The following is a 60,948-nucleotide window of genomic DNA, read 5'->3' as shown; positions in this document are numbered from 1 at the left end:
CTAGTAACAAATAAAGCATTGGAATAATCATCCATCATTGGGAATCGTCGCGATCGGGTTGACGAGTTGATTAATCAGGTTAGTGCAAAAATGAGGTGTCTACAGCCTCTAAGAAGAAGAAGTCAAAGTCAACCATAAGATCTGTGAAAGATGAAGAGGAGAGCCCAGGTGGAAGGAGGAAGAAAAGGAGCAGCATTAGTCACTTTCAAAGTGTCAACACAACAGATATAAAGTCCATGTATTCTTCTACAAGTTCTGATTTTAGAACTCCTCCTCCTTATGCAAATATTCCTACTTATGGATCTCAAAAGTTATTCAGATCACAAGCAAGTGGTTTCATTATCAAAATGCAATGGGCAGCAAGTAAGGTTAATGGGTTTACAAGATGAAGCTTTGGATGAGAAAAAAAAATGGATTTAGCTTGGTTGGATGAAAAATTCAAATTCATTGATGGGTTTTCAGACAAAAACAAAAAGTTGATTGATAAATATAGGATTTGGAATGATGACTTTTCATCAGTGAAGAAGGATATTAAAAGTGTTATTGATGAAGTAGATGATGGTGTAGAAAGTGATTCAAGTTCTGATTTGTTTGAATTACAAAACTATGATTAGGGTGTTTACTCTAGTGGTTTACCTGTTTATGAAACTACTCATATGGATAGCATCAAGAAAGGAGCACCAATTTCCAATGGTCCGTTCTAATACTATTTTTTCCCTTGGTTGATTGGATTCTTGTGTACAGTGAGGAATGTTTGTGTTTCTTCTTTTGTCTCACATCTTTTTCTAAAGCTCAAGATTTTACTTTATCTCACTTCTTTATCTAAAGCTCTTGGTAATCTTCTTTTTGTGTACAGTGAGGAATGTTTGTGATAATAGATGGTTTTCTATCTCAAAAAAGGGGGCACATTTTTCATTGTGATCTTGATTAGATTTTGCCTTTAATATTTAGTAAGTGTGATTTGAGGCTGTGATTGTCTTTTACAAGGCATATAGTTACAAGAATTCCATTGAACATATTACAACTGTTTACAATATAGAAATAAATTCATCACACAATATATATATATATATATATATATATATATATTGGTAGTTGTTGGATTTTAGTTGGTTTGTGTGGTGTTATACCTGTCTTGAAATAGGTTATAGCAGGATTGTGTTAGTGTGGGTTATTATCCTAAACTTTTGATTTCATCAAATTCCTCATCTGTGCCATCATTGATCATAATTGTGCATGTCCAACCCCAAACAATCTCAATCTCTACTTCAAAAATGGTGCTCTAAACTCCTTTAAGGACTAGCACCAATGTTGAAGGAACACGGGTCCTCAGGATCCTCTCTTTGCTTAAGAACACTCTATGATCCCACTATTGTTCGATCATGTTTCTTCTTCTTAAGTAATACTGAATCTATTAGGTTTTGCATTTTAATATCTAATGACTCATTCAATTCTATTTCTATGTCTTGCTTGCGCTTTTATTTAATTGTTGTGATAGAGACGGTTGTCTACAAAACTACAAATGCCTCACATAGCTCAGTTGGTTTGACATATTGTGAAAAAACTTTGAGGTCATGGGTTCAAACCTCAGAGTTGGGATTGTCCAATATGTCTGAATTTTAAACTGTAGCTAATTGAGGTGAATTATCCTTTTGGACTATCTACGTTGATAATTAATTATAGATCTATGTTCATCATCACCATGGTTCCCTTAGACACCTTGCTGCATGGGTACTCTGTTCCAACAACTTGAATTTTAGATAACTTGCATTTTAAATATTTAATGTTCCATGATTTGTTCTCTTGGGTACAAAACTTGCTTCTGTTGTACATGCAACACATCCATGGGGCTGGGGACCAAGTATTCTATGGGTCCCATTATTGAGATTTATGAGCAAAGAGGTGACATAGTTGAATGATTTAAGTATCCGACCTGTGTGTTCTAGTGGATTCTTGTAAAAAGGATATGTAAAACAATGCACAAAAGATTTACATAACAATGCTATTGGTGCTTCGAGTCCCATCAAATGATGGTTCCATCTCTTTGGAAGTGCATAGGCACATAGGATTGTTGTTTCCAATCCTTCGTTATAGAATTATTTTTTCCTTTTCTGTAGGCTAAAATGAACGAGGATGCTTCGGGTGATGTAATAGCACTACAGCGGCAAATACAACAATTAAATTTCATTCAGATCTGCTTTATGCAAATTTCATCTTGTTTTCTATAGTTATAACACAACTAAACTAATGAACGCTTGTTTAACAAGACCAGTTGACCTTTCTGTACAAGCATCAGAATGTTTCAAGGTCTCTATTAGTTTGCTTGCCAAATGTTGAACAATCTGAGTTAGGTGATATCCATAATACTTATGATACATCTCTAGAAGGAAGAATCTCTTATCACCAGAACGATACACGTATTCCAAAAATGAAGGTATATCCTCACATTGAAAAACATATGTTACTATTAGAAGTAAATGATTCAGTCATGCACAAGAACTATTTTATGTATCAGATGAAAGCCATCAAATCTACATTAGTTGGGGTGCTGAGGAGAGAGAAAATGGCAGAGAATGCAGTTTGGAGGTTAGAAGCTGGAACTGAACACATGAATCTTTTGGTATGCTTGGTGATCTTACTTAGTTGTGTATTCTTTACGATGGATTGATTTTTTAAAGCATTTCTTAATTATGTGAGGAACAATATATTCCTTATTTCTCTTTGGTTGGTGCTTTAATTTAATACAGGTACAACAATTAGAAGATGATGGTCAGCGTACTAAAATGATTTTAAGGTTTCGTGAAGAGAAAATTAACAGATTGGAATTGCTCGCAGATGGATTAACGTCTGCTGATTGAAAATTTTAAGATTGGTGAGAAAATGAATTTATAGTTATTTTAGGTTTACATCGATTCTCTAATGTGATGCATAACTTTTTTTTTGCTTATATATGCGGTAACTGCTCATATCTTAGAAGGTGTCCCTTGGTGTATGTTATTGACATTGTTAATTGATAAGAGTATTAAGGGGATAGGTGGAAAACAACTTTGGACTTAAGGGCTTTCAAATAAATTCAAGAAAGATAAGAGTATATGGAGTGAAACATTAATAAGTATGCACATGGAGATGGTGCATTAGTTGAAATTGATTGTGGGGAAGTACCCATTAAGTGACCATTTTCATTGTAATGGTTTTATCATTCATAAGGAGTGATAGACTGGGAATGATGGTGTCCATAGATTTCTGTACTCTGAGAGTGGGGGCCAACTCAACAGAACAAGTGGATTGAGTGTGTCCCTAGCTCGCCCGAATGGTCGTGTTCTAGGTGGTGTTGTGGCTGAACTTCTAACAGCGGCATCCCCAGTTTAGGTTTGTATAGTTTTCTGTTATTTGAAGTATACATTTTCTTTTTGTTCAATGGAATAATAATGTTATTTTAGTTCCTAACATAGTTTGCAAACAATGATGTTTAGCGTTTTTGTTTTATTATTTATATGGTTGTTTTGAATTTGTATGGGGAAAATAGTTGTGTACACAGAACAGTATTCTTGGGTTTCTCTCTTGTTAATTGTTTGTTTCTATTGTTTATTTAGGAAAGTTTAGGTTAAAAGTTATAGAGAAATACCATCTTGATTTATGTGAAGAGTCATTTACCGTTTGGTGTGTGTGTGGTGTTCATGCAGATGTATAGAACAGTGAAGAGCACTGGCACGCTTGAATGCAGAAGAAGTCTCCAAGGTTGTTGTTAAGGCAAGGAAGAAGTCTAAAGTTCTTCAGCCCATGGTGAGACAGGACGTGCTTTTGGGGCTAGAAACAGACAGCAGTGGCTGGATGGTACCAAGGCATAGTAAGCATGTCTGTCTCCCGAACTGGAGTAGCCTTTTCAGCTCTATGGGATCATTTTCATGGAATCAAACAACATAAAACTTTGAGTTGGCCAACTAGAACCAATGAACTTTGGGTGTTTTTCGATCTCCAAAAGTTGAAGGTGAAGATCTAAAATTCTTTCATTTGTGGTACAAGGGGTTCCATTCTTTCATTTCGATGGCGAGAGGTCTTTCAAGTTAATGTGGAATCTGAATTCAACGGAGAAAACACTCGTTGTACATGATTGAACTTGGTTGTTTTAGGTCCATGCCATCAAGAGTGGATGGTAAAACCTTGTTTTAGGTTTTAGACTTCATTATATTGATGTATATGAACATGATCTCAAGAATTCTTACAATATGTGAGATTAAAATTTTGACTTATATAAGTAATTTTTTTTTTTTTAAATCTTATTATTCTTTGATACTATGCATTGATTGCTTGAATGCAAATTGGTGTGGATGGGATGTGAATATCGATATAGATATGAATGTGTGATTTTTTTCGCAGGTTGAACACAAATGCATAAAAAAGAGTTTTCATTAGTCTTTAAATTAAGTCGACAGTCGAAAATATAACATTTGACGGCCTAAAGCTGTCGAAATTCTGTTAAAAAAATTCCAAATTCGACAGTTTTGGGTAGTCGAATTATATAAAAATTCTATGGTTCTCAACTGTCAAAATTTTTTTCGACAAGGGCCCAATTTGATGGTCGAGGCCGTCGAATTTTGTGTATACGTAGTGATCACTTTTACAATATTTTAAAATTCCAAAGTTCTCCCAAGTTCTCTCCTGTCAATCCAAACATTAGGAAGAGAAATTAAGTTTCTATTCTCTTCTCTTCTCTTAATGAGTTTCTCTTTTCTCCACTTCTCTCAATCCAAACATAGTGAAGGAGGTATGGTTCCCAACTCTTTTTCCTTACTTTTCATGTTAAATTGTATGTAAGTGCTTTTGTACTTAATGAATCAACAAAAGTATTTTAAGATGAGGATAAAAAATGAAGGCATAATTTGGCTCCAAAACAGCTAACTTTTATGGTAGAAGAATTAATCAATAGGAAAAGAACTTTATTGAAGTTGTTTTACACTAAACACCTTACATATAGAATTGCAATAAAAAAAAATATGAAAAAGAAATTCTAATATATAGTGACTCTAATTAAAATTTTAAACTACTATAAATTAAAGTCTTTTAAATAGATTTTTTTCTTTATTTCTTTTATTTGACTTTAACCATAGAAATAATTATACTATGCATTTCATGGTATGCATCTTATTCTCTTAACAAGAGAATCATTTTCTTTTTACTATTATAATGAGAGGATGGAGTAGAAGTGGTTCCACTTCAAAATTTGGATCTCACAAAAGCCCCCAACTGTACATTTAAACTTAATATAATTAGGGTCATTTGGATAAAAAATCAGGAAAATTGCAACCCACGATCCTATAATCCATTGTTTAATTTTTAAAATTACAAAAATATCATTTTTTTTTACTATGTAATCTTCCAAACACCTTTAATTAATATTGCTTAGTTTTTTTCGGGAAAATACCAAACGGGAGACATGAGACCAAAATTGTTGTTCTAACCATGTTTTTAAAATATTTATTAAAAGAGTCCTAAAAATCAAATTAGGATAAATGCAAAATTAAAATGACAATTAAAAGAAGTTAAGATTTTCGTAGGACATCATCCTATACTTGTTTTTCAATTGTGCAATCACATTTACAATCAAATAAGGGTACATAAAGGTAAATTCAACTAAATGGTTACCATTTTGGAAAAAATCAGCTTATTATAAAAAATACATGAATACCAAAACAGATATATGACCCTTTTGATAAATATTTCAAAATTGAGACTGAACTCAACCTTTTTGGTAAATTTTTTTTAGCTTATTATTAGATTTATACTATTCAAACCAAAATATTTCAAGTTTCCCAGACTATTGGTGAAAATAAACTCTTTAAGTACTCAACAATTAATTACAGTCCCATGTGATGTTTCCCGTGGCTTATTAAGAAGAGTCTTGATGGAGTAATGTACATCGTGGGGGACATTTCTGACATGGATGTGTTTTAGAACCATGGATGCTTTCATCGAGATACAGATTTCAATGAAAGCATCTAGGGTTCTGACACATATTCACGTCAGAAATGTCCCCCATGTACACTTTAATGTTACTTCAACATTGTCCCATAAAGAACTCACTTGTTCTGCCATGTTCAAGATGTTCAACATACAGTAACAACGGGGCCCTAGGAAAGCGGTTTTAAGGTTACTAGATGAACTGATTTTGGTTTATCTGGTATAAATCGAATCCACACCTTCGAATTTTGTTAATCGGGCAAGCTCATGAACGGATTCTGCAATTTTCTCTGTACATGATTTGATCTCAATTAGTAGAGAAGTGACAGTAGCAGCTGGTATGACCTTTAAGAAGTCTGTATTCTCCAACAAGGCCGTTTTCAGGTTGTTCGCAGCTGTTCTTGAGTTCATCAAGTGGGTATCGACAGTGTAATGGTGGGTCATTTTTCTGATTGCTGAGGATAGTTCCCTTAAAGCCTTGCTTGATTCTAAGCTCATGCTTGTACATGCCTCTTGAATTGTCCTTCTTAGCTCTTGTGGTGTCAGTAAGAGTAATATAATCAAGTTGTTTAGTGAAATATCTACTATATGATAATGTAATTATTTTACCAAAAAGGATACCTACTGTACTTGTGTTTATTTAGATTTACTCCCTCAATTCTAAAAGTTATGGTGCCACCTTTGACCTTTTGATTTCCAACAATTTATGACTTAAATTGCTAAAATATTCATCTGAAGTGATTCTTCTTTTATTTTTTTATTTTTGAACATTTTGATAAAATTACTAGCCCAGACATCTTTGAAATATTTATTAAAACACTAATGCTAGAGTGACTTTATATTTTATATCGATTCACATTTTGCTGACGGGGATGTGTGTACGGAAACATAGATGCTTTTCATTGAGATATAAGTGAAAAACATCTATGGTTCTGTGCACACCTCCATGTCCGCAAAGTGTGAATCAATGTCAATTTTAAAGTCACTTCAGCACAACTCTTAACAAGAAGTGCATATGCAATTTTTTTATATAATCAAAAGGGCACCTAATGTATGTACAATCACTTTTGTGGTTTTAATTCTACACGCTTGAGGTCTTATACCCTTTTCGCAAAAGAATAAGTTCGTTTGTCTAAAATTAAAAAAAATGTATATTCAATAAAATAAATACCCATTTTGGTAAAAATAAATACCAAAATGGGTAGGAAATAAGAATGTTCTATCAGAACGAATGAATAATTTGCAAACCCTGACATTTTAAAAATATTTATCAAAAAGTGCATATACCATTTGGGCATTTATTTATTTATTATTATTATTTATGGGAAGGGCACCTATAATACAACCACTTCTGTGATTTTACTTCTATACCCTTACTCTTTTTTGAAAAAAGAAGTTCTTTTGTATGAAATTCAAATCAAGGGTATAGAGGTGTATTAAGTAAATAACCATAAAATGGATACCCATTCTGGTAAAAATAAATACCAAAATGGATACATCCCTATCGATAAATATTTAAGAAGAAGTGTCTGGTCAGTGATTTCAGAATCATACATGCCCATATATTTTGTACTCCACCCTTAAAATAAATAGTACCATGTGGAAATAGTGCAAACTTTTATCAATTAAATCTACACTTAATGTTATACATCTAATTACTTGGTTTTCAGATCAAATATATTTTAAGGGATATCTGAGAAGTTTATGTTTTTAGTAGTTTTGGTTTACTAGTGGCACGAGGAGAAAAAGGGCAAGTAATACTTGGATACACTATAGTAAAATAGGGCTATAGCGACGGCCGTGACCGTCTCTATAGGGGAAAATACTGTCGCAAAACACACTTAGAGACGGCAGGGAGGCCGTCGTTAGTCGTCGCTAATAGTCCCGTCGCTATATGTTATATCGACAGCCAACTATGCACAAACGTTGTTATATACATAACTTATAGCGACAGCCGCTATTGGCCGTCGCTATAGGGTATCGTTTTAAAAAAAAAATTACTCTTTAGCTGCGCTTTTGGCCGTCGCTGTAGAGGTTTCTGAAGAAAAAAAAATTTTAATTACACCAGCCCCCTCATGTATTGTAGAATATTGGAGATACCCCTACGTTTTGAAATTCATGACCATGACCCCAATTATCAATATGAAAAGACCCAAATGCGCACTCTACTAGAGCTCATTGTGTTACTATTACCAGATTATGATACAAGATGAGCTACTAATTTTACTTTTATATTACAAAAATGAATGGACATGGAGTAATTATAACTAATTAGTTGCCTTTCCTGAGGTCTTGATAGGATATGAAGCATCCGTGGCTATACCACATATTCCCTCTTCATCGACTATGCCGCGCTGCATTCTTATGTAACCGTTCCCATGAGTTCTTCACCATCCAATACTTGATCGCCACCCCATGATCTAGTTCTTTGCCACAATCTCCCATGAATACGCCCTGTGATCATAGTCCAATCAATTCATGCATATAAATTAAATTCAAAAGATTGAGGCCATACCCTTTTGAGCTAAATTTTTAGGCTGTTTAGATAAATGGGCCAAGATTGGTCTTTAGAATTAACAACAAAAACGTCAGACTCTGACCCTTATTGGATGGACTAGAATGGCCTTACATCTAGTCCAAACTTGGCCCATTAACACCCTTAGATAGGCTAAAATGATACCAATCAAACCAATATACCAAGACATTAATGCTATAATGGTGTAGAAATTACACCACTGTGATAATTTTATAGATAGTTAAAGAGAGCTTCTATTGCCACACAACTTTTGCTAACACCACCCTAAATATGTGTTAGTCATTGGTGATTTACACATGAATGATTGTTTGTGACGTTAAAACGCCTTAAGCCATTTGAGCTGGCTGAGTTTCTAATGGGTCTGACCTGTTAATCACTTCCTGTTGATTCCTAAGGAAATTCACATCGGCTAGAGTCAATGGACTCAAAGGGATATTCACACGCTTCAACCACCAATTGATGTCCCAATGATCACAAACATGAAAAAAAAATGCAAATACTGATAAAACCATAACTATAGAACTACAAAAACCCTTGAAGAAGTATTCAAATTTTAAAACCCACTCCCCTTCCTTGGTTTGAAGATACATGTAAGTGTAATAAAGATGATTAGATCTAGGTATGGCAAAACAAAACAATAATAAAAGAAAAACATAGAGAATAGATCTCATCACACTATCAAACAAATAAATAATTAATAATTAAAAAAAATTCTCTCTTATCAGTACGTACTATCAGACAGTAATACCTTATAATCATATTTCGAAAATGACTGATGAGGCCATAACTGCAAATGTATGTTGTATGTAATGGTATGGGAACCATTATAGGGGTTGAACACACATGCTTAACACCTGCACACACACAAAGCTTTGGATCATGTTCATATTTATTAAGCATGTTAGTCATACCAGTGAAATTCTAAGTTTGCTTCTATTATTCCACGTAAATAAATGAATACGAAAAAGGTTTGGCCAGAATAACAACCTCAATGACACAATGAACAATTGGAATGGGACGTCCCTGAAACAAAATAAGTTGAAGAAAAGATATGTTAGCAATTTTAGCAAATAAAAATAAAAGAAAACTATTAAAAATAGATAAATGCAAGTATTAACAGTATAATACAGTACATACATCAATATTGAACACAACGATTTCCCCAGTTTGAATAGTGTAACACCCCGGATTTTCAACTCATATCTCGAGAAAATTAAATGGTGAGATTTAGAGGAAAATGTCGAAGGAGAGATTTAGAGTAAAATACTCGAATATTGCTATGATTAATTTTGAGAAAAACCGACTTCGCCATTAGATTCAAAAGGATCGAAATATATACATTAGCCTGTAAGCAAGTCCGAATTCGAATTCGGATAGAGAAGTTATAGAATCCTCGAATTTCGTATTAAGTGGGACCCAAAACAGTGGAATTTCGTTAGAGCGAGAATCGAAAAGATTTGATGACACCATTAGATCCGAATCGAAAAATTATTCGAAATGGTATATTCGTTTGTCGTTTTCCGAGTCCGAATAGTTAAGTTACGATCGAAACTAGAAATGATGGGGAAATTACAAGTATACCCTCAGCACTCTTATAAAAGAAAACTCACTTTCTTTTATTTCCTTTCACTTCTTCACTCTTCTCCAAAGAACTCAACTCAGCCATTTTCTAGACCTAGGGTTTGAACTCATTCCTATCAAGATCTATCCCAATCAAGTCCGAGTTGAACCTCGACGAAGAAGGCAAAGTCGTCGGCGTTGTCGAGCTTTACGTCCTCACCCCGTCCAACCTCCATTTCCTCTTCTTTTCTCTTGGTCTCCCACAAGAATCAGCAAGTGGGTTTTTGTATAATCACTTGGAACCTCATCCATATCATAGGAGAGTCGTTGTTGGTCATTAGGAAGCGGGGAGAACACCTTCAAAGAGGGTTTCACAACCAACCACTCCGTTGGCACCCGAGTTCAACCACTTTCGGAACTTCGAGCCGCCTAACATTGATCCTTAGTGTTGATTCATCACCATTGGCGTCCACAAGCAAGTAAGGGACTTCCGATTCTTATTGGTAACTTTAGATTTCTCAAATGTGCATTTAGGGTTTTGAAACAAAACTTATTGTGTGCATTTAAATCGTAGAAAGTTGTTGTTCGATTTCAAATTCATGGTAGAAGTAGGTGTTTTGTTTATGCTTTATCGAATTTTGATAACAAAATCGTGGGTGGGTCGAATGGTTCGAAGAATGGAAGAAGAAATCGAAAAAGGGATTGAAAAATCCAAAAATCGCGAGTGAGGTTCAGGCTGTAGGTGGGAAGGGTCGGTGCCACCGGCACCTACCGAAGGCATTCTGTCGGTCCCACCGACAGAATGAAGCTTCTGCCACCGACGAAGTTAAACAGCGCGAGAAATTTTACACTGTCGGCAGGACCGTCGGTCCCACCGACACCTGCCGATGTGTATTATGTCGGTTCCACCGACAGAATTCTGGTTCTGCCACCGACAACCACCGACAGACACAGTTTTGATCAGAACAGTGTTCTGACTCTTGGCTTGACTTCCTCACACCTTATACACTATTTCTCACCCTTTATTTCATTAAAAACATTTAAGTAAATGTCCTCTTTAATTTTTACTTTCCATTTACTTTAAGTTCTTTAATGAAATTAAGGTTTTACCCCCCATTTCGGAACAATGGGAATGGTTTTAAGATCCAAATCTCAAAGGATCAAAATCCGAATTTTGGTTTCAAGAACAAAACGTAATTTTCGATGTTTTCGGCAAATTTTCAAAATGAAATAACTTTCGCGTTTCTTTGAATTAGATTACAAAAACTATATGGTGTCGAATCTCATGATCGAGACTTTCATTTCGAAAAACCCATTTTCAATTTCGAAAACTTTGAGAAATTGAGTTTCTGACACTTAGCCAAATTTTCACCAGCTTTCTCTATTTTTAACAGCTTTGGTCCCGAGCATCGCTGGGACCTTGTTTTTGAATAAACTTCGGTGGTTTTCAATGGAAAGATCAAAAGAATGACTTTGAAAGATTTGAAATGAATGGTTGATTTGAAAAGATGAAAAGTGAGAATGTCGAAAGAGTGGGAAAAGGGAATGAACGGTAAAATGTCAGAATCACACCCGAGGGGTGATGTCTGTATTTTACATTGTATGTTGTGTGTAGGTTGGTGAAAGGATATCCAGGTTATTAATGAAAGGGTTGCATGTTTATTTCCGATTATGTTAGCGCGTGCGCTGAGTACTGTTATTTATTTTTAGGCCGGGTGGCCACGGTTGCATGGTAGGAACTGGATATCCGTTCTCAACCCTGTTCTGTTAATTTCTCTTTTGTTTTAAATGAAAAATCATATATGTACGTAGCTATTTTGTGAGCTGTTAAAGGGTTTGTGAATGCCTGAAGGGATAGTGTGTCACATCATCCGGAGGGGTACACTATCCTGGGATGTACGGTAGGGACCACCAAACTCATACGTGGTATGGGACGCGTATGAGAGTGGAGTCACAACTGGAATCCGGGTCCATTCCTTTCTTATCTTTACCAGTGAACGTGTTTTGTAAAGGTGGTCGTATACGAGTGGAGTGTCCTTTGGGAATCATATGCACGCCTGATAGGCATAGACGAAGATGATTAGTCAGTGATCACTAACAATCTAGTAGTAGTCGAATGTTCTGACACATCGAAAAGAGACCCATTGCTTACGGTCACGTCAAACGGCCAGCCTGAGCCGGATAAATGGTCACCAGTGTGGTAAGCGCAGCGACCGGCCACAAAATCAGGAACTAAAAGCCAGATTTATGTTGTAACATCATGTCCCGACTGGGAGCGATCCAGTCGTGAATCCCAACGCTCAAATTCCATTACTCCACCACTTGTATTATGTATCTGTTGTTATATTTCGAATTACAAACTGAGAAGCATGTCTATTATTTTAATGTTGTCAACATTATTTGCATAAAATGGAAAATGTATAATGAGTATGGATGATTGATGTTATGTGTAATTTTTAAACTGTTTAGTTGCTCATCCCTGGCTATATGTACCAGTTGATCGTATTTTATCTTGTAAAACCTTGCATGTATTAAAATGTTCAGTATGCTTTATTCGATCATACTTAGGAAGGGTTATTAGTAGGAATTGGCTGTGGACTTACTGAGTAGCCATTGTTACTCACCCTTTCCTTCCTATTTTTTTTAGTTTCAGCACTTGCAACTGTCGAGGCAGGCGTAGAGGCAGTAATTGAGGAGTATCTAGTCGATCAGATCGACGATCAGATTTTATTGCCTGGTGAGCACTAGGACCACATCCCTTAGTGTTGTCAGTTTCACCCAGGATGTATGTAGTTTTTGGATTGAGAGTTTAGGCCTATGTTAGAGTGAGAATGTTTTGGTAAGCCTGTATATTGATAAATCTTCCGCACTCTGATCTACTTACATGTTAGATGTAATTAGTCTTCCGCTGTTATTTTCCTGTATCTACATTTTTATATACAGGTTTTGTTATAAATTGGTTTATCAGGTTTGAGTTCCGTGAAACGCTAACATAAACAGAGGAGACCATGCCGAAATTTCGAGGTGCCACCTAGTACCTTGGGATTTGGCCTTGGGATTTGTGTTAGCGTTTGGCGGGGCGCCACAAATAGGGTCCTTACTCATGTGTAAGAACAAAATATCACCCTGCAAGGCCAATAAACATGTGAAATATTCATAAATAATGTTCTCCACTTGTTGAGTACTTGATTTTTCATCCCAGAGTGAGGTGCTGGAATGTCCTCGAACATACTTGTTAGATACCGTAGACAAGGATCTTCCCTACTTCATACTTGTTATCATTACTAGCACAGCCATCCACATACATCTACCTCAAATACAATTTTTCAAATGTATTATGCATGCACATGTATTGGAAGGGATATGTAATTGAAAGATTCAAGAGAGAGAAACAAAAGGAAGTGAGAAGTGTTTTTAGCAACATGCTGTGAAACACGACATGAACCTGCGGTGGCATATATTGGTAGTTCACCCAGCCAAGATCGGCAATTGATGATTATGATTTGGAGGACTTCCTCCATAGACCATTCAACATCCATTATCTAGGCATCCATGCGGCTATTGAAAAAATCTAATACCTAAAAAGAAGGAAGGTCATAAAACTATGTTCCCCTCGAGAACATGGTAGAACAGAGACATCAAGCACTTGTACTCAGCTTAGGAAAACTATTAACCTGTAGTTTCTTTCTATTGAAGGTAATAACAATTCAAAAGGCAAAGAAAACTAAGCACTCGAAGTGTACATTGTAGATTTTCCTTACGATCTAGCAAATGGGGACCCCACCTTTCTTCCCTTTCAGTGAAAATAGGGCATAAATTTAAAAAGAAAAAAGAAAAAAGAAAAAGAAAAAGAAAAAAAGAAGATGAAAGTTTTGGGCAGAAGATTTACCCATAAATATAATTTACCATGATACCTCTACTTTGACGAAGGCCTTTTTCTGATTTATCAGCCATCCAATTTAATCTCTCTATCATCTATTTCATGATCAGAAAAAAGTAAGTGTTAGAAGATGAGTTCAACTTGACAAGTTTAATTCAAGAAAAGCACAAAAGATCTTCCGACATCCTAAATGCAATAGCTTGGGAAACAAAAAAGACCTAGTACATTATTGACCTCATCATATGGAAGAAGAATCACATATATGTGTTAATTGGAATTTAATGGTTTTCAAGAAAGAACATGAGAATTGCTCAAATGTAAAGGTTTCAAATCAATAACTAGTAATAACTATTACCGCACATGGTTTTTCGGGCGGTTGACAAAAGATTGGCCATAATAATTTTTTTGTTATTGGGAAGTTGAATAACCTTAGCAGCCAATTTTTTTGTTCTAAAGGACACAAATGCATAGACTTTGTTCTCTCTTAAGTCTTTTCCTTTCATTATCTTGACCTATAATTTGAAACATATGAACAGAATCCTTTTTAACATAGGAGACACGAACAATGTATTATCAGAAAGTCATATAACTTAACTCGGTCTCAATAGTTGCAAGGGATTACCATTCACAATAGTTTCAAGACATCAATCTAGCAATGACCTTAAGATGGCATCCATATTGAGTTCCAAAAATAGAGTGTATAAATACAATTGTTATTCCACTATAAAAAAATTAAATTAGTGTCATCTATTTAAGAGCTTGTAGACATTGATGTGCTCACAATGATAGATGAGAAATTCTATTAGAAATGATGCAATTTTTTAACAGAATAGAATTAGCTCCCAAACCATCAGAGTTTCCTAGATTAAGGTTCAACTAAACTGAAAATTTCCCTAGATTATATGGGCATAAAAGGAAGCTAAACATGAAGCAGTTAAGAAAAATAACATCATAGCTACCTTAACCTTTTCAAGTTGACAATGGATCTTGAGAATATTAAAAGACAAAACACTACAAATGAATGCTTAGAGTTAAACTGATTTAAACACAAAAAGGTGAATGCATCATGAATAAAGTGCATTTTTCTCTTACTACTACTGAGTCTATCATTGGGTCCACATCAGAAATTGAATCCCAATCTCATATGTAACAAAATAACCAGGCATTTCTCTAGAAGGAATATATGTCAAAATTTAGTGGCAGTTAAATTGTTATAGATGCGTAGGGGGTTTTTTTTTCTTGTTGAATACATGTTGGCAATATGCTAGTAAGTGTCAAAACATAGCTCAATTGGTTGACATATTGCCAACAAACAAATTTTGATTCCTATTGAGTTGTTGTTGCTAGTTTCTAGTTGCTACTATCCCCACCCACCATAGTTGCTGCTGCTGCAACTATCTTGAAAAGCCTAGTGCCTACCCATGTCACTTGCATATATAATTTTAAGTCCCACCCATTGATCAAAGAATGGAAAAATGAGCAAATCAAATGGATATACCTTTGATTCATCATTCAAGTTCTGAGTTTAGGTTGTGCTACTTCTATTCTAGCCCATTACAGAAGGGATAATCAAAACCATATTGACTTTAATTGGAGGGGAAATTGAACTGTCAAAACAGACAGATTAACATTTATTAAATAGCATTAACAAATGGTACAAATCAAAACCATATTCAAAAAATGGATAAGAAAATGATTATAATGGTACCAAAGCTCACTGTTTATCTCTCGATCAACGATTTCAAAGGTAATTTTTTTTTTTTACTTACTTGGTTAATCCAATTAGAGATTTTCACAGAAGACTCAATCAAGAGAGAGAGAGAGAGGCAAGCAAGAGTCCAAACCGATTGAAATAAATGATTATACCGAAATCAAGGTTTAATTCTTAAAAAAAAAAAAAAATCAAAGTGAATCCATAAATCTAAGTATTTTAAACTAAAATTAAACCATAAACTCACCTGAAATCTGATTTCACCCAAAATGTGATTGAGACCAGAGTTGAAGTACCAAAATATCAAGCAATAAAAGCTTTAAAAACTTGATTGTCGATGCGGAAACTCAACTGAGTTGATCTCCTCTTGATATTAAAAACCTAGAAAATGAAATCTAGGGTTTAGGGATCGATTGCTACACCGTAATCAAAAGTACCAGTTTCTTTGATTAAAATCTTAGCTATAAAACGAGAAATTAGGGTTTTGGATTGAAAATGAACTAAAAATAGAATCAAAACTATAGAAATTAGGATTTTGGTTTGGAATCGAACCAAAAATTGAACCAACACTAAAGAAATAAGGATTTTGATCTGAAATTGAACCAAAACTAGACCATCGAACCTGATTAAAATTTCGATATCAGATTGAAAACTTATTACCAAAGCCACTGAAGATTATACAGAAAGATAAAATTTGAGAGCTCAAACTCACAGATCTGAAGAAATTAAGAAAAAAAATCAAAATTACTGAGTGAGACCGATAGCTCAAACCCTAGAATAGTTCAAGAGTGGAAAAACAAAACAAACCTAACGAACGACGCTATGGATCCAGCATGAACATGTTGAGTCAAGAGAGAGAGAGAGAGAGAGCTTGTTTATTTAATGAAAGATGAATACAAAGGGAATTCAAGAAACATAACAGATCGAAGAGAGAGAGGACTAGAAGAGGGTTTGCTGACCCGTGAGGAGAGTGAGGCTGAGAGAGAGAGAGAGAGAGAGAGTGTGGGAGTGGGAGTGACAGGGTATTTCAATAACGACTTAAGTTTTGGGTGCAAGTAAATGGTTTATAGCCACAGATTCTAATTAACCATCGTTACAAGTCGTTGCTAAACATCATTTTTCCTGTAGTGATATCAGAGTTGATGTAGTCGTTGAGAGCTTCGATTCGATAGGCACATTGTCATGTTAACGCTCCAATCTTCAAATATTGTTTCCATGGATGACGGAACCTGAATTGGCCACGAGGCGGCTCCCATCTTGCAAAATTAGCCTGCAATGTAATAACATTATGTTTACATCGATAAACATGAAATCTTAAAATAAAAAACAAATTAATACATACTTGAGCATAAGTGTGCAAAAATTCAGTGGCATTCTTGCAATTTTCATGTGAGAAAGAAGGGAAAGTTCATGCAAAGACTCCTATTGTAGGGTCACCAATTATGTGATTAAATATGGAGCTTTTGCTCACCAATGATTCTTCATTTGTCTTCGAATGAAGAACACTTTTATATTCTTGAAGAAACGACTTATCATCCTTAGAAACCGAATCGCTCTCTTTATTTTCGAAATATTCTCTTCCAAATCCTGTGAAATTATTGTTCTTAGAGCTCACATGGAAGAAATTTATTTATACAAGTAGAAATACAAAGTAATTTGCTGATTTGTGGTGTTTGTGGTGTTTGTACATGTAACATATGGTGCTCTAGTTATAATAGAGATATACCTTCTAAGAAGTCTGCAAGCTTTTCCATGTTGGATGCGACAAGCTTATGGAGTTCCTCACCAGCCCATACAGGACAGAAGAAAATGGAGACGATAACACATGTAGAACTACCAATTATGATGGTTGATAGTCTCTGGTGAGCTAGTTCTACGATCTTCTCTTCTCGATAACCCGATAAAGATACCAAACTAAATGTCAATATAAATATAATTACCCCGTAATCGTATCTTGCTTTGATACTGGGAAAGAATCATGAGAATGATGATGCCACTGCTGTATTCCATCCAACAAATTTGATTAGCTAAGTATATAAATTTTATTTTTTTAAAAATATATTATCAAGGTTTAAAATATCGTTTCAAGGAAATCTTTTGGTCAGGAGATGAATCGAAATGGTCTCGACCAAAATATTCTAAGAAAATCCGAAACATTAAATTCTTGATTGAAACTGAAATTTTCCGCCGAACCATTTTGAAATGGAACAAAATTTTAACTAGTGATTATGATTATGATTATTTTTAATTTTAATAAATTTACCTAGAGTGAAAACAAAGAAACTAAGGACAATGGGTTCTCCTTTCTCTCCCGTCAGAGTTGTCAAGCGATGAGCTCCAAGTCCTAGAGCCCCAGCTAGGAATGTAGCAATTCCTCTGTTTAAACCTTTGCCCAAGGTTGCCCCTGAAAAGCGCGCGCGCGCACACACACACACACAAATACACATAATTCATGTCCATTGCTTTTTGAAGTTTTGGATTTTAGTATTAGAAACTGAGAATCAAAGGTCAATTATGTCAACATCATTGACATTTTGTCAAACTAAACGCATTTTCTTTAATAAAGATTTCAGGAGATGATAGTAAAATTCAATTAAATTTGCAATTTATTTATTTGAAACTGACTAGAAGGCAAATGGAAGAGCCTTACAAAAACTATGAGTTTATCTCATTGTTTCAAAATATGTTGAGTGGACTCGACTCAATTGGATTTCAAAGTAATTCGATGTAACCAACTTTATTTGGCCAAGGTGGCCGTCCACCTTGACTCAATCGAGTTTTCCTTAAACTATTGTTTATCTAAGAGATTTAAGGGTTTATAGCAACGAAGACGACAACTACAGTAAACACAGCCCACATTGTTGAGACCCCAAAACAATCATAAAGGGGTCTAAAATAGTAAAACAAAGAGATCAAAGAGAGAGCTAATCCCATCTTTACAGAATGAATAACCCTTCTGGGGTCATCTTGTGCAAGCTTTTTAGTCTTGTTCGCAACGCCCACTACTTTAGTCTTAAATTTCTCGGGAAAAGCCTTCAGCCACCACCACCCATGAGAGAAAAACCCGACCTTCTCATGGCTTTCTGACCCAATAATTTCCATTACTTTTTGTTTAGAGAAAGTCCTTAGGTTGCATGCATCCAAACCCCCCCCCCCCCCCGAAAAACAACCAAATCGTCTCGGGTTTAGGGTTTCTCTTTCTCAAATCCCAACAGAATCCCTATCCGTCTTCGATCAAGCTCCGACCTCCAACAAAGTTTCAAAGACAGGTCGGTTCTATCTCTTGAGTACATGTAGCTCCTGAAGGGAGCTAGAAGTCGTCCAGCTACTGTTTGGGTAATTTGTTCTCCGCCCAAACTACTCCCCGCAAGAGCCGCTTTTACTCTTTCTTTGCATGTCTCTTTCGCGGAACTGACGTTACACGTCAAACTAGCGTGTGAGATTCCAAAAATGCCCTAACTGGTTTCCACACTCCATGAGAATGTACCCAAAATCACGTGAATTCTTAAAACAGCAATTGAGAAATACAAGCAATCGTGATAATCGGACTGCCCAACGTGGCAAACTCAATCGATCACCTGACGTGGCAAGTCGGGAATGATAGATCTAAACAATTCGGACACACTTTTTTTTTTAATGGTAAGTGTAATTGTATATCCTGAGAAATACAGATCTATTATTCTCAAATTTATCACGTTAGGATTGTCGATTGAATTTGCCACGTGGGGTAGTCAAATTATCACGATCACCTTCCATTAATTTCATAAAGTGAAACCCTTTCCTTACTAACATAATAGGATTTTCAAATTTACTAAGGTTTGTTTGCTCAAATGAATCATCATTTCAGAAATCTAACACCACAGTCCCTTATGTTTCATCGAAAAACTCAGATGAAAAATAAAAATAAAAAATTTGATTTTTTTTCTTCTTCTTTTGAATTAGATTTAAGAATTTGAAAATGGAAGGCTAGTGTAACACCCCGAATTTTTAATTCGTATCTCGAGGAAAATAAATAGTGGAATTTTAAGAAAATCTTGAAAGTGGGATTTAGGGGTAAAACTTTATGATGTTTATGATCATTTTTAATGGAATTTGACCTCACCATTAGATTCAAAATGATCGAAAAACATAGTTTAGCCTGTAAGCACGCTCAAATGCGAGTCCGAATATAAAAGTTGCAAAATCCTCGATTACCGGGTCGGACTAGGCTAAAATAGTGACTTTTTATTAGAGTAATAATTTTTAAAATTCGATTATACCATTGGATTCATAACGAAAAATTATTCAACATGGACTATTTATTTGTCATTTTTGGAGATCAGGAAGTCGAATTATCGTCAAAAACGAAAACGACATCAAGTTCAAGGGTCACATCAGGCTAAAAATGTAAATTTTTTTTGAGACATAATTTGTAGAAATTGACTATACCATTAGATCCGGAACGAAAAATTAGGTGAAATAGAGTATTCATTTGTCAGTTTTGGAGTCCGGATGATCAAGTTATCATCGATCGAAATAATTGACAAAATACCGAATTCGTCCCACATTTTATTTAAATAATAATTTTAATTTTTTTTTTATGTCTCATCTTCCCCAACGCGTACATACGGCCGAGACATATAAAAAAACAAATTTTTTTTTTCTCTTCGATCTTCAATCTCAGATCTCTCACAAACGGCTCGCCGTCGACGATCGACGCAGAAGGGAGAAATGTCCGCAGCTACGTTCTCTACAAAACCCACCCAACTTTTCTTTGTTTCACTTTCTATTTTACCCGATATCGTCAAACATCAGTCGTATTTGGATACGAAAATTTCGAAACTTTGACCTCGGATTTCGTCTGTTTCCGGATCAAACCGTCTTCCGACGCAGAAGGGAGAAACGTCCGCAGCCTCATTCTCTACATAACCCACCCAAATTCCTTTCGTTTTCTCGCCTTTTTCACCCCGTATGGTCAAAAATCAGCCGTATTTTTATACGGAGATTTCGTAACTTCAACCTCGATTTTCATCAATTTCGGGGTCAAACCGTCTTTCATCGTATTAGGGAGAAGAGACGAGCACATCGAGATCTTCAAAATCATCGGGCCGGTTTCGAAAATCAGCCACTTCGAAGTTCGGTTCGTCTCGATTTCCGTACAGTTCGCCTCGATTTCCGTGCACGTGCTTCAATTCCGTCGCCTAGTGATTGTAAGGAACTCTCAATTTCTATTAGTAATCTAGATTGTGAAAATTGCATTTAGGATTTTATCGAAAAATTTGGATGTATTTTTAAAATATAGAATTATTTTGTTATTTCAAAAATTCACGCTAGAAATTGCATGTTTGATATGTTTAATTGTATTTTTAATAAATTATACATGGGTAGGGTATTTTAACGGGTTATTGCCATAAATTGGGTCTTGTGCACTGCTCGGACCCCGTTTTGATATGAAATTTGTATTTTTTTTCAATATTATTGATAGAAATAAATTCTATAGTTGAAAAATGTGATTTAATATTCAATGAACTCATATTGAGTTGATGAATATCAGAAAATGAATATTTTATGAAGAGATTGAAAACTGTAAAAGTCGAAAAAAGGGAAAAAGGGTATGAAACGGTAAAATGTCAGAGTCACACCCGAGGGGTGATGTCTGCATTTTACGTTGTTATGTTGTATGCAGGTTGGTGAACGGATATCCAGGTATAATGTTACTGGTTGCATGTTTATTTACTTTCTGTTAGCGCGAGACGCTCTGTTATGTTATTTATTTTAGGCCGGGTGGCCACACTTGTATGGAAGGAAACTGGATATCTATTCTCAACCTTGTATTGTAAATTTCTCTTTTGTTTTCAAATGAAAATAATATATATAAGCAGCTATTTTGTGAGCTGTTAAGGAGTTTGTGAATGCCTGAAGGGATAGTGCATCATATCATCCGGAGTGGTGTACTATCCTGGGATGTACGGTAGGGACCACCAAGCTCATACGTGGTATGGGACGCGTATGAGAGGAGTCACAACTGGAATCCGGGTTTGTTCCTTTCTATCTTTACCAGTGAACTTGTAATGTAAAGGTGGTCATATACGAATGGTTTATATATTTGGGAATCACATGTACGCCTGATAGGCATAGACGAAGATGATTGGTCAGTGATCACTAACAATCTATAGTAGTCGAACGTTCTGACACATCGAAAAGAGACCCATTGCTTACGGCCACGTCAAACGGCCAGCCTGAGCCGGATAAATGGTCAACCAAATGTGGTAAACAGCGACCAGCCACAAAATCAGGAACTAAAAACCAGAGAGAAATTGTAACATCATGTCCCGACTGGGAGCGATCCAGTCGTGAATCCCAACTCTCTAATTCCAATACTCCACCATTGTGTATTATGTATCTGTTGCTTATTTTGATATATAAAATGAAATGCATGTTTAATGTTTCCATTTGATCAATTAGATTTGTATAAAAAGATAATGTTATAGTGAGTAATGCTGATTGATGTGATGTCAGTTTTAAAATGTTTAGTTGCTCATCCCTGGCTATATGTACCAGTTAATCGTAGTTGATTCTGTAAAATTTTGTTTACTTTAAAATGATTCAGTATGTTTATTCGTTCATGTTAGGAGAGGTTATTGGCAGAAATTGTTGCTTCCTTACTGGGTAACCATTGTTACTCACCCCTTGTTTCTCCATTTTTTTTAGTTTCAGATCTGAAGCTTGGCAAAACAAGTGTAGAAAATGAATGAGGATCATCTGGTTGGTCAGATAGACAACTAGAGTCCGTCACCTGGTAAGTACTAGGACTATACCCCCTAGTGGTGTCAGTTTCTCCAAGTAGTCTTATGGATTTGTCTTGAGTGTTAGGAATTCTGTTAGAGTGAGGAATTTTGTATAATCCTGTATATAATTTTCTTCTTCCGCACTCTGATCTATCGAACATTATTAGACGTATATGGGCTTCCGCTAGTATTATATTTTGTTTGTTATATGCAAGATTGTATGTCGTTTATCAGGTGCAGGTTGAATCGCCTTGGAATGCTAACATAAACAGAGGAGACCATGCCGAAATTTCGAGGTGCCACCTCGTACCTTGAAATCTGACATGAGGATTTGTGTTAGCGTCCGACGGGGCGCCACAGCTAGCATACTTCCATATAACTCCCAAACTTAAAAATGAAATTCAACGGTTAAAATAATTTTAAATTTAATTTAATTTTTTTTGAAAAATTCATAGAGTTTCGTCTTCTATTCCCTTGAAGCATCGAATCATATTTTTGGATGCCAAGAGGTGAGCCCAAGCACTCTTAGTAAGTTTAAGGGGACAATGTTAATTGAATGTGGGTTGTGGACTATAGCAATTGAAGGGGGATACCCTTAATCATTTTTTATTAATCTACGAAGATCGAGGACATTGGATGCATGTCATCAACTTGAAAAATATAAGAGTTATTGATGGCTAATATCAATCAAATGGCTAATATCAATCAAAATGACAAGGTTTAAATCACCAATTTTTTTAAAGTTTAGTGGGATCCCTATAAGAGATGCAAACACAAGGATATCTCTAACACCGATCATATTCATTTGGGTGGGGGAGGCTAAATCGCTAGTTTTTTTTCCTTTCAAAAAGTTGGACAACAATTGAAGGTGAGGACCCTTAAGTCATATTCTAGTGAGAAACATTTTCTTACTAAGTTAGGAAGGAAAGTTACCTTGTCACATCACCTTGTGGGATAAAAAAAACATAGTCCTATGCTTTAGGGTTATAGAGGACACAATTCTAAGAATTTTGAAATTTTTTTGAAAAGAAAGTTCAAAAAACTTCTTTTTCATTGTTGAATTTCATTTTTAAATTTACGAGTTCAATGGCCATCCATTTCAACACCTTAAATCAAATCTAAAAAATGACTTTTTTGTTTTTGTTTTTGAATTTGACTTTTTTCATGAAATTCAGAAGGTTGCAGTATTACATTGCTAATATGAGAATCCATGTAGATCCAAAGATCCTTATTAAGATTTGAAATCTTACTAATTAAATCAAGTTAATCTAACCCTTTTCCATAGTACATAGTATTAGTATTAAATTTTAAAAGATCAGGACTAAGGATGCATGTTGTCAATTTAAAAAATAGAGTCATGTATCTATATAATATTGAGGTGGGGGGGGGGGGGGGGGGGGGGGGGGGGCGCTTCTTAGGGTGATTTAGACATGCACCCATGTATTGCAAAGCCCAAGGATTTATATTTAATATCTATAAAAAATAAGAGGCTTAAATCACACAAAAGTAAAAACGAATGTCATCCGTTCCAACTTTCAAAAGTGGATATATCTAACATGGATTAAAATATAGGGACTATATCTAAATTTTTGTCCCCAACAAATTCAATATGGGCTATAGCCTCCACTTGTTCGTACTTAACTTCGAATATGCATCAATCAAATAGTTAAAAAATAATTTTTTTTTTTTTTTTTACTTTATAAAGATCATTAGATCATTTTATCATTGTTAAAATGTTATTCGTTTTTATAAAGAAAAATATCCATGTGAAAAAAAAATGGATTTACTTGTGAATGGTTCGATATGAATATTTTTATATTTTATATTTTTAATTTTTAATTTTATCTTTTTATTAAAAAGATAAAATGAGAGGGTAAAATAGTAAAATAATATATGAATTTTAACAATGTGTCGAAGCCGAAAGGGGAGATAAGTGCAATGTCAAAATGTTAGGGGCCAAACATGAAATTATGTGAAATCATAGAGCGTTAAAGTGTAATTTAATCACTTTTGACCAGAAAAGATGCGATTGACCCGTTACATGTCAAAATTTTAAGAGATTGATTTAAATAAAATAAATAAAGTGAACTGCTTACATAGTATCCACATACTCAAATCTTTAAAAAATTTACAAATTTTTTCTCCTCTGTCATTCGAATCTTATTGCGTTTTGAACTATACCCGACTGTTAAGATTATGTAATGGTCCAAATCTAAAGGATCATCCATCCTCGATCTTGGTATGATGTCGATACATATATTCTGTTTGGAGGTTATTATCAAACTTTTTTTTTTAATTTTTTCTAGGACGAGGGGATTTTGATTGATGTAGAGTGAGGAAGCACCACAATTTGCTTAGACACTAAGAATATATGCATTTGGATTGAATATATTCTCTTATACCCACTGACTTTAATTTGTCTATCTTATTTTCTAGAGTCCTGTAATATGACTCGCCAGGTGGCATACTTGATCGACTCCTTAACGTAGACAAATTTGATAATCATGTATAGATTTGTAATGATTTAAAATAATTTTTCATTTGAAAATAATTATAACTCTTGCACTTCTGATTGAATCGAAGTTCAATTTACCAAGAGTAGGAGAGGGTGGTGTTCATTACATCTTAAGGTTTTCTAAACCAAAATTAAAGAAGAAGGGAGAGATAGTATAGGGAGATGAAGATGGGAGAAAGGGAGAAACAAAATTAAAATCCTACTCCAAACCCACTTTAAAACTCATGTTTTTTGTTTTTTTTCTTCTTCTGCTTAAATCCTTGCTAATGTGTTTTTGTTAGTTATTTTTAGAGAATATAGAGATAGAGATAGAGAGGGGGAGATGGGATGAGTAGAGAGTTTTGTAAAGTTTTAGATTTGAGAGAGAGAGATTTTTTGAGCATTGAGATTTGAGGTTTGAGAGAAATAATCAAAGAATAAGATTTTTTAGAGAGATGATGGATTTTTCTAGAGTTTTGGGACACCTTTTAGGATCAAAAGGGTTTCAAACTAATAGTTAAGGGAAAACAACATAAGATTTTAAGAGATTAGAGTTGGGGATTTGAGGTTAATGGAGGGTAAAAATGGGCAAAACTAAATGGATATCTCTTTGACTCATTTCAATTTGTATGATTTAAATGAGTTGGGTTTTGCAACTCATACCTTAGTTGAGTGATGGTTAAGTTAAGATGTGAGGTGGTTGTTTGATAGAATGGCTAAGGTGATGTAGTTAGGTATTTTGATTTTGGCAAGGTGAAGAAAATGGTGATATAATAGTATGGTGATTAGTAGCTTTTGAGGGGTTATGTGAGTTGATTGAGGTAATGAGGTATGGTGTAGCGTGGGGGGTAACTTGTGAGGAGGTTTTGAGTGAAAATGATTGGATTAAGTATGACATGTGATGTGGTGGGGAACTAGTGTGTGTAGCTTTTGAAAGTGATAAGTAGGTTGGTAATGATTGGTTGTAGTGATGACATGTGTCTACTCTTGTAAGCATGAGCTTTTTGAGGATTTGTCAACATTGACCTTTGTCAATGAACCTTAATTGGTTTTTTTAAGGGTGGGGATGTACATTTTTTACTTGCAACCCAAAAATCGAATCGAAACGAGACTTAATCCATTTGGGTTTGGACCGAACCGAACCCATAAAAATTGGGTTCGAATTCAATTTGACCCCCCCCCCCCAAGCTGGACTTAATCTAAACTGAACCCGATTTGAAAACTATTACCCTAGATCGAACCTGAACAGACCCAAGATCAAAAACCCAAAAATTTTCAAAAAGTTTTGAATTTTTTACCATTACCCCCCACCTCAACGTCCAACGTGAAACCTGGTTTTTTAAAGGAAAAAAAATTTGAAATTTTTTTACCCACCCCCAAAAGGAATTATTACTATTTTTAAACCATTGGGAGGGGATGAGAGTAAATATAAATGTTTTATTTTTATAAATACCCCAAAATGAATTTCATTTTTCACTACAAATTTTCTAAAAAATCTCTCAAAGTTTTCTAAATCTCTCTCTCTTTTATTTGTTTTCATAATTTTGTATTAAATTCTCTAAGATCTTTATTAGATTAAGATTTATTCTCAATTAATTTGATCATCAAGTGATCAATATTCTTCTATATGATAAGATCAAGATCAAATCATTGTCAAAGTGATAAAATCTTCACCAAGTGATCAAGACCAAGTCTTCATGAAATGACCAAGATCAAAGTCATCATCAAGAATTTCTTCTACGTGACAAGATCAATCGATCAAATCGACACGTGGCACAATCAACCAATCAAAATCAAAATTTTCGACATAAAGTGTAGTGGTTCTAATTTTTTTTTCTTAATATTATTATATTAAGATTCTCCTCTCCTTTTTTTTTTCTACTTGTAAGTGAAGTCTAACCAACTTCTATTAATTTTAATTTTATTGTTAATTTTTTATATAATGGATCATCAAAATATTAATATTGATGATTTTTAAGATCTTAACGATCCTTTAAATTTTAATTTTAATTCATTTACTTATAGGGGGGGCTAGTAATGATATAGAACCCTCTAATCCTAATCCAAATCTTTCAAAAAAATCGAAAAGATTTCGATATAAGGCATGGCAACATTTTCCCTTAATAAATGTTGTAAATCAGGACAAAAATAAAATATAATTATTGTGGAAAAATTCTAATTCATTCTATTATATCTATTAGAACGAGTACAATGAATAAACACAAAAAAATACGTATCTAAGAATAGAACAACCCTATATTAGTCAAAATCTACTTAGTCGATCAACCATCGGCGACATAAACACGTGGTCATATGATGTCGAAAGGACACGACGAGAAACCGTTAAATTTTTTTATTATAGAATAAATATCATTTCTTGTAATTGAAAAAATACATTATAAAAAATTTATTCAAAAAACATGTTTTTCTAATTTTGAAAGTATTTCTAAAAATATTAAAAAAAGAAATGTAATGAAAATATTTAAAAATAAAAAGAATATAAATTAAAAATTTATTACCAAATACACTTAGTAAAATATTCTTAACTTCTGATTTATAGACTTTAATTCAATGTATACCATATATGTGTGTTACGACTCATTTTATAGATGAAAATTAGAATTTGCACAAAAGAATTATATCTTTTTCTTTATTAAATGCAAAATATACTAATTTAGTAATTTTTGAAGTTTTGCAAATTTTTTTATTAGATTTTGAAATTAGTAATAAAATATTTACAATTACATTAGATAATGCTAGTAGTACTAATAATGTCGTATCTTACCTTAAAGATGCATTATTTGATGAATTAATTTAAAAAAAAATTATTACATGTTCATTGTGCGGTACATATTTTTAATTTAATTGTATAAGATGAAATTTAATGTATAAATAATATTTTTGAAAAATATTAGAGAAATTATTAGTACTACAAAAGTATCACATATTAAATAAAAATGGTTTGATGAATATTGTGTATTATTTGATTTACCACCAATTATATTATCATTACACACACCACATCAATGGAATTCTACGTATTACATACTACAACACATGATTCATTATAAAAATCTAATAAAAAGATTTTTAAAAGATATGCGTAATGAAACACGATTATAAGAAAATGATTAGAAAAATGTATCTAATATTTGTGATTATTTTCAAAGTTTTGTCAAAATTATAAAAAAAAATTCGGGACAAAAATATGTTACATCCATTGAATTTTGTGTATAATTAACTCAAATTAAAGAACTTTTAAATTTGAATTTGAATAATAATAATGTTACAAAAATGAATATTGAAAAACTATTCCACATAACTTAACATTTTCTTCAATTATGGACTCTAGATTTAAAATTAAAGTTTTAGAACTTATTTTTAGTTTAAATGATGATCTTAATGTTGAAATTGAAATGCAAAAACATTAAAAAATAATTATTTACTTTTTTAAAATTTATGAAAGTAAGTATGATTTAAATAATAATACTACTAGCAGACCTCAAAATGTAGCAATATCATCTTCTAATGCAAAAACAACTTTTCTTAACCTTTTATTAAGAGCACCAATAATTAATAATAATAATAATTCAACATCTGAATTACAACGTTATTTGGATTCTAATCTCATAGAAATCGAGGATGAGAGTCATTATAATATTTTAGAATAGTGGAAAAGTTATAGTATGCATTATCGCGTGTTATCTATAATGACATGTGGTCTACTAATGATTTATGTGTCTACCGTGGTTTCAGAATCAACATTTAGTACAAGTGGAAGGATTCTATCTCAATATAGAAGCTGTTTAGTTTCGGAAACATTAAAAACTTTAGTTTACTTGAAATATTGGTGGTTATGTAAAAGAGGAGAACAAGAAGTCTGATTAGAACAATCAATAGAACAGTCATTAAAGGAATTGCAAATTTAATTTAATTTTTTATTATTTTTTGGGTTAAGTTGTATATATGATAGATAGAACGAACGGGTGTCAACCTAATTGGGATGTGTTCAAACTAATGTGATGCTGTCCTCCCCATTTTTGTAATTGTAAGTAGTTTAATTTTTATAATTACTTTTATATTCAATGTAATGCACTCAATGTAATTTACAATTTCATCGACAATTCATTTTTGATTTAGTTATTTTGTGATATATTTATAAGTGTAAGTTATATATTTATTTATAAGTAATATAATTTGTATAATTACAAAAATAAAGTATTTATATAAATATATGTAAGTTATATAAATATATATTATATAATTATTTATAGTTTATAAGTTATGTATGTGTATATTTATAAGTTATATAGTTTATATTTTATATAAAATATAAAAATAGCATAAAGTAAATCTCATTGAATGTAAAAGAAGAGGATTAGATGGAAGTGGAAGAGGGGGGGGGGGGGGGGGGGTTAACTACATAAAGAAAAATAGAAAATATGAATTCCTCCCCATCTTGGTCTCTTCTTCTTCTTTTTTATTCCATTCTCTTCTTCTTGATTTAGGTTTCTTGGGGGCTTGAGGGAGGATTTGGTGGGCTAAAGAGTTTTGAAGAGAAAGTTTGATAGAATTTTGGGATTACTTGAGTTCCTCATCTCATTTGCCTTGGATATGGGTTATATTTATAATTTTTTGGGAGACCCTTAGGAATAAACTTATCTAAAACCATAGAGTTCCCAATATTCTCACTAAAATCATAAAAGAAATATTCTAATTGTCCTCCATCATGTAGTTTTTTTATTGTCTTTACATTCCTACGAGTCTTATTAATTATGATGATCAAATGATAGGATTGTACAAAATAACAAGTTATAGAAACTTCTTAAAGGAAGTTAAAGGGTCTAAAAACCTTGACTTGGAGTATAAAAAAAAAAAGAGAATTAAGCTAGATGACATGTAAATATGGATTTAGATTTTAGATATTAAAGTCATTTAACTTGAGGAAGTCTCCAAGAAACTAGGGATGATGTGGTCTTTATGTGCAAGTTCTAAAGAATTCTATAAGTTAGACAAAAGAGTCAAAAACTTTCGAAATGAGTCTACTTACATTGAATACTATGAGGGCCTCTTGAATTGAGGATAAAATCAATAAGCACAAGAGTCACCCTCTCTTAGGTTAAATAAGATGAGGTTAAGGTGATAATTCAACTCATGTGGGGACTAACATTTAATCAAGGGTTTTTGTTAGAAGAATTGAAAAATTATTTGAAGACCAATGTGGAGAGTTTATTAGAAGGTTGATGAATGGATAAAAAGATAAAATGAAGGAATTTCTTGGGGGAAAAGTCAATTAGAAGGGGATTTATACTCTCATCTCCACTAAACAAATTATAACCCATGTTAGTTTGTAATTGCCCAATAGAATGGCCTCGAGTGAGCTAGAGACTGAACAAATGCATGTGTTGACCATGGGGAACCCCCCCTAATATACAAAAGTTAATACTGCCCTTTGGGTGAGGAAAGGCAAAGGCAAAAACTGACTTGACTAAGGGTCACACACGACCATGCTTAAAATCTCAATGAAAATGGCCTTTGGGCTTTGTGGTTAATTGATTGATGGGCTTCAAAGCCTTCTTGAAAAATTTCTTACGTCAAACCCATTTTTGAAAGGTTCTTAGTGTTCTTGGGCTCAACCCAGGCAAAATAGGTGTCTACAGAAACTTTATAATTTTATTTAATATTATGTTTAGTGATAGTATATTTTTATTTTTTTCTCAAATTTGTTGTCATTTGTTGATTTTTTTTTTTTTTACATTTTCCCCTATTGAATTTTCTCAAATCCCAATTTTGTACTATCGTCGGAACCATTCAAATGTATCTTATAGTTAACAATTGAAAAAATATTTTATTATTATAATATATTTTCTTTAATATGAATTTAATTTGTAGTTTATTAAAAAAAATACATCTATTTTAAGATACATTGAAAAATATTATTTTATCTCCCTTGATGATTCCATACAACGCGAATACTCAAATCGTGAAGGTCGAAGCTATGCAAGTGGTTATACTTAAACTTGTAATTGTTACAAAAAATTATTTTTATTATTATGATTCATTTTCTTTATTCTAGATTTAATTTGCAGTGTATTAAAAAAAAGTGCATCAATTTTAAAATACGATAAAAAATATTTGTATGGTCCCAAAATTTGGTCGAAAATTTATCCGAATTAATCGAATGGAAGCCTAGCCAAATAATAGTCTAAGCAGAATTTTGTTACTATGATTCTAATCCAGGCTCAACTCATCTTCTACATGACTCAGCCAGGCTCACCGATCAATTGGATTGAGTTCGGGGCCAGCGTGTCATGGTCCTATTCTTTCGAAGCGAGGTCGTGTGGTGCAAGGGGGTCAAATCCACTTGCAAGCCTGTAAAATAATCGTACACCACACACACGTAGCTAGTAAACAAGTAAATGAAGCAACACGAGGCAAAGCCCGGAGGTAACTTTGTTGATATAATATTGAATTATACGGTGCAACGCGTTACAAAAATAATAGATGCATTACAAACAATAGATGATCCTATGACATGCGGGACTTCCACGGAGTTGGGTTTCAAGGGCTTTAACAACGTGGGTGTAGGTCGGGGATTGGGATAGCACTGACACCTTTCCTACAAGGTGTATACTTTTCCTTTCCTAGGTTTCCAGAATAAAATATTAAAAGTGGAGGTCGATCATACTCCCTTATTACGAAAATACCACTAAGCTAACAAGTGTGCCCTGGCACGGGACTGACATGTACTCTAAGCTAACAGATATGCCTTGGTACGGGAGCTGACATGACTTCATAACGAGTCTTACATAATATTATATGGATGCTCTCGGGTGACTCCGGGGCGAGATACACCTAAACTCTAGGTGTCAAAGTACATGGCTGTTACACAGCGGCCAGGTTGCACCCTCTTATACAATACAAAATTCTCTTTGTGCGCATAAGCCCACTGACCACTAGGCACTGTGTGGGGTCATCGTTAACATCGCCACCTCGTAAAACAAAATGCGCACTTCACCATTAATTGTGTAACCCTCTCTATCTTTATTGCTCACGTATAGACACAAACATTTGATAGGTGAGGTGAGGTGAGGCTTTGAGAATGCCAGGTCTCGTTGGTCCTTCCGAATACTCACAAGAGCCCCCAAGACATCCATGCTTGCAAATCAATGCGAAGGTAATCTTCTCCCTTCTTCCTCTCTCTCTCTCTCTGAGTCAATTTTTTTTTTTTTTACTTTTTTATTTTATTCATTTGATTTAGATTTAAAATGGTAAAAAAATCGTTAAATAAAGAAATGGATTTTCTTGAATTGCGGATTTGGATGTAGAAAGTTTCAACTTTTTTCATTAATGGCGTTTGCTTTTTCTATCCGAGAAAAAAAAAATCAGTATTTTTTATTCTATGTTAGATAATATAAGCTAGCTGTGGATTTCTTTTTGGAAGGTTAAAATAAAATTGCGTTTCTGGACCTGGGAATCCGTTTGAGGGATGTGGGTTTTCTCCTCTATGGACTTTGGAGACGATAATTTGCAGTGAAGATCAGTATATGTTTGGATTGAATAAATTTGGAGAATTTAGTTATCTTTTTAGGGTCGTGGGTTTCATCCAGATCAGGGTATTTCTTCGTTGATCGAATCAGAAGGTCTAACACATATCAAATGATCAAAAATGGGTGTGATAGTAGTCGTCGTGATTTTACATTTGGCTGCCTTTTTAGCGAGTTATATGTAGATTTTTGCAAAACTGGGTATTGGGTTTATTGTATTTCTGGAATTGGGAACTCCTCTTTTAGGAAATATCTTATTTTTTTCCTCTCATGATTAATGAACTTTACTATTGATCATACTCACAAAGTCGGAGTATGGGTTTAAAACGGCAAGGGAAAACTTCGGAAAAAACATAGAAAACGGGAAAAAAAGAGAGAAAGAAACGGAAAAAAACAGAAACCGATGAAAAATAAAGGATAAAAAATATATTAAAAACTATGTATATATATATCTAATAGTACATAAGTCATTTATTCTAATTCATTCTATGTTTCCAAAATAACATGTTGTCAAACATAATTATACATAGTATGATGCCAAAAAAATTTAACTCATCAACATATCTTTTGTTCAAAATAACATAGTATCGGAAAGATGAAAAATAATAACATTAAAATATTATCATCCCATATTTCTACATTTATGTATCAAATCCCACATTATAAAAAGGAAAAGAAAGTGTTTAGTTTAGTCTTTTTTTTTTTTTTAATTTTAAATATTGAAAAAAATTTGTTTGCGTAAAAAAAAACATGTTTTTTCAAAAAGTCGCATTTTTTTTTTTTTTAAAATTATTGTTTTAATCGTCAGGGGTGCAAGACGTGTTTTAAATGCTTTGTTACTATGCTATTGACGGATTCAGAGAGGGTCCAGTGCACATTAAGATCTAGTATTTGGTAGCTTGGATTAAATAAATGATGAGAACTTTGGTGTCTGTTTTCTTTCATTTATATTTCAGGCTTGGAACTTAGTACTAAATTGATTGAGCTTTTCACATTTTGGAATACCTTTCTAGACGTGGATAGTTAAAGGTATTCATCAGTGTTACACTTGGAAATGGTCTAGTTTATTAAACGATTGAAATTGGTGTTGAAACTGGTTCGGATTTTGCACTTAGAATTCCCTTTTAAAACAGGTTACAAAAGTCTTGGCATATACATAGAAGATCAGTATGTGTACTTCACATTATGCAATATTGGGATTAACATTCTAAAGAATTTATTTAAAAAATTTCCTTCATCCCACATTTAGCTTCAGTGAACATAATTTTTTAAATTCTTGGTGCAGGAACCTTTCAATGCCGAGCCACCGCGGTCGGCTTTGATTTCTTCATATGTGACTCCTGTGGATTTGTTCTACAAGAGAAATCATGGGCCAATCCCAATAGTTAATGATATTGAAAGGTCGTAGTGTGCCCTATTTCTGTATTGAAACTTTTTAGTACTTATAAGGAGTTAATTATCCGAGAAGATTTAAACTGATTATGAAACCTTTTTTCGAGGACAGATACCGTGTTTCTATTGGTGGGTTGGTGGAAAATCCCAAAGAGCTATCTATGGCTGATATCAGGTTGGTGATGTAGCTTTACATGCATTGGAAGCTCCATCCTGCAAGTATAATCTTCCTATTTTTTATTTCCTCAATAAAGCTGTTATTTTTTAAAAAACAAAAGTGAGTGATACCTATGTTGCCGGGTTCACTGATATAGTGCTGAACCGCGACCCAGTACAATTTGAACCAGTTCGAGGTTTGGTTCATAGTGGGTTCATCAGCAACAACGAACCTGGCGAATCCCCCATGTTTTGTTGAATTTAAAAATGCACCCACAGTTTGGTCAATATTAGAGATAACCCTCATTTTGGAAATCCCAAGATTTGGTCAATTATCAAAGATACACCCTTTGTTTTAAAACTGACGATATGCACCCTTGACTTGAGTCTTCTTCTATGAGATAACATAAATGACTTAAATATCGTTTGTGAACCTGGTTCGTTCAAGAGTGGTGAACCACTAATCACGAACCTGAATTCGACACGATCAAACCAATGAACCAGGTAACATAGAGTGATACTGATATTTTGTTATCTTGATCCTCCTGTACAAATTTGCTTGAACATGGAAGTTCACTTTGTAGTGTTAAATTTACAGGAAGCTCCCAAAATATGATGTTACTGCCACTTTACAAGTAAGTTGCATTACTTGTATCTTTGTTGGTTTTGGTTCTTCTTTTTGTTGGTAAGCTAGTATTGATCTCAAGTTTTAGTGGGGAGCACCATCTAATTGACTATTGTTCCAGTGCGCCGAACTCTTATGCTTAACCATCTTAAGTTCTACATTCTACAGTGTGCAGGTAATAGAAGGACAGCGATGAGTAAAAAGAGAACAGTGAAGGGTGTTGGCTGGGATGTTTCCGCTATTGGAAATGGTTTGTTTCTTGTCACATCTGCAATCAAGTTTTAGATTTATTGATATAGTAAATAATGTATTTTTTGGTAGCAGAATGATACCCAAAGGACAATATGTTAATTCATATTGATAACTTTGTGCATTTACAAGGGGATGGGGACCACCATTTATTGGCTTCAATACATATGTGGATTTCAAGAGGCCCAATAGGCAAAGAAATTTATCATTGTCAAAGACTTAACCAAGTATTAGGGGTCACATGAACGAATCATGTTTCTTGTTCAATCTATCTAGACAAATAAATTTATCCATGTAGTAAAAGCAATATATAGTATATCCAAATTATTTCATCAACGACATTAAGAAAAAAATGATGGAAAAATCTAAAATTAAGGGACTTTTAATTTAAAAATATATTGACGATTGAATAGGTTAGAAGTTTCCTCCCTAAATTGACTTCATTTCCAAATTTTCCCTAAAGCCTGTTCATACACTTATTGGGTGTGAGTACAGGAGTTCAATACATGCTTGGATCTGAGTTTCAGACCTTGACCCCCAAATATAGGGGGAGGTTATCAGAGGTAGAATTGGTTCTTTTGTAGAGTTAACCAGGTACAAGGTTGGTTCAGTCAGAATTGTAAAATTTCTCAAATCAGATAAAATGTTATCTAGCACTAACTTTTTCATCCCAATAATTCAAATTTGAAGAATTAAAAAGGGTGTTTTTTGATGATTTTGTATTTAGATGAAATTCCTTGTGCGAGAACTAGTTGTTTATATTTAATTTATATTATGACTGTATCTTGATGTATTGTTGCGGGTTACCTCAACCAGTTTTTTCTTATTAATATAATTGATCTACTTAACAAAAAAAAAAACCAAGAAACATATATGTTTATAGGATGTGTTGGGTATGCATTTAAACTCATCAATTTTTTTTTGGATGATTTAAAAAAAAAAAAAAATGTTTAGTACTGTTAGTGTATATTTTCCTCCAACCTCAGGTGTATCACCCCCAGTTAAGCCCTGTGACCCTCTTATATTCATAGTTCTCCCCTTCTCCAATAGATCGGTCTTTTGGAGTAGTTGGTTGGTTGACATGGTATCAGAGTGCTAGGTTCGTACAGGTCACAGGTTTGATTCTTTCCACCCTTATGGGTGAGGGGGAGTGTTAAGTGTATATTTTCCTCCACTCTCGAGTGTGTCATACCCAGTTAAGCCCTGTGACCCTCTTATATTCATAGTTCTCCCCTTCTCCAATAGATCGGTCTCTTGGAGTAGTTGGTTGGTTAACAAGTACATTTGGACATAATATTCAAAAGTATTAAACTTTTTTAATTTTTTTATTTTTATCTTTTGGGGTTAAAGTTTATGATCTTATTAGTTTTCCATTTCAGCGATTTGGAGCGGGGCCAAACTATCAGATGTTCTTGAACTTGTGGGAATACCTAATCTGACAACTATCACACCATCAGGGGGAAAACACGTCGAATTTATCAGTGTTGATATGTGTAAGGTGAGTACTGCTGTGCTAAATTATATTCTAGAAGTTCTATGTTGAACATGGATTTCCTTGTTTGGTAGAGTAGTTTATGTGATTAATAATTTTCATCTGATTGCGGAAACTTGTAGGAGGAGAAGGGGGGTCCATATAAGGCATCTATTCCATTAAATCAGGCAACAAATCCCACGGCTGATGTGTTGCTTGCATATGAGATGAATGGGGAGGTAAGAACTTTTAATGTTTTTAGGGTATTCTTTCCTTGTATTGAAGGTTTCAATTTAAGTGTAGAACTAATGATGAATATAGACCTGTGTTGTACCAATTCAGAGAAAAAAAGAAAAAAATGGTGTGTCGGTTGTTGTTCTTCTGTTCACAGAGTACTCAATCTACAACTTTTAAATGAAGGATTTATTTTCACTCCCTCACTTTTGTTTCTCCCATTTTCCTTTTTATGTCCCCCACCCCACCCAAGAAAAAAAATGTTGGAAAAAACAAAATGTTTGCACACCTCTATTAATATAAGCTTACTATTATATTGTCATGCCAAAGACTCTCAACAGGGATCATGGTTATCCACTGCGGGTGATTGTCCCTGGTGTTATTGGTGCACGCTCTGTGAAATGGTTGGATTCCATCGACATAATTGCAGAAGAATGCCAGGTTAGAAAAAGTTATATTTTCCAGAACATTTTCATATATTCTTTGTCACTTCACTTTTGTATGCTATGAGACTGAAGATTCTGTTATGTGAAACAGGGTTTCTTTATGCAAAAGGACTACAAGATGTTTCCACCTTCGGTTAACTGGGACAACATCGATTGGTCTACCAGGAAGCCACTAATGGATTTTCCCGTCCAGGTATTTTTAATTTTCATTTTGGTGAAGTACTGAAATCCTTCTGGCTCGACTTGAGTAAGGTGTTACTTATGCCACCCCAACCACTACACAAATAAAAAAATATTACAAAAAAAGTAGAGAAAAACGCAATTAAGAAAAATCATTATCACAACCGAATTTATTTCCAAGGATTAACTTTATGCCCTTTTCCGAAAATCAAGTTGCTCATTTTCTCATAGCCCTCCAAACCCTAGTTCTTCACTTCTGTAAGTAACCCCTTATGACTTTACCTCCATAGACCTTCTCAGATTTGCCAAAGGAAACAATTTCACGTGTCCAGTGGATCCAAATCTTATCTCGTGCTGTACTAACATCATTTTGTTTCTTGGCCTAATTCTCTCTTTAGGGGTGTATATATATGGTTCAGGATCCGTGACAATCCTTTTTCTTATAGCTTTAGAAGTTTTGAATGGGCTGATTTTTTGTGATAAACCTTATATATATATATACTAGAGTTCGCCCGTGCCATAGGCCTGGACATCCTCTTTGGGGGTTATAAGGGGGTAAAAGAGGAAATATAGTAAAGTTAGAGAGATATTATTGAAAAATGGAAGGGGTGGGGGAGGAGGAGAGTAAAGACAATTAGTTGAAGGGGTAGAAGGAAAGCAATAAAGTGGAGTGACTGTAGTTGGATGGGACATTTATCCCCCACAAGTGGTCCCCACCGTTGTATTTTATTATATATATGGGTAGTGTTCGACAAACAACGTAAGGGAGACTACGTTTGTCCTATGTGGCTTAAAAGTTTCGGATTGAGCTGATTTTTTGTGAGGGTGATCTCTATGGTGAGGAGACCATTCTCACAAGAAATCAGCCCAATCTGGAACTTATAACCCCTCAAAAGTGGTTTAGAATTGTGAACCGTCGATTTTTTACTGTTAATTTGTAAACCGCTTTTGATGAGGTTAGAACTTTCAGATTGGGCTGATTTTTTGTGAGGATGATCTCCTCACCATAGAGATCACCCTCACAAAAAATCAGCCCAATCTGAAACTTTTAAGCCATGAGGACAAATTTTGTCTCCCTAACATTGTCTGTCGAACGGGACCTTTTATATGGGTAGTGTTCTCTTGACTCATGGAAAAAACACATGATCCCAACCATTTAAACACAAAATGAGTCAATGGAGCCCAACCCTATATATATGGGAAGTGTTTGGAGGCCCTAAAAAGAGCCAAACATTTTTCAATATATGCGTTGGGAGTTTAGGAATGGGCTGATTTTTTGTGAGGATGATCTCTATAATGAGTTTGCATTGTTTTTTATCTCATCCCCTTGATAATTTGATATGCAAATACTTCCATGGTTCATCATTTTGTGCTGATTCTGAATGTTTCAGTGGAACATTCTGGTTTTGGCCAAAATCGGAACAAAAAGTCAAATGTTATGGGAATGATTCGGTTTTGGCTTGAGACAAGATTTTACACCTTGTCTGTAACTCCATACATGGTGGAATAAACAATGAAAGGGGAAGACCTTCTAAGCACAATTACTTCTGCCTTTTTTGAGTACAACAATTACATTATATACCTTCCGAAAAAAATTACATTATATTCTTATCCACAACTTATATATCAACACTCCTATGGTTTTGACAGTGTGTTATTTGTTCATTGGAGGATATGAACGTGGTAAAACAAAGAAAGGTTAGTGATCTCCTCAACAAGAAACCATTTCAATTGTAAGTGCACGATCAGATGTTAAATGCTAAAACTTTTAGCTTTTTAGACGTGTCAATCACACGTCATGATGGCCGTCTCATGAAGCTAATCCTCTACATGGGAGATTATCAGTCAATTGCTCATTATGGTTTCTGTTGCAGATTACCATTAGTGGATATGCGGTCTCTGGAGGTGGACGTGGTATTGAGAGAGTAGATGTTTCCATTGATGGTGGCAAGACATGGGTGGAAGCCTCCCGATACCAGAAGACTGGTGTTTTGTATGCTGCGGATGATACAAGCAGCGATAAATGGGCATGGGTTTTTTTCAAAGTTGAGGCTGAGATCCCCCAGAGCGCCGAAATAGTTGCAAAAGCTGTATGTATTCATTTACTTGTGTAATATAGTGGTATCTTCCCAAGGGACCATTGTTTCATGTTCCATCGAATTTCTTCATTTTTGGTGTGAAAAAGTTGGACACATTTGAATTGTTTCATTTTTGTGTCCTTAGGCTTTATAAAATATGACAGTCTTTCCTACTATTGTTTTGGCAGGTTGATTCAGCAGCAAATGTCCAACCTGAAAATGTTGAAGTCATATGGAATCTGAGAGGAGTACTGAACACTTCGTGGCATCGGGTCCATGTTAGGGTGGGGCACTCCAATCTGTAGATCAGGCTTTCGGAAATCCAAACTGTTCGAGTTTTCGAATAACGTCTCTAGTCAGAGGTTTGATTTGTGGATAGTTTTCGTTTCTCTGACATAATATTTATGAATAATTGACATTTATTTTGATGAATCAAGAAAAACCAGTCACTAACTATATCATATTACTCACCACTGAGATTTGTGTTTCTTTAACTCATCTACTCGAGCCCTAGTATTTATCCGAAAGTAGCTTATTTTAATCTGGTTGGCTACCTCTGATAACTCCCGAGGTATTGTCATTAATTTTTGTTGCCTTCTCAAATCTAGCGGGGAAGATGTTTTTCACGCTCTTACTCGTTGTTTTGCTTATATGATTTGATCAAATTTTCTATCTATGTTCCGAATTAATTGAGTCTTTCGTGTTCTATTTCTTCCTTATTTCGATTGTGATGTTCCATGGCATTCATTTCGAGGGAAATGATCATTGGGGTTTGACTCCTTTCGCGGTATGTTGGGCCATTTGAACATTTACCTAATAATTTCTTTTTTGCATTTTCAAATAATTTGCTGCAGTGTACCAAACAGATCCTGACTGAGAGGAACCTTTAAGGAAAACATTTGCCTTTAATCCAAATTTAAAGTTGAATTGGTTCTCTCTTTAAAGACATTCCCTTCAAAGAGAAGAAAAGTAGACATTTGGTCCAATAACTTTTGATTTGGAACCCAACAAAGACCCAATCTCATAAGACAAGTGATTGGATCGGATCAGACCTGAAATCCTATCTATTCTGATTCAGAACTAGATCAAAGAATTCAAATTGGTTAGGATCTGATTTGATATCTCGATCAACCGTATTCCGGTCCACCCGACCCAATATGTTGGTAAATTATATATTTTATTTAAATATATGAAGCTTATTTGTATTTTGTGGGTCAAATTGAATTTTATTATCAGGTCTGTTTTTTGTTTCTTGGATCGGATTTGAATACAATTATTTAGGTCCAATAAGAAACCAATCCAACAAGGGTCCAATTCGATGCATATCAGATTGATTATAAATCAAATTCGATTTGATCTAAACCTGATCCATCAATAGCCCTAATACGAAGTAGGGTTCAAAATGGGCTATGTTTTGTCGATCTCATTTGAGCTTAAACGGATTGGGCCAGCCCAGCCCAGTAACTCTCTTTAGTGGACATCTTGTTGCTAAGCCAAATCTCAAAAGATATGTTAAAATCCCAAAAAGAGAAAGTTCTAATGATCTTATTTTATTTGCAAATGAACATATAGGAACAAGTTACAATATCTCCAAAATTTGAATTTAACAGCCATAAAACCTTATCCCAAAGATTTGGTGTTGGCCGAATGAATCCTACTCTTCCATTCCACTATATTCAAAGCCAAGTCTTCTGTTATTGAAATTGATTTAATTTTTCTTTCACGATCCCCATTTATGTTATTGAAACTAAATAGAGACCTCTAGGGTTGTAAAAATTTAAGGTTTTTCTTCTTTTAGGGTTTGAGAGAGAAATGTACAAGGGTTCCAAGAGTGTTTTTTCTTGTACTGTTCTCCTTTGTGTTCTAAGTGAAGAAGATTGATTTTGATTTATAGACATAGACACATTATTGAACCACGTAAATATAGTATAATTTTTATTTATTTATTATACTATAATACCCACGTAAACTTAATTTCTTTTATAACTAATAAATATAATTTCTACAAAATAATATATACTTTTCATAAGAAAAATAAGTAATTCCTTTTATTTAAGTAACATGTGCACACAAGTAATTCCACCATTTTTGTATTATAATAATGACCTTATTAATCAAAACCAGCTTTCTATTACAACAATACAATTGTGAATGGTTAGAATTCAGAAGAACATCTTTATTACTTTTTATAATAATATTATAAATAAATAAATACAACAAAAATACCTATTAAAATAAAGTAAGATTTACTGAGGCAGAAAAACTCCCTTACTTTTTTTATAATAATATTATAAACAAATACAACAAAGACCTATTAAAATAAAATGAGATTTGCCGCGGCATACTTGTAATTTTATTACAAAAGCTCCCTTACTTTATCAAATTGTAATCCGAGCAAACCTTACTTTATGAATTAGGCTGGCATGACTAAATTAATAAGATTTCAAATCTTACTAGAGGTTGAAATCCAACCAATCAAGTCTTTTCAAGATTTCATGGAAAAATTCATATCCAAAAGATGAAATTAAAAAAACAAAATATATTTTTGAACTCCCAAATTTAAAGTTAAATTTCTATTGTGAAAATTAACTGTTTTTTTTTTTTGTTTAGAGTTATTAAAATTTTTTGTCGTGAAAGATAGTTTTTGCAGTAAAAATGCAACAGTTGGGTCTGACGGGTAAATCTCTTTAGAATAAATTGCGGCAAACAAGGGATCGTACTTCCTGTCTTCCATGTGAAGAGCCGTTGTGTCTACTTGAAAAACCCCATGTGTAAAACGATGTAATCTAAGAAGCACGTGCAGGTAATACTTGCCATATATCTATGGAGGACACATGTCTCAACTATTTATGTTAAAACTGACATTATAAGAAAATAATGGTAGGAGAGACTTTTATACACTTTAGGTACACAAACACTCCGTGTTCCATGAGTTACTCTTTTCTAAAGAGATTCAGTTTGATTTCTACTTCTTGCTAGTGTAATGATGAATGCACATGGCTGATGCGGTAAGGGCATATAATTGCACATCTTTTTTTTTTTTTTGTTTTTTTTTGTTTGTGTATCTCAATAAAAAAAAATCTATAGTTCTATGTCCTTGTTATGTGAACCGCATACCAAAATTGTGTGCATTCGTCACGACTCATACTTGTACCATCAATAATTTTGTGGTCTTTTCTCGCTCTCTCTTTATATATATATATATATCAAATCTCTCTTTATATATATATATATATATATATATATATATATGGGTCCCGTTCAGCAACAAACATTTTGACAAACATTTTGGCAAAACATTTTTCAAAACATGGGTTAGAGGTTTTGGAATGGGCTGATTTTTGGTGAGGATGATCTCTACGGTGAGGAGATCATCCTCACCAAAAATCAGCCCATTCCAAAACTTCTAGCCCCAGTTTACAAGTTGAAAAATCGTGGACCGTTCATTTTTTGTAAATCATTTTTGATGGGGTTAGAAGTTTTGGAATGGGCTGATTTTTGGTGATGATGATCTCCTCACCGTAGAGGTCATCCTCACAAAAAATCAGCCCATTTCAAAACCTCTAACCCATGTTTTGAAAATGTTTTGCTAAAATGTTTGTCAAAATGTTTGTTGCTGAACATTTCCCTATATATATATATATATATATATCTATCAAATATTGTGTCAATCATTTTTTCAATGTATGGATTAATAATTCATTCTGAAACTTTTAATCCTATATATATAAGGGAATGCTAACGTCCAATACTTCATGATGATGTTATTATTGTCCAACACTTTTTTTTTTAAAATAATATCTCTTTTTATTTTATCTTTTAATAAGACAAAAGTGTATTGGTCTTTTACACAATAAATGATTATTTACATAATAAATATTATAAGCATTTAACTATTTTGAATTATATATATATATGGGTCATGTTCAAGGGCCATATGAGAAAACATATGAGAAAACTTTCGTTTTTCAAAATAAGGGTTAGAGGTTTTGGATTGAGCTGATTTTTTGCAAGGATGGTCACTATGATGAGAAGATCATCCTCACAAAAAATCAGTTCAATCAGAAACTTCTAAATCCATCAAAAGTGATTTACAAATTAATGATAAAAAATGGTAAAAAATCGACGGTCCACATCCTAAATCACTTTTAATGGGGTTAGAAGTTTCAGATTGGGCTGATTTTTTTTTTTTTGGATGATCTTCCCATCATAGAGATCATCCTCACAAAAAATCAGCTCAATCCAAAATTTCTAACTCATATTTTAAAATTTTATTAAAAACGAAAGTTTTCTCATATGTTTTCTTATATGGCCCTTGATATATATATATATATATATATATATATATATATAGATATAGGGTCCCGTTCAGCAACAAACATTTTGGCAAAACATTTTTCAAAACATGGGTTAGAGGTTTTGGAATGGGCTGATTTTTGGTGAGTATGATCTCTACGGTGAGAAGATCATCCTCACCAAAAATCAGCCCATTCCAAAACTTCTAGCCCCATGTTTACAAGTTGAAAAATCGTGGACCGTCCGTTTTTTGTAAATCATTTTTGATGGGGTTAGAAGTTTTGGAATGGGCTGATTTTTGGTGATGATGATCTCTTCACCGTAGAAATCAGCCTATTCCAAAACCTCTAACCCATGTTTTAAAAAATGTTTGTTGCTGAACATTTCCCATATATATATATATATTTAAATAAATGTTTTGCCAATCAATGTCAATATAATAAATGCATTTATTAATGACATAATAAATATATTATTATAAAAAAATACTAACATGCCCTTGTTTTTTCACTAAAAGACAAAAAAAGAAGGGTATTGTTGAAAAACATAAGTGTTGGACAATGCTAACGTCTAAGATTTCGTAGGGACGTTAGCATTGTCCAGCACTTAATTTTTTCTATAATACCTCTATTCATTTTGTCTTTTAGTAAAAACAAATATAGGAAAATGTTATCGTCTAAGACTTCATGGGAACATTAGCATTGTCTAACACTTTATTTTTCTTATAATACCTCTATTCATTTTGTCTTTTAGTAAAAATAAATAAGGGTATATTGATATTTTACACAATAAATGCTTGTTTGCATTGATTGTCAACTCATTTATAATAATAAGATATTTAATTCTAAAGATTAAATGCCCTTAACATTTATTATAAAAAAGACAAGTGTTAATTACATAAATAAACATTTATTATGTAAAAAGATTAATATATTTTTGTCTTTTTTACTAAATGACAAAATGAATAGAGGTAGTATTGAAAAAAAGTGTTAGAGAATACTAATGTCCTCATGAGATTTTAGACGTTAGCATTCCTCATATATATATGACACATTTTGACGTGATAATGTGTATGAACCATATATGCTTTCATTAAGATATGAGTTAAAAAGCATTTAGGGTTCCTACACAATTTCACGTCAAGGTGTGCAATGTGACGTACAATCTTGAGGTCACTCCAACATGACTCATATATATATATATATATATATATATATATATATATATATATATATATATATATAGGGGGCGTTCAATGGCCAACTTTTTGGCAAAACATTTTTCAAAACATGAGTTAGAGGTTTTGGAATGGGCTGATTTTTGGTGAGGATGATCTCTATGGTGAGGAGATCATCATCACCAAAAATCAGCCCATTCCAAAACTTCTAACCCATGTTTACAAGCTGAAACATCGTGGACCGTCCATTTTTTGTAAACTGTTTTTGATGGGGTTAGAAGTTTTGGAATGGGCTGATTTTTGGTGAGAATGATCTCCTCACCGTAGAGATCATCCTCACCAAAAATCAGCCCATTCCAAAACCTCTAACCCATGTTTTGAAAAATGTTTTGCCAAAAAGTTTGTTAAAAAGTTTGCCCTTGAACGCTACCCATATATATATATAGGGTCCCTTTCAGCAACAAACATTTTGGCAAACATTTTGACAAAACATTTTTCAAAACATGGGTTAGAGGTTTTGGAATGGGCTGATTTTTGATGAGCATGATCTCTATGGTGAGGAGATCATCCTCATCAAAAATCAGCCCATTCCAAAACTTCTAACCCCATGTTTACAAGTTGGGAAATCGTGGACCATCCATTTTTTGTAAGCCATTTTTGATGGGTAAGAGGTTTTGGAATGGGCTGATTTTTGGTGATGATGATCTCCTCACCGTAGAGATCATCCTCACCAAAAATCAGCCCATTCCAAAACCTCTAACCCATATTTTGAAAAATGTTTTGCCAAAATGTTTGTCAAAATGTTTGTTGCTGAACATTTCCTATATATATATCTATATATATATATATATATATATATATATATATATATATATATATATATATGGTCCCGTTTAGCAACAAACATTTTGGGCAAAACATTTTTCAAAACATGGGTTAGAGGTTTTGGAATGGGCTGATTTTTGGTGAGTATGATCTCTACGGTGAGAAGATCATCATCACCAAAAATCAGCCCATTCCAAAACTTCTAGCCCCAGTTTATAAGTTGAAAAATCGTGGACCGTCCATTTTTTGTAAATCATTTTTGATGGGGTTAGAAGTTTTGGAATAGGCTAATTTTTTGTGATGATGATCTTCTCACCGTAGAGATCATCATCACCAAAAATTAACCCATTCCAAAATCTCTAACCCATGTTTGAAAAATGTTTTGCCAAAATGTTTGTTCCTGAACATTTCCAATATATATATATAGGGTAGCGTTATTTGGCCAACAGTTTGGCAAACACATTTTTCAAAACATGGGTTAGAGGTCTTGGAATGGGCTGATTTTTGGTGAGGATGATCTCTACAGTGAGGAGATCATCATCACAAAAAATCAGTTCATTCCAAAACTTCTAACCCCATCAAAAATGGTTTACAAAAAATGGACGATTCACGATTTTTCAACTTGTAAACTGGGGCTAGAAGTTTTGGAATGAGCTGATTTTTGGGGAGGATCCTCACCGAAAATCAGCTCATTCCAAGACCTCTAACCCATGTTTTGAAAAAGTGTTTGCCAAAATGTTTGCCAAACTGTTGGCCAAATAACGGGACCCATATATATATATATATATATATAGGGAAATGTTCAGCACCCTAAGTTTTACCACACACTTTAACAAACGTTTTTGGTCCTACATGGGTTAGAAGTTTTGGAATTGGCTGATTTTTGGTGAGGATGATCTCTATGATTATAAAATCATCCTCCTCAAAAATCAGCCCATTCCGAAATGTTTAGTCCCATGTTTACACGTTGAAAAATCGTGGACCATCCATTTTTTGTAAATCATTTTAGAGGTTTTAACGTGACTGTTTCGCAGGCCTAAAGTAACTAATTTGAAATTGTCACATTAAACCTACGAAATTGTCACTTTAATACTATCGAATGCATTACTGTTTTGAATTTCTTTTCAATGAAAACATGATCATTCTTGTTCTGATAATTAAAATGAACAATTAGCCGGAATAGTAAATGACTCATTTTCAACTCACTAAATGCTAATTCACCATTAAAAAAATAAAAGAAAAAGAAAAAATAAAAATGTTAACTCCTATTACTATCTACCAATTATATTTATCCTCTATGAAATCGAACTCTAGTTAGTTAGTGATCTAGATCCGATTACTATATTTAATCCAGGTTTATGATCCAACACAAGGTGGGTTTGTGGATAGCAGACCGCATAGAACCCACATGCACATGACCTCTCTATTTTAAGGTAGGGCTGTCAACGTATCAGATTAGATTCGAAATTCGATCCAAAATCTGACCATCAGATAATTTCGATTATGGATTGATGTTTTAGACACCGTTAAGGATCTAATCTAATAGGATTTCAATCTAATATCTTATTGGATCGGATCTGGATCAATGATATCCCGATTCGATAATATGTTAGAAAGTATATAAATTTTATTATATATTTGTTGAGGACATATGAAGTCTATTTTTGATTTTGTATATAAAATTGGGGTTGGCCCGATCTGATTGTTAATGGATTGGATCTAAATCTTAATAATAAGTTCCAATAAAAAACTCAATTCAATAAGGGTATGATCCGATTCGATGAAGTCATTTTGTTAAAAGATGATGACGATGGTATTTAGATATTTTCTTATTAGTTTATTAAGAAAATTGAGGTAAAGGAATGCAAGTCATGAGATTGCACTTGTTTCATATTTATATACTAAAGTGACCCCACTAATATGAACATAATGATAATACGACAGCACTAACAAAGCAATCACTATCCATCCAATCAAATTGCTTACCTATCATTAATTAATTGATGATCTGCAACAATAATGTCCTTGTTCTAAAGTTAAGGTTGTAACTATTGAACTAAGATAAATAATTGAGGACATCTCATCAACTAAACAATGGGGGATATTAATGAAAAAGTGATCGAATCTACAATTCGGGATCACTGTTCATTTTAATTACCAAAACGTATATCACGAATTTAGAGGTTTGAAAGTGACTATTTCTTAGGTCTAAAGTGACTAATTGGAAATTGTCACTTTCAAATTGTCGGACGTATTATTGTTCTGAATTTTTTTTAATGAAAACGTGATCATTCATGTTTTGATAATTAAAATGAACAGTTAGCTGAAATATTAAATAACTCATTTTCAGTTCACTAAATGGTAATTCACCCTTTAAAAAAAAAAAATGAAAAATGAAAATGTTAAAAAAAATACTCTTCGTTCTCCCAAAGGGCACTTTAGTTTTACTATTACAAGGTTAGCTCCATTTTCCTTATCTCTATTGTTTCTCCTACAATCATAGTTTAAAATATGGAAAAAGAGTGGATCCATCTAGGGTTGTCAATGGAGGGTACAGTGAATTTATATTAACCAATTTGCTAACCCAACCGTTCTATTTTGCTAAACTTTGTCATTGAGTTTGGTGAACCAAATTGTCACTACAACATTTTTGGTCTATAGCGGCGGACATATCCGCCGCTAAATGGTACTTTTTCCGCCAGTAAAAGATATTGCGGCGATGAGCAGCGGAAACCAGCAGCCTCGGTCGCTAAATGTAGCGGCAGAACATTAGATCCGCTGTAAAATGTACTATCTGTAGCGGCGGATATTTATATCCGCCATAATAGATCGATTTTTAAAATTAATATAATATTGAACATATAGCGGCGGTTATTATAATCCGCTGCAATAGATCAATTTTTAAATTAATAGAATAATCAATTTATAGCGGCGGACTTTCATATCCGCTGCAATAGGTTCATCTTTTAATTAATAAAATATATTGTATAACGGCGGATATTCAGATCCGCCACAATAGGTAATTTTGCAAACTAGCAGTATATATATCATATAGCGGCGGATATTCAGATCCGCCACAATAGGTCATTTTTCAATTATCAGAATATACATTATATAGCGGCGGATATTCAGATCCGCCACAATAGGTAAATTTTTAAATTTAAAAAAATAAATATTTTTTCCTGAATATTAATAAAGATCTGTTTTTTCTCCTTTATCAATAGAATTAGTAAGTAATATAATCCACAATAAGGACACCCAATTAATAGACCTGATGACGCATCATCACTACTGGAACCGATACTTTCTCAACAAGGATATCTCTATATGGACGACATCATCATTCTTGAAGCAAATCTCACATAGTGCAGCAAACAGATAAGCGATTGCAATTCTCTACGAAGAAGCATGTCTTTGTTAATCAAAATTTTCAAACACAAATAAGCTTACACAAACTGAAACCAACTCAAATGTGAACACCGTTTAATGGCCATTTCTGTGATTATAGATCACATAACACTAGTGTTCTAACAAAGGGATAAAGAAGAGTATTAGTATTTCCATGGCTAGTCTCCATGAATCGAAGGCAGAAAATGCTGCAAGTTATCAGTACTTGTACTTAACATTGATTTCTGGCATGGATTCATCCAGAGAAAACATATTGTTTCTATTGGACTCTCACCAGATTCAAACAATTCAGAATTCCAACTTGGAAAAAAAAAAACAGCTAGCCATGCTAATATATCCCATGACCTAAATTGTAGCATATGGAGTGGGAAAAAAAATACCTGCAGTATACCCGTCCATCTAATGTGTTCGATATCAACTCCATAAGTTAGATCATAGAGTCCATGAAAATAACCTCCTGAATAGAAGGAAAATACACAAATTAGAAATAAGATCGAATATTTTCCTACACTGCTGCAGGCATTCATCAGAGAGTTGCTAAAGTTCTAATTTAATATCTACTACTTGTAAAGAACAGGGCTGCTTAGATATATATACAAATTTTTTGCCAAAATCTTCAAATAAACCTATAAAATAATTCTTTCACTTAATCTCCAAAGGGGTATTTATGTCTTTTAAGAATACATTCTTGTTCCTGAACTTCAAAGAGATGAGTCGATCTCCTCTTCTGAGTATTCTCCCTTTCTATCCCCCAAAAATTGTTATAAAGGGAAGATGCCCACAAGAAAAAATAGAAGTGCCTCCTGCATTTTTTTCCTTTCTCTTTTCAAACACTGAATTGGTATTCTTTTCATAATTGTTTTTTTCCGGAGATTTTGAAAAGATTTAACTTTTAACCCAAACTCAACAATGCTTCCATTGGCTCCATTATTTAACTATTCTTATATCTGAGATTTATATGTAAATTTACTACGATACTCTTAATAATTTCATGTATTTTACTATCAACGCAATAGAAAAAGTGATTGTCGCATTTCTTAAAGGGCAATTTCTCGACTTAAGCATATCACATGGGTTTTACATGCCTCCTGCTAATATGTTTGACTAGAGTTAGAAAAAAATTAACTATTTTCAAACACTTCTCTACAAGCTTCCTTTCTTTTTTGTGTACCAACTGAGAACAAAAAATATGCATGCTAATGCACTTTGAAAGCATAAAAAAATGAGGAAAACCAAACGCATATTGAATTATACAGTAAGGAAAATAATGAAATACATCACCTTGAAGCAAAAGACCAAAGGCCAATAGTTTCAAAGCCCGAAGTACAACCTTTTTAGATGCAACAACTCTGCATGACAATTTCTGTGTGCAATTTAGATTGTTAGCTCAAGAATACTTCAAGAAAAAAAAAACTCTATTATTTCCTCATTTTGGTATTCAATTGTGTTAAATGATTCAGACACTACAGTAAAACAGGGGACTAGGTTAGTGCATTAAGGATATAATAACATGAGCTGATGAGATAAATTTGCAAAAATTGAGCAAAAAATAAAAAGTTAATAACATGAGCTGATGGGATTAGAGCGATGGTTAGTGCATTAGGGATATAAAGCCAACATTAAGAAATGGTTGAAATATGTTTAAGCTTATATAATTAGGGTCATGTCGTAGTGGAGAAAAAATTAAAGACTGAAACAAAATGGTTAAATTGAGAAGTGTCAAATGTATAACCGAACAACCAGCATGTGTGCCTTCTTTACACTTCTATGTTTTTTTATACAACTCGAAAAAACAAAAACAGAAAGTTATCCTTTGATTAGAAGCAACAGTGAAACACAGTAACACGCAGCCAAGCACCACTTTCTAAATTAAATAACACCCCATACACATAATGGTTGCATAAATTTTGCACTTTTAGAATAGATGGCATTGAATGTGTTAATAAGAAAATATATACCTTGATTGTGTACCCAAGAGTAGTTAGATACATATCATCTTCATCTTGTTTCATTGCAGCTGTCCCTCGAAACAAATCAAACTGCGTTCCATAGCACCATGGTTCATCAAGATGAATGAAAATGCAATTTTTTAACCCACAAATCGAACAACTCAGAGAGATTACTACCTTGGTGCTGTTGCCATTTCAAAGCCTGACCAATCAGAGCCATTAATTGTGAAGGTGGCACCACAGTAACTTCAGCAGCAAGAGCAAAAAAACTCATGAGAGGGATAATTAATACAAGCATTTAGAGAGTGAAATTACCTGTAACCCCATTCATTATCATACCAAGACACGAGTTTCACGAACTTCTCATTCAGAGCAATTCCAGCCTTTGCATCAAAGATGCTTGACCTGCCAACATGATAACTCCCCAACTTCAATTGCTTCCCCATTTCCCACCTATACCACAACAAAATTCAATTTGTAGACAAGAGATCACTGGTACAACCTGCAATAGAAAAAATGGAAAATAAAAATAATACCTATACTCAACTTGAACTGCCAGTGATCTCTTATAAATTGGGAATTTCGCTTTCCTTTTTGCAAATAAGACTGAGAGACAAGTTAGTGCAGCCAATGTTCACAAGAAATCAATCTATTGGCTTCACAGAAAAGCCTGTGAGAAAATTTTAGAAATGATTAGACAAGCTAATGGGCCTACAATGAAAATTTATGACTACAAACTCTCAAACATGACATGAATGCTCCAGAGATACATACAAATTAAGTTAGCTATCCATTCATGAATAAGTGCTCTAATGGAAGCTATAAGAATTTTAAAATCTGATAATTCTAAGTAGAGAAGGATTTTAGTAATGAGTAACGAACAACAGAACTCTAAAATCAAAATACTAATCAGTAATTATTGGAACTCACTTACATAAAACACTACACATACAGAATACAAGGCACAACAAACATTTCTTGATTCTCCTTGTGTGCCTCTTTTAGACCTCTAGCTTTCATGTTTAATTTCACTCTTCCCTAACCCCCAAATTGAATATAAGTGTGTAATAATAGTTTTCTAGTGTGCAATACATCCCTCATAATCAATCACTTTGTGTGGTGGAGAGAACTTAAAAATCTGCAAAGCTAATTCTATTTTTTGGTGAAGATGCTTTGAGAAAAATGGAAAGAAAGCAGCTTTGGATTATACTTTTGGTTCTAAAGCACAAACCACAATACCAAAATCTCTAATTAAAGATGATGGACTTTTTGACCATTGTTTTGTTCTAAGCAATGTATGGGTCTTGATTGGAAAAAAGGTAAAAAAATAATGAAAAAAAGACTAACTTAGGCACTCTAAAATAAAGCACTAGAGTTTCAAGAAAGAAGCAGACAGATACACACATAAATGGTGGCCCTCATCAATAGTGCAAGGACCCCAAATCCTTTTGTTTGATACACCCCTGGGTTTTCAAGCTGGTAATTTTGCTAAAATCGATATTTTCTAATTGGGATGTTTCATATCCCTTAAGGAATAATCTGGGGCCAAATATATAACTTGGGTTAATACATTCAGGCTTAAGGTTGGATCATTAAAAAGACCAATCCCAGCCCATTTATCTAAACAATGTTAAAATTGAGCTCGAGAAGAACGCAATGAACTCATATATAGAGTTCATTTCGAGACCCATATCGAAAAAGCTTACTAGGGGAGTGGTATTTGTCTTTGAATTTAATTGACTATGATCACAGAGTATATTCACTGGACCTTGTAGCAAACACCTAGATCATGCAGTGACAATCGTGAGCTATGGAACAACAGAAGATGGGACTGATTACTTGATATTGAAGAAATTGAGATGTGATAAGTAAAAGCAAACTGATTATCACTAAAAACAGTCTACATATATCGAAATTAAAACATCATGGGGATGAGATCAGAACCATGCTTGACAAGAGGTGTACCATCTAAGATTAGATTGAAATACTTTGATAACAATCGAAACACCTTATTCTGAGATCTTATTGTCACAACGGGACCTTGCTGTAAGACTCAGTCTCATTTTAAAACCATGCCTTCAAAGCAAGTCTTAGAATCATGTTTGCGGAAAATATTTCGATCTCAGGAAAAACCAAAATAGTCCCAACCAAATATAATAAACCTTTTGAAATATTAAATGTCTCGAGTGAAGGTTTTATTCTTATTTCACAAGCCAAAACCGGAACATCCCACAAAAACATTTCAAAAACCACAAAATTTTGAACCATGTTTCAAAGCAACCCTATTTATAGTTTCCAAAGGAAGTAATAACTGGAATATAATAATACTACTTACAAATCACAAATCAGTAATGTAGTTTCTATGCACACAGACACGCCACACTATACATACCACATAACAATTGACCAGTCACTGTAAGTTTCTACCTCATTCACACAAACAAATGAAATAACAAACAGAATATGGAAGCAAAGCAGCAACATAGTAAAGGGTAGCGTTCAAGGGCAAACTTTTTAGCAAACTTTTTGGCAAAACATTTTTCAAAACATGGGTTAGAGGTTTTGGAATGGGCTGATTTTTGGTGAGGATGATCTCTATGGTGAGTAGATCATCCTCACCAAAAATCAGCCCATTCCAAAACTTCTAACCCATGTTTACCAGTTGAAAAATCGTAGACCGTCCATTTTTTGTAAACTGTTTTTGATGGGGTTAGAAGTTTTGGAATGGGCTGATTTTTGGTGATGATGATCTCCTCACTGTAGAGATCATCCTCACCAAAAATCAGCCCATTCCAAAACCTCTAACTCATGTTTTGAAAAATGTTTTGCCAAAAAGTTTGCTAAAAAGTTGGCCATTGAACGCCCCCCCATAGTAAATATACAAATTAAAACTACACCTTTTTTTTTTCCTTTCTAAAAACTAATGTGCAGGACCAACGGTGGCATATTGATTTTAAGCCATCTTAAATGGCTTAATTTCATAAGCAATAGTTCAAGTTAATAGATTACTAATGCAATTGATAGGACAGTGCAAGTCTGGAAAGTGTGTGCAATATCAGATATGGCTCATCAATTGGGCATTCATAATGGAGGGCACATGTAGCAAACATATCTTCAGTATTTCTTAAGCAAGCAGACTTGATTGATAAAAAACTATATATGTAAAAACTCAATTGAATCCAATGGTAGTATGCACAACAAAGATAATACACAACACTTGAGAACTATGTGACGAATCATAGGTTCATAGTTCTCAAAGGACTCAACTTCCATACTATGCATTGCCAAGATCAAATAATCGACTCATATTTATGAATCATATGCCACCTCTTGGCTGGGATTTTCTTAAACAGTTGGTTAAGACAAGTGTGGTGGACGTATCAGCTGCTACGAAAAACACAGAATACTCATTGAACACAAACACAACAGTAGCCACAACAGCAGCTGTCCCCATTTCCCCACAACAGTAGACTGATCTTCAAGATGGGTATGTTCTCCGCACTATAAAAAGGGTTGCACCCCTCCTAATTTCACACACGTTTGAACTCTCAATTTCATTTCTTTTTCTTTCACCTACTCTTACTCATTCCTTCATTCTCTTGCCATTTTTGGAAGCCGCATCATCTTTCAACGAACCTCAAAAACTTGTCCACTTTCCCCAACCTTCCTAATTTCAAACATCGAGCCACCAATAACCCACATAGATGAACCCCCACAAAAATTGTCCAAGTTATTTCCTAGTTTTCCTTGATACCATCGAACACTTGCCCAATTTACCCCTAACACTACCCCCTATTTATCCCAACGTAATAGAAGCTTTGCTTGTGCTACAACTTAGATATTGAAAGGACTACCAAAGTATTGCCCAATCTTCCATTGAGCTAACAAGTGTAAAAAATAAAATATTTACATTCAATAATAAGACTATTCTGTGTGGATGCCCAATCTTCCATTGAGATAATGTGAATAACCAGGATTGTTTGATCTCTAGAAAGATTCCATTCAATAGAGAAATAGGTAAATTACAAGGGAAAAAAAAAACCAGCAATAACTATTCTGACTTGTGTGATCTCATTACAGAAATTGGTCAAAGATTCTCACTAGAGGAGGCTTGTTGGATGATCGGTGGTGGTTTCTATTATAATATCCCTAAATGCATATGGAAATAAAGTGTTTGCTAGGACTTCACAATCTTTATTTAGGGTGTGAAGGTCTTTTTCTTGGTTTGAAACAGCTCAGTTTTGGATGGTTTTGTTTGTTACAAGACTCTGTAGGAATCTGATGCATTAAGTAACAGTTTTTTTTTTTTTTTTTCCCCATTAAATTTTCAATTTTATATGTTCCAATGTATTTCATCAGAACATTGATTATGAAGACTGCAAATCTACCCTTATTTTCTACCCTTTATAGTGATCTCTCTCCTCTTTTCATTTCTTTTGACATGTTCACCGTTTTATTATCATTCTTCTTTCTGATTTAGAAATCTGAAATAAAGCTCTCATCCAATCTGAGATCCCAGTCATCTCATACTCGAAGTTAATTTCAAATTTTTGCATCAAAAAACAAGGGTTTCAACCCGACAACAAGTAGAACAATCGTAGTTCAACATCAAAAGAGTACCTGAGATGCGAATCCAAATTGAAGATTGAGGAGAGTTTGTGGCAGCTGAGGTTGAGGGTTCAAGTCCCTCCTTTCGCTCCTAGCGGTACAATCCGGCGTCAACCCTCACGACAGCGACCACGAAGCTGGTGCTACACGAAGCCGGTGCTACACGAAGCTGGCGCTACAAATAACGATGAGATCAAGGGCTGAACCAACCCTCTAAACAGAAGAAGGGTCGATTGAAACTCCAATCGAGCTCAAACGGAAGAACAAAGGGAAAAAAACTCTAAGATTTAGGGATTTCAAAGAAATGGAGAGAATGAGAAGAAGAGAAGAGAAAATGGCTGAACGAAAATGAAGTTTTGAACCTTCGTCCTTTAAAATTACCGCGAAAATTTTGCGCCAAATCGATCGGCCGTTTGGAGTATATGGTATAGCGGCGGAGCAAACAATCCGCTCTCATAGGAAATTTAAAAAAAAAATTCGCAAGCCTAAACAATTAAAATAACTATTTTTTAGTGGCGGATACGCTCATCCGCTGCTACGTTAATTTTTTTAAAAAAATTAATACAGATGAATTCATAAATCCAATTTTTTATATTAAAAAAACTAATTTTTTAGTGGCGGAACAATTTATCCGCTGCCATACTCAATTTTAAAAAAAAAAGAAAATAATTTTTTAATGGCGGATACATTCATCCGCTGCTATATCCACTCTCAATAAAATAAATTTTTTTTTTTTCAATAAAAATCATTCTGTAGCGGCGGAAATAATAATCCGCTGCCATATTCAATAAAAAATAAATTGATAAACAGCTCATCAACATAACTTTTTATACTTCAAAAAAAATAATAAAATAAAATCTGATTTTTTTAGGGGCGGATATATTAATCCGCTGCTATAGTCAATTTTCATTAAATATTTAAAATAGTCATTCTATAGGGGCGGATATCCAAATCCGCCGCTATATTAAATTTTATAATACATTGGTAAAGAGCAACACATTAACAGAACGTTTTATATTAAAAAAAATGAATTTTTTACTGGCGGACTCTCATATCCGCTGCTATATTCAAATAAAAACAATTTTATAAGCAAAACTCACTAAATCGAACTTTAATATAAAAGAAAATTTGGTTTTATAGCGGCGGACATACTGGTCCGCTGCTATAGGAATTGAATATATGAGGTTGGCATTTGCTTAGGTATCTATCGAGGCAGATAATTATATCCGCTGCAACATGTATATATATAGAGGCGGATAAACGGATCCGCTGTTATAAAACGCTGCTGTAGGCTAAAAATGTTGTAGTGTGTGAAGACACAAGAGCTTGTTATTTTATTTGTATGCCTCTTCATATGACTTGTCTATCCTTATGAACCAGATAAGTCGATTAAGCCCAAACTCGCTCTAACTGGTCGGTCTATCAGGTTGATTCTTAGCTTTTATATGAATTAAATTATAGCATCTTTTGAAGTGTTTGACACCCTTTTTCATTAAAATAGTAGTCTAATCTCCATCTTAGTTGAAAAGAATCAGGGATGAAGGTAAACTTGTTATTTAATAATATACTTCAATTATTTTTTTTAATACAAAGTCATACATCGAAGCGTATGTAATATACAAATATACGATATATGTAGTAGCAAGCGGGGCATTGCGAGGTCCAAGTTTAACCCTAGATTTAATGGGTTGCAATTTATTTTTGCCCAACCTAGCCTTTCCGGCTCAAGACCAAGACCCTTAACCTTGTTTTTGGGGATAGTGGGGAACATCAACCTGGTCCCTACTTGATGTTTGGTTAGGAGAACGCTCTTGGCTATCTCCGGACTAGACTGTGGCAGTATTATAGATCTCGAGATGAGGTGGATTGGACGTTTGGTTTTATGCATCTTGAGATTGGTTTGGATCGTTCTTCGTCCGATCCCCATTTGTATGATTGAGATGAAGTGGGTTAATTTAATTCCATAATATACATACATATACTTGATTGGGTATTAGTGACTCATGAGAAAACAGATGATTCCGACTATGCATGGAATCAATACTATTATGATAATACACATCTCAAAAATCGACATTGGATTTTGTATTTAAATGGTAGGGATTATGTGTTTTTTCATCATTCTTCATGAGTCATGGAACCTGACCAATATATATTGAAATGGTTGGGATCCGTAGACTCATAGAAATGGAACTCACATGATCACTCACAATCCCAACTGTGAAAATATTAAATTCAGCGGTTGGGATAGTGAATGGACATATGATTTCCCTTTCCATGAGTACGGATCTGACCGAGAAAAAAAAATCATTAATTGAGATACTGTAAAATAATATTGATATGGTTTCTTCAGCTCTTCATTTAAAAAAAAATGATTTATTGCTTTAGGCCATGGTTTTTAAACTCGTCCGAGACAGAGACGTATCGTCCGAGTTAACTTGGTATTGGAGCTGAACGAGACGAGATGCGATACCGAGTTTAAAAACCATGCTTTAGGCAGAGACCACTAGATAATAAAATTTATTAAAGTCCATTGTACCTATTAGAAAGGAACCACTATTATGTTGGATATTTTAAAGAAATATAATAACATTTCATGAAGATCAAGGACTATTTCTTTCATCCACCACTATTGTTTTGATCAATTATTTTTAACATAAATGTGAATTGATCTTTAATTATCATATTAATTTACTTGATAACTTTTTTCGGGTTATTGTTGGATTGTTTATCTCATGATTATGTGAAAACTCGAGTCGTATGTGTTAATGTATATATTTCTAGAACCTTCTACTATTTTACTGCTGTAATTTTCTTGTTCACTCAGATGTCGTATGGGGTCCTTCCCCTTCAACTTCTTTTCAAGGATATAAATTCTATGTTGTCTTTATTGATGACTTCTCAAAATTCTCTTAGCTCTTTCCTTTAAATAAAAAATCTGATGTCTATTATTTTTTTGTTCATTTCAAAAACTTAGTTATTGAATAAAAATGTTTCCATCTGATGGGGGTGGGAAATATGTGAACAATTCCATTGCCAAATTCCGCTCAACTCATGGCATTATACATCAAATTTCATGTCCGCACACTCCCCAACAAAACGGGGTTGTTGAGTGTAAGCATCGCCATATTGCCAAAACTGCTATCACATTGTTAAGTAAGGCATATATGCCTTCTTCTTATTGGGTTGATGCAATGTGCACTTTTGTATTCTTAATTAATTGTCTTCCAATTGCCAGATTGCAACATAAGTCCCCATATGAGATTTTATTTCAAGCTTCACCTGATTATTCTTTCCTACTCGACCTTACTCCAGCAATAAACTTGACGCTCGATCTAAGAAATGTGTGTTTATTGGCTATTGCTCCGTATCAAAAGGTTATCGGTGTTTGAAACCAATTTCGGCCAAGGTTTACACATCTCGGCATGTTTTTTTTTCAGGAGGATATTTTTCCTTTTCAAAAATACCATTTCAATCATTCACGTACCTTCACACTTCAGCTCTCCCACTTTACCTATTGGGTATATACCCAACCCATCTACAGTGCCCTCTCAAATCAAGTTAAAACATAATAATTCCCAACCCACTACTCCTGATGACACATCTCATCAGACTACTCAAACTCTGTCTCATGCATCAAATACTTTACCCCTTAACCACCACTTCTACAAACACATTTCGAAATTGAGGAATCCTCATCAGTCTCTTCCATTAATTCTTCTTCATTCCAACACCATATACCTTCTTCCCTCGTTGCAATGTCTCCTCCATCTGGAAATATGTGTCCCAACGTCCTTAGTCAACCTTCGGCATCCGTCCGCTCACCTATTGCTCTTGCTACAGTTACTCCATTTAGGTCTGCACATCCTATGTTGACCAGATTAAAACATGGCATTGTCAAGAAGCAGCTTACGCTAAGTCTTCTTGCTACTTAGTGATAAACAAATTGAACCTCGTTGCTTCTCAGAGGCAGTTAAGGCCAAGGAATGGCGTGCCGCAATGTCTGAAGAGCTCCAAGCCTTACAATCCCAATGTACTTGGACATGAGTACCACCTCCCTCACATGGAAATATCATTGGTTGCCGATGGATTTTTCGGATTAAACAAAATCCTAATGATAGTTATGGAGGGCTAAAATCGTCTTCTATTCAGATCGTCCATTCGCACCATCAATGCGTATCTCGGGGTGGAAACGTGGCATCATATAAAGAGAATTCTATTCTATTAGGGAATATTCCATATTTAAAAGGATTATTCTCCTTGTTATATAATTGTTAATTTGGATAAGGGCAAGGTGATAAATTATAATTAATTAAGGTTAAGACTCTAATTAGGGTTTCTCTATTTAAAGAGTTGGAGGCTATTGTAAAAAGGGGGGAGAAAAAATGGAGGGGAGAGAAAAAGAGAGAGGAGGCTATGTAATTGGGAATCTATAGAGAAATGGCTCTCCAAGCCCGTGGAGTAGGCATGTTTGCCGAACCACGAAAAAATCTCTTTGTGTTCTTTATCTTTTTCTTTATTTTTTCTATTATTTCTATGATCTATAGGTGAATGATTTGGTTAAATATTAAATCTCGAGGTCAATCACAAAAAATGACCTCCATAGTAGTATTTCTTACTTACAATCTTAAAAGGATTTTTATTAACAAGAAGGTCTAAATTACAATGAGACATTCAGTTCAGTCGTTAAACAAAATTTGGATTGTGTTGATTATTTTATATACTAAAATTTCAACACGACTATGATTTTATCTCAATATAATATGTAGACACCCAAATTTGAGCGGGCCCTCGACGCAAAATACCCCGAAAACCAAAAATTTGGGATGGGCCCCAAAGCCCAAATCTACATTAATAAATGTTCGAGGCCATTTACGTGGCCCATGGACCCGCACACCTCACCACTCTCATACATCCTTAAAATCAACCCAATACTATCCATCCCAAAACCCAATCCATCATAAATCCAATCCATCCCAAAATCCATTCAACCTATACCCAATCCAACTCAAGCCCAATCCAACATAAACCCAACTCAACACTATTCTACAACCCAACCCAAATCCATCACCTAAGCCCAAAACCCTACCCAATCTACCATTAAAGCCCAAAGCCCAATCCACTACCCAAATTAAATCCAACCCATCATCATCACATCAAACCAATCACCAAGAGATGACACATGTTATCATCTTCTTCCACCTCCCTCATCTAATCAACTCAACCCATAACCCTACCCTAACCTAACCTATTCCCCATCCTCTCATCATCAACCACCAATACCACTACCCATACCCTACACACCCTAACCTATCCCCCATCCTCTCATCATCAACAACCAACATCACAACCCATACCCTACATACTCTAACACTATCAACCACCCACATCACAACCCATA

The 60,948-nt window shown here is 34.1% G+C and overlaps 2 protein-coding genes, 1 long non-coding RNA gene and 1 pseudogene across 7 annotated transcripts; 1 reads left to right on the top strand and 3 right to left on the bottom strand.

The window, feature by feature from the left end:
- Positions 1-5,852: 5,852 nt before the first annotated feature.
- On the bottom strand, positions 5,853-18,997 carry LOC147398526 (aluminum-activated malate transporter 2-like; annotated as a pseudogene). Its single transcript, XR_015179577.1, has 6 exons — positions 18,463-18,997; positions 17,909-18,086; positions 17,372-17,644; positions 17,117-17,232; positions 16,758-16,915; positions 5,853-6,484 (listed from the first exon to the last, which is right to left on the bottom strand). The product of XR_015179577.1 is annotated as an aluminum-activated malate transporter 2-like (transcript).
- On the bottom strand, positions 7,956-13,534 carry LOC147398527 (uncharacterized). Of its 3 annotated transcripts, none has more exons than XR_015179929.1 (4): positions 13,500-13,534; positions 9,482-9,517; positions 9,227-9,348; positions 7,956-8,412 (listed from the first exon to the last, which is right to left on the bottom strand). It is a non-coding gene; the product is annotated as an uncharacterized LOC147398527 (long non-coding RNA). The 3 variants fall into 3 exon arrangements; XR_015179930.1 differs by lacking the exon at positions 13,500-13,534 and adding an exon at positions 9,632-9,672; XR_015179928.1 differs by lacking the exon at positions 13,500-13,534 and having other exon boundaries at positions 9,482-9,617.
- Positions 18,998-31,866: 12,869 nt separating the features above from the next.
- On the top strand, positions 31,867-39,778 carry SOX (sulfite oxidase). The gene is made up of 12 exons (XM_086447758.1): positions 31,867-32,083; positions 33,739-33,854; positions 33,958-34,020; positions 34,600-34,636; positions 34,795-34,876; positions 36,255-36,373; positions 36,490-36,585; positions 36,911-37,021; positions 37,118-37,219; positions 38,857-38,904; positions 39,081-39,296; positions 39,473-39,778. The coding sequence occupies exons 1-12, from the start codon at positions 32,009-32,011 to the stop codon at positions 39,587-39,589; spliced, it is 1,182 nt and encodes a 393-aa protein (XP_086303884.1). The 5' UTR covers positions 31,867-32,008; the 3' UTR covers positions 39,590-39,778.
- An 8,860-nt stretch (positions 39,779-48,638) lies between these two features.
- On the bottom strand, positions 48,639-56,041 carry LOC147398524 (uncharacterized). 2 transcript variants are annotated; one of them, XM_086447757.1, is made up of 6 exons: positions 55,560-56,041; positions 51,117-51,344; positions 50,949-51,029; positions 50,272-50,353; positions 49,371-49,447; positions 48,639-48,978 (listed from the first exon to the last, which is right to left on the bottom strand). In XM_086447757.1, exons 3-6 carry the CDS (start codon positions 51,000-51,002, stop codon positions 48,871-48,873), a joined length of 321 nt encoding a protein of 106 aa, XP_086303883.1. In that variant the 5' UTR covers positions 51,003-51,029; positions 51,117-51,344; positions 55,560-56,041; the 3' UTR covers positions 48,639-48,870. The 2 variants fall into 2 exon arrangements, 1 of the variants encoding a protein (XP_086303883.1); XR_015179927.1 differs by having other exon boundaries at positions 48,668-48,978; positions 50,272-50,339; positions 55,560-56,036.
- Positions 56,042-60,948: the final 4,907 nt, after the last annotated feature.

This window comes from Akebia trifoliata, chromosome 7, assembly GCF_017979445.1.
Source record: "Akebia trifoliata isolate Shusen 1 chromosome 7, ASM1797944v1, whole genome shotgun sequence".
Lineage (NCBI taxonomy): Eukaryota > Viridiplantae > Streptophyta > Magnoliopsida > Ranunculales > Lardizabalaceae > Akebia > Akebia trifoliata.
The sequence above is the reverse complement of the archived record's forward strand: the minus strand, read 5'-3'. Positions and strand labels throughout refer to the sequence as shown.

Bases quoted from the DNA above. Each gene is read 5' to 3' on its own strand.
- SOX (XM_086447758.1), top strand. From the start codon at position 32,009: ATGCCAGGTCTCGTTGGTCCTTCCGAATACTCACAAGAGCCCCCAAGA. The intron at 33,855-33,957 runs GTCGTAGTGTGC...TTTCGAGGACAG, and splicing joins ATAGTTAATGATATTGAAAG to ATACCGTGTTTCTATTGGTG. The intron at 37,022-37,117 runs GTTAGAAAAAGT...TATGTGAAACAG, and splicing joins TAATTGCAGAAGAATGCCAG to GGTTTCTTTATGCAAAAGGA.
- LOC147398524 (XM_086447757.1), bottom strand. From the start codon at position 51,002: ATGAAACAAGATGAAGATGATATGTATCTAACTACTCTTGGGTACACA. The intron at 49,448-50,271 runs GTGATGTATTTC...CCTTCTATTCAG, and splicing joins CTTTGGTCTTTTGCTTCAAG to GAGGTTATTTTCATGGACTC. The intron at 48,979-49,370 runs GTATTTTTTTTC...GCTTCTTCGTAG, and splicing joins GATGGACGGGTATACTGCAG to AGAATTGCAATCGCTTATCT.